This window comes from Mus musculus, chromosome 2, assembly GCF_000001635.26.
Source record: "Mus musculus strain C57BL/6J chromosome 2, GRCm38.p6 C57BL/6J".
Classification (NCBI taxonomy): domain Eukaryota; kingdom Metazoa; phylum Chordata; class Mammalia; order Rodentia; family Muridae; genus Mus; species Mus musculus.
Window position 1 is genome coordinate 28,094,723 of NC_000068.7, and position 71,923 is coordinate 28,166,645.

A 71,923-nucleotide genomic window follows, 5' to 3' on the forward strand; every position below is an offset into this window, starting at 1 on the left:
GGACTCTCCACTCACCACACCACATGCTCCCTGGGGCCCAGAGAAAGAGGTTTCTCCTGCTCTGAGGCCCAGAGATCAACTGTCCTCTCTGTTTTCCCTCAAGCATGGAGTAAGGGGATAATCCTGAAGCTGGCAACCTGGATGCTTGCCTAAGGACGGTATTATTCACCCTTCAATTGTCACTCTTCAACCTGGGCAACAAAGCAAAGGCTGTCACCTCCAGAAACAATGCAAGGAGACCTTTGGGTGCCAGTCTGCTCCTCTGGGCTTCAGGCTCCCATTGTTAGTGGGATTATGATACTAAATCTAAGGGCATCATGTACAGGCCTGGAAAGCTGGTTCTCCCTGCTTCTAGAAGTTTCCAGATGCCTTGAACACCTTAGAGTTGATCTGGAGAAGGCAGTAGAACCTCCGCTGCCTGTTCTGAGCTTCAGCTGCCTCAGCCACAGGGGATGAAGAACACAGCATCTCTTCTCAGGCCCCATCCAGTCTTCGTTCAGTGCTGTAGATATGAATGCTTTTCCTCCTCCTGCCTCAGGGTCCCACCCCCAATCCTCACCTCCCATGCCTCTCAGTTGGAGCTCCACCATGCTATAGAGCTGCAGCCTGGAAGGTCCCTGTGTGACCCTCACCCCCAACACAGAACCAGGCACAGAGAGAAAAGTGTGCTGTTGTTCCTCTGTGCAGACTCCTCCCACAGCATCCTGTTAGGGCTGCCTGATAGACTCAGCTGACCCCACTGCCATAGCCTCTGGACCTGTGTCTGCCCAGACTTACCTCAGTGATGGAGTGTGACCTGAGAGTTCTAAGCTGAGGTAAACCCTTTCTTCACCAAATTGCTTTTGGTAATGGTGTTTTATCATAGATATAGGAACCCTAACTGGGATGGATATGGAGGTGAGTAGATAAATGGATCATGAGTGGATGTGCAAATGGATGTACAGATGGATGGATGCATGGACAAATAGACTCACTGATAGGTGGGTGGGTAGATGAATACGTGGATGGATAAGTGGATGGGTGGTTGAGTGGGTGGATAGTTGTGTAGATAAGTGGATGGACTGGTGGACAGATGGATGGGTGAGCAAGTAGACTAGTGAGTGGGTGCATGGGTGGATAGGTAGATGGATGGATGGAAGGCTGATGAAGGTTGATCTTGAGAGGTTCTCTCGGCCCTGAAAATGACTCAGGGAACCTAACGTATGGATAGGTTTTGCTTTGGTGCTAACCAAGGCTTGCCTGCATCAGTCTCCTGGTTCCAGATGAGGTTCTGTTTTGGCCACTGCCTTCACGACACCTTCCCTACGCTGGCTTGTTGGGGAGAAGCACAGACTGCATTTAGAGCCACTGTAACGAATCCTAAAGGGACCCCATGAAACTGAGGGTGGAAGGCATGGTGGGATGTGACCTGGCTGAGGTTGTGACATCTGGACTGGCTGGATCTGGAAGCCAGACTCTGAAAACATAACCCAGAACTAAGGTCCAGGGTCGGGCGACTTGGGGTTTCCTGCTTAGTTCAGTGTTGCAACTGGGTGCAGGATGCTGGCCAGGGTCATGCTCACAAGTCACGCAGAACACTGAGCACAGCACAGTTAACTCACAGCTTTCAAGGTGGTTCAGAAGAAGATTCCAAGACTAATTTCACCATCCAGAGGCCTCTCCGTCCCAGGTGAGGACCAGGAGCAGGGTAGGATATGATTCTCCATGACAGCTGGGTTCCAAACAACCGCAAGCCCTTCTTTGCCTCAGGCCAGTGGCTTCTCTCCCAGTGAACAGCCCTCCAACAGTTTGCTGCTGAGTCTATCACAGACCCAAGCAGGGTTATCTAAGCAGAGAGACTCTGTGCCCAATGGCCTTGACCTTTCTATGGTGAGAGAAAGGCCATAGAAAGGTCCCTGCTGACACTGTGCATGTGCCTCTGGGGAGGGGCAGCTAAGCAGTCAGCCACAGAGCAGACAGCTTCCTCCAGCCATACTACCAAGACTCTCTGCCATCTCCTGTGCATGGGCTTCTTTCTCTACTCAGACCCAAGTACCCCTCCCAAGCAGCCCTTCCAGGCTCCTATCCTCTGCTGGACAGTTACTGAGCAGGACGCTGGGCCTGTACATGGTCAGCAGGTCACCTTCGGAAACTTCCTGACTTCCTCCTGCATTGGGGGTGTGCATAAAGGCAAACGTAAGCACGCACTGTGTTGGGTGGAGATCAGTGATTGCTGAAAGATAAGATGGGGTAAAAACCAGAAGGAACAGAACACTCCACTGAGGTGGGGAGCAGCCAAGACAACCACTGACAGGGCAACAGCTGAGCCACAAGCCAAGCACTAGCGTATGTTCCTATCCCAGAAGCCTACTTGTTTTCATAGCAGTCTCAGCCCTGTCCTACAGAATTACAAAGCCCAGAGGGGGTGTGTGGGTGGCCAGAAAGCACACAGCAAATGGACAGGCATTGAGCCCATTTCTCCTCTCAGAGGCTTCCTGTTTCCATGCTAAGAGAAGGTCAACCAGGTGGATCTTGGCCACGTAAGGTAAACAGATGCCTACAAAAAAGATAAGAAAGAAATGTTTTGGGGTGTCCACAAGCCAGGGTGACTCTCCTTTCTTATCTGTGTCAAGACAAGAAAGAGTTTGCTTTCCAACCCCCCTGCAGTGGAATCTGTTCTTTCAATGGCCAAATATAATAAAAATACTTGACCTAGTCTTTGAAAGGCATCCAAATGCCACCTAATCTGGTGGCCAGGATGCTGAGTGCCAATTTGAATTAATGGATGGTGCCATGAATTGAAGGTGAAATGTACCCATGGGCTCATGGTTTGAACTCTGAGTCCTCAGTTGGTAGCCCTGTTTTGGGAGGAGGCGGGACCATTAGGAGGGGAGCTGGGTAGGTGGAAATGGGTTGTCAGAGGCAGATTCTTGGGAGAGTCTGGCCATCTGTGATGTGGACAGTTCTTCCACAAGCTCCCGCTGCTACGGATTGAGTCATTGCTGCCACAACGGGTGGAAACTCACTGAAACACTGAGTCAAGGACAATCCGTTGGGCTGGAGGGATGGTTCGGTGGTCAAGAGCACTGACTGCTTGCTCTTCCGGAGGTCCTGAGTTCAATTCCCAGCAACCACACAGTGGCTCACAATCATCTGTAATGGGATTCGATGCCCTCTTCTGGTGTGTCTGAAGACAGCTACAGTGTACTTAGCATATATAAATTTTTTAAAAATTGTCATCCTTCAAATGGTTTCTGTCAGGAATGAAGGTCACAGTGAGGTCAAGATAAGCATTACAAATGGCCACAAAGTGAACTCTCAACCTGTCTCCAACCCACTGAGCTCCCTCATCCAAGCACGCCAGCCCAAGGGTGCCATTCACAGATGAGAAAGCCCTTGGTTCTACCTTGATGTTTGTTGCTGTGATAAACACCGTGACCAGAACCAATGTAAGGAGCAAGGGCTTGATTTCAGCTTAAAGGCGACAGCCCATCACTGAGGACTGATGGATCGGGGCAGGAACTCCAGGCAGGAGCAGGAAGTAGAATCCATGGAGAAACAATCAAAAAAAATGTGTTTCACACAGGCACATGGGCCAATCTGACAGTCAATTTCTTGCTTGAGGTTCCCTCTTCCTGGGAGACTTGGTTTGTGTCAAGTTGACAATACAAACTAAACGGTATAGGCTTTGGCCCACACAGCTCAATGGCAAGCCCCCAGATAAGCAAGAATGGACACCCAGTGGTCATCATCTCAGAAAGGGTCAATAGAGACAGTCCCTTGTCTTACTGGCCACGGCTGGGAACAGAGGCTGACCAGCTGAAGGGGAGGGGGGTTTTAACCCGTACTCCCTGCCCACCAGTGCATCTCTGTGAGGGACCAAGGACACTTTCACTGACTTGAAGGGAATAGGCAAGTTCTTCAAGTGACAAAGAGCCACTTCTGTCCCCTTCCCTTCCCTGCCCTGCCCCCCAGCCCCCTATTGCGATCTATCTGAGGCATCTCTACTTGAATGCCTTTGTTTCTCAATCCCTGGAAGCCTTCAGCTTCTCTGTGGCTGCGGGAAACTGGGAAGCTTTGATTCGCTGAGAATCTGGGCTGTGGCTTTGGGGCTCAAAACAGGGGGGACCATTTCTCCTGGGAGGCGCGGGAGGAAAATAATTTCGGTGACTGTAGGTAATTAAGTCGCCACAGTGCTATGGAACATGCATTATATTATACGATGATTAATCCCTGGGACAGCGGGGAGATTTTTCATCTTCAAAGCTCTCCTCGGCTCCTCATTAATCATCTCAGCCCCAAGGAAAGAGAAGCTGCTTCAGTTCCTAAGAGAGGGGAAACTGAGTCAGCTGGGTTCCTCTGACTCCTCCCACACCTGGGTGGAGACAATACGCTACCAGGACCACCAAGGGCTTTCTCCCAAGTTGTTTCTCCTGGAGGCATCAGTCAGTTTCCCACCCTCACAGGGACCTGCATAAGAATCAATAAAAATGTTATTTTAAATGAAAAGAAAGCAGTCCAGCTCCGCCGGTGGGGGCTGCCAACGCCCGCCTGCCCGCCGCCCTTTCTCATCGCTTTTGTTCCCTCTGCCTGGGTACCTGCACATTTTCAGTGCGCAGCCTCTCTGGGAAAGCAAAGCCTCTCCCCGGTTTCTCAGCGAGCAGTTTAAAGGAAAGTGCTGTTTTGCTCGCAGACGCCTTCTTTTGCAATTGGGACATCGTGCTATAAATACAGCCCATCCTGCTTTGCATTCAAATTGTTGTGAAAGTTTGGGGCTGTAAATAATATGTTCTAGGTGCTTGAGACAGAATTTTTATTATTTTTTTCTCCCTGTTCCTGGAGCTAGTGATAAATTAAACATTTATTTTGCACTCCCACCATGCAATACAAAATACAGGGCTGATTGCTTCACACCTGACACCAAGCGTAAAGGTGACCCGTAGGTGAGCAGGGGGTGGGAAGCTGCCCAGAGTGGGAGAGGTTGGGGAGCAGGGGTGGAAGGAGCTGTTCTGAGTTCGGCCTTCCCCGTGATGGCGTTCTTCTCTGAATGACCTTCTGATAACAAGAAGGCTCACACCCAAATATCTGTTTCACACAGGGGAAACTGAGGCTGAGAGATGTCTGCTGCAAACACGTCTCCACCCACTATGACCTGAGTGTGCCCCCGGGGCTCACTCTCCCCTGGCCTGCAGTGATTTTTCTCTGGGTGTGCTGGAGAGTGGAGATGGGAAAAGCTACAGTCTCTGAACCCAACTGAAACAGGCTGCCCTGCACTCTGGACAGACCGATCCCTGGCAGTGGCAGGTAGGCCCTTACTGCAAAACTTGGTGCGCAATCTCCAGTCTCAGTTCCCTTGCCTTGAAATGAAGTAAAAAATAGAATTCCTTAGGCGCTGGGGAGGAGCAGGTAAAGTCTCTGGTATGCTTATGGGGGAGCAGCTGTGACCAAGGACCCCAATGCCCAGGAATAGTACCACTCCCTAAGATATGGAAGACACATGCAGGGTGCTAGGAGGTCCAGCCAGACATGAAGCCCGTGGGTGTCATTTCTTATTCTCTGAGCCCCTTGGCTAGGACCATCAGGAAACTACATCTAGCAGACAGGTCTAGATAGGACCTGTGTTGTAGATGAGAGGGCTCATCCTGGCATAACTGGGCTGCATTCAAACCTCAGGCTGAAGAGGAGGGGTGTGTGTGATCCAACTTCTGCTCTCTTCTGATGGAGACCACTGGCACTTTCACGAAAGGATGCACCTACAGACACGTGACTCAGCACACACCTCCAGAGACTCACAACCCATATGCTCACTGGCTCACAACACACACACACACACTCGCTCACAGCTCATAAATGCTCATGAATTCATCGCATGCACTCTCTCAGGCTCACATGTGTGCACATTCATGATCTTGAGTACACTCTCCAACACACTTCGTCTACCACCCGCACTCCATCCCACCAGAAGCTTCCCTCAGGCCAGAACAAGCTGGATGCACTCCCTGAAGCAATGCCGCACATGCTCAGTAGCAGCCACAGAAGGCAGTCAGCTCACCTCTAGACACCAGGACATACGGGCCCCTACCCAGCTCTGGGGGCACACTTGCCATCTTAGTCTTAGAGGACTGTATGGACAGACAGGAACAGGCTGAGCTGCTCTAGGTTGCTTCCCTAGTACAGACCACAATGACAACCTGCTGTGTTTCGGTACACTTTGCCGTGCTAATCAGCCCGAGGGCCAGCGGGTTGTGTACAGCTGAGGGAGAAGAGAGCTAGGCCTCAACGCATAGCCCTGGCTGCTGCACCAGACACAGTAGTGTTCTTATCTTCAAATGACACACCCACTGAAAACTCACTAACCTATGATCTTTCAGGCAGTACCAACAGGGTGGAAGCTTCTTTGGAAAATTCTAGAAAGTTCTCAGCATCATGAAAAGCCATTTTGGCTATTCCAAACTGGCCTGCCAAGGCTGACTACACCACCATCTGTAAGAGATCCTGATTCTTCAAGTGACACCATAGCCTTGACTGGATGCTATGACACTAGGGTCAAGTGGCTGTTGACCTTGAAGACGCAGCACAGAACTGTTAGTCTACCCCACCCTGTTCCCAGCCTCAGCACACTGAAGCCCTGCTTATCCAGCTCCCATCCCTTTGGTTTTGTTTGCTTTCCTTGAAGCAAAACCCTTCTTCTATGAGGCTGGCAGCCAGGATCACCTGGCCGACTTTATTTCCACAAGAGGCTGGACAGGTGTCAGCTCGTTGACTGTTGCCTATGTAGCGTCCCCTGTGGGACTTCCTAGAAAAAAAAAAACAGCAGGCAGTCCATCTCATCTTGTGATGACACTCAGACGGATCCTCGTGCCCACCTGCTCCAGGTATCCCCAGACTTCATCTTGGCAGGCAATACCATGGGGCAGTGTGTTCCAGGCAGCTCAACCCTTGGGCTTGTCACATGTGCGCGCGCACACACACACACACACACACACACACCTTGAGCTTGTAACACACGCACACACTGTGTGACCTCAACCCTTTGACAGAACCACTGGGCAACATTAGCCACCATCACACGGAGACACTGTGCATCCAAGAAGAACAGTTTTAGTTATGAGATACCTGATTGGAGCTAATTTCTTACCCATCCCTCACCTATAAGTGGGGGTGATGATAAATCTGGAACACATGCAAAGAGCCAGGGACAGGAACTTCAGGGAGAGTGGGCTCTGATGAGCTTAGTGGCTTTGAGTGCTATGATGAGCTTAAGGCTGTGATTACAAATACCATGTAGCGTGTGTGGTAAGACTAGAGAAACACAACACAGAGAAAAGAAATCAGGAGCTACCAATGCACAGCAACCACAGACACTTCAGAGCCCCTCCCCATCTGTCTACAAACATCTGGAAGCTGCTGACTCAGCCTCTAGATGGGACTGCACACCAACAGTAGATGCTTCCTTGTGACTCATATCTCTTCCTTCATGGATGCTAGGCAGGTCACACCCACTTTCCCATCACAGCTAGTAGGCCTTTTATAAATGCCTGTGTAGTTGTGTCTGCTGAACCTCTTCCTCGGAAGAACACAGGTCTTTCTGATCCAGGGCCAGTCATCCTGCTGATTACATGGGTGAGAGCTGAGGTTCCATGAGGAACTTTGTTGTGTCATGTCCCATGAAGAGCGGGACCAAACCCACCTGTTTCTGAAGGCTGGGCCCTAGCACTAGGGCTTCCAGGCATCTAGATCCAAGCCAGAGACAACATACATAGACCTTTGAGTAACACAAGGAAATCTTGGGTGATCTAAAACCTACTGCTCAGAGATGGAAGAGCCATCTCCAGCTGAAGTAAGGATTCTTGAGGCCCTGTGGCTCCCCAGGGGCATCCTGTTCAGCTCCTGTGACTGAGTCACACCAAGCTATTATGGGCCTTGCTTCTGATTGAGAATAGTACATCTGGAATATCCTATACCGTTGAGCAGCAGGGGTAAATGGTCGGAGGCCATCCCTGTCTGTCCCTTCCCTGCCACAGGGGTTACAATGAGAGGCTTCCCCAGAAACTTGCCTGTTCAGAGGACTGTGGCTGGACTTCTCCCCAAATGGCTTCAGCCTGGGATGTCACATGGCAGGATCATCAGCTCACTAGGGGGTCCCAACTATGGAGAGGCAGAGGCTGTCTACTGTATTAGTCAGGGTTCTCTAGAGGAACAGAACTCTCTCTGTGTGTGTGTGTGTGTGTGTGTGGTGTGTGTGGTGTGTGTGTGTGGTGTGTGTATGGGTGTGTGTGGTGTGATGTGTGTGTGTGGTGTGTGTGTGTGGTGTGTGTATGGGTGTGTGTGGTGTGATGTGTGTGTGTGTGTGTGTGTGTGTGTGTGTGTGTGTGGTGTGTGTGGTGTGATGTGTGATGTGTGTGTTAAAATTTCTTACAGGCTGTGCTCCAGCTAGTCCAACAATGGCTGTCTACCAATGGAAGGACCAACAGCCCAGTAGTTGCTCAGTCCATGAGGCTGGATGTCTGAGCTTTTCTTCAGAATGTGCTGGAATCCCAAAGAATACCAGTGGAGGAATTGACTTGCCAGGGAGAGCAAGCGTGCAAAGAGCAAAAGATTCCTTCTTTCATGTCCTTTATATAATGATGCCTACAGAAGATGTGGCCCAGATTAAAGGTGGATTTTCTGCCTCAAAATATCTAAATTAAAGATATATCTTCCTACTTCAAAAAATTCGGATTAAAAGAGGGTTTTCTCACTTCAAACAATTTGATGATGATAATGATAATAATAATAATAATAATAAATAATAATAATAATAATAATAATAATAATAATAAAGTCTTTCACAGGTATGCCCAGCCACTTGGATTATTCCAGATGTAGTTAAGTTGACAACCGAGAATATCCATCACACCCATGAGTCTGGGTGGCTCCAAGCCATCTCTGGTCCCTGTTCACAGATGTCATAACCAACTACCCAGGCTGGCACACACCAAAAAGTTGCAGGTTCCCTCCATTCTGCCTTCTTGCAGATATCAAGGCTGAGAAGCAGTTGACATGTTCCCCAAGAATGAGAGTCAGGAGGCAGGAGAACTCCTGAGTCAGTCTTGTCATGGGCTCAGTCCCTTCTTCCTGCCTGCTCCCTGCTACTATGGTGGGCTTTGGGGGAACTCCCTGAAGGGGGCGCTACTGTGACTCATCCTCTCCTGCCTCTGCCCTCAGCTGTCCCAGAGGGAAATAGATTCTGGAGGATCTGTGTGTATGTATGTATGTGTGTGTGTGTGTGTGTATGTATGTATGTATGTATGTATGTATGTGCCTAACACCACAAAAACTCTGAGAAGCCATTTCCGTGAATTCCAAGACTAGAGGCTCAGTCATGGGATGGATATCAGAGAATACGTGTTCTGCTTGGGAGGGGCCCTTGGAAACAGCTTCAAGGCTCTTGCTAGAGTGACAGGAATCCTCTACAATCAGAGGGTCATCTGAGTGCCTCCAGAAGCTGTGTTTATGCAGATCTGACATTAAATTAACATAAAAAGAAGGTAGGGGCAGAGCGAGCCTAACTTCACGCCTGCAGCTTCTGCGTGGCTTCTGCTTGCCTCCAGTGTCCCGCACTGGGACTGCTTTGCCCAGCACAGCAAGGCTCAGGCCCCCATCACCCCACCCCCAGCCTTTGGGGTGTGGGCCATGGGTAGGTGTAGAGTTTTTCTTGGATTTGATGCTGTTTTGGTAGCTTTACTAAGACAAAATTCACATCTTGTAGATTTTACTAATTTAAAATACACAAGTGGGCACATTTTGGTATATTCTGGATCTGGGCAGCCATCAGCACAGTCTAATTTGAGGGCATCCTTATTCCCTCCCGCTTCCCCAACTGAGAAACTGCATTCCCAGCGCTGCCCCACCCCAGAGTCCCGACTGCCTCCTCCGAGCATTTGCATAGATCAGTGACTGCACCTAGCAAAAACTCTTCAACGCACATCCATGGTGCAACATGTAATGATGTGTGTGTGTGTGTGTGTGTGTGTGTGTGTGTGTGTGTGTGTGGTCAGTGACAGTCCACTGGCTATGTAGCAAGCTTTCCTGATGACTCTGCTGATGGACTTTTCTGGCTATGATGAATACACTACTATGGAAACTCAGGCTGGGTTTTGATCAACTCTCCGGGACGTATATGAAGGAATATGCCTGCTGGGTTGAACAGTGGTTTGTCTCTTTACCTGACAGCAGCCAAGCTGCCTCCAAATTGCCTGTACCATTTCATATTGTCACTACACATCCTCAGGGGTCCCACCCTCCCTGCCTCCTCTCCAACATTGTGTCTTGGTTGTCTTTGTGCTTACAGCCACCCTGGTAGACATGAGATGGCTTCATACAGTAATTCAGATCCGCATCCCCCGATGGTTAATGCGATCGCACAGCTCGTGTGCTTATTGGCCATCTGCAGGTCTTCTCCGGAGAAGTGTCTCTTCAATTCTCTTTTCCTTAAAATGTGGGGTTATCTGTCTGTTAATTATTGAGTAGAAAGCATTCTCCATGTCTTCTGGATACAAACCCCTTGGCAGCTGTGGGTTTGCAGCTGCTGTCTTCCTTCTCTCTGGTGTCTTCTCACTTTCTTACTGCTTGAAACACAAAAGGTTTGCATTTTCATAGAGTCTAATTTATCTTGGGTTTTTCTTTGTTGTTCTTGTTGTTGTTTTGTTTGCTTCTTGCACTTTTGATGTCACATCAAAGAAACTGTTGCCTAACCCAAGGCCGGGGAGATGAAACCCTACCTCTTCCCTAGGACTTTGTAGTTCTAGCCCTTACATTTCTGGGGTCAGGGTGCTGCGGCTGCGGCTGCACAGCGACCAGAGGACACTGGATGTCCTGCCAGTCACTTCCCACCTCATTCCTTTGGGTTTTTAAGCTAAGCTGGGAAATAGCAAGTTCTCATGATCCTCCTGTCTCTAACTTATGCTGATCCCCAGGACTTGAGTTACAGACATGTGTGGCCATGTCTGGATTTTTATGTGAATGTAGAGGCTCCCAGTTCAAATCTTTACACTTACATAGCAAGCACTACTGACATCTCACTCCCGGCCCACACTTAAGGTTTTGATTCACTTTGAATATTTTTTAAAGTTTTATTACATTTTTTAAAATTGAGTGTGTGTGTCTGTGTTTGTGTGTGTGTGTGTGTGTGTGTGTGTGTGTGTGTGTGTGTGTGTGTGTGTACTTGTGCTGTGACTTGCACAGCTTTCAGGAGTTGTCCTCTCTATCCACTACATGTGGCCTGGGGACTGACCTTAGGTTGTCAGGCTTGGCAGTGAGCAACACTTTCTCTCTGGTGTTGGCCTCCTAATTGAAGACCATTTGGTCAAAAAGGTAAGCAACTGTGTATTTAGAATGCTGTGCTGTTGTGACCATGGCACCAAAGGGAACCGTAGAAAGGGGATGATTGATTTGTGCTCAGGGTTTCAGAGCTCAGTGCATCATGGCAGAGAGAATGTGGAGGAGCAAAGGAGCTCGCCTCCTGGTGGCCAGAGAGCAGACAGGTAGGAAGGGGCAGACACTGACCCACTTTCTTCAGCTGAGCCCCACCTCCTAAAGTTTCCAGAACCTTCCACAGTAGCATTATCAGCTAGAGATAGAGTGGTCAGCATACTGATGGTGACCCTGTTCTATACACACACACATACACATGTGCACATACAAATACATACACACATACACATGTGCACATACACACATACATACACAGAGACACAGACACATGTGTACATACACATATACACACACATACACAGACACATGTGCGCATACACACATACACACACACACACACACACACACACACACACACACGCACGCGCACGCGCACGCGCACGCGCACGCGCACATGCATGCCAGGACTGGCATGTGGAATCAGAAGACAACTGTCAGGAGCTGATTCTCTCCTTCCACCCCATGGGCCCCGATGGAACTCAAGCCCTCAGGCAAGAGCCTTACCTGCTGAGCCGTCTCACCAACCCGAGCTATTTAGTTCAGCAAAGATTAAAATGGACCCCAGCTAGGGTTCTGAAAGGTATTACAGTGAATCTGTGGCTGCACTGAGAGGACAATGCCAGGTTTTGTCTTTGTGTCACTAAGCATTCCTTTGTTTCTGTGAATGGTATTTTAGAAATTTTGGTCTACAAGTCTGGCACCTTAATTATTTTGTTCTTTGTAATGATAACATAATGAAATTTCTTTCTCCAATTATGCTTTTGGATTATTACAGGCACATAGAGGAAAAAAAATCTAAGATCTTTATTGTTTGGGTTCTGGCTTGGGTCTTTTTGAGACAGGCTTTCATGGCATAGCCTTGGCAGGCCTGAAACTTACTGTTGTAGACTGGAGAGTGCACTGGCCTTGAACTCACAGAGCTCCTCCTGCCCCAGCTTGCCTTGGGCTGGGATCAAAGTGTGTGCTGCCATGGCAGTGGGGAGCAACATGAAGGGTGTTTATAGACTTGTAGCCTGCTGTTCTGACTCCTGTTTGTTATTTATTACGTAATATTTTAGGGAGACCATGTCATCTGTAACCTGAGCTGGTTTTGGTGTTTGCTGTCTGGATCCCTGGTTTCTTCTCTATTGCTCTCTCTGAGCTCAGAGAGAGATAGATGGACTTTCCTTGTGTGGCTTCTACTCTCACCTGGAAAGCAGTCTACCTTTCTGCAGTGGGTGGGAGTAGTGAGCACTGTGCCCATTTTCACACAGCTCCACTCACTGAAAACCTCAGGATTGCCAAGAAAGAGTCCCCGGGATCCTCTACTCGTCTCTGCCTCTTTTGGGCCTATGTTATTTTTTTCTTGATGTTATGACAAAAGTCACTGAAGAGAGAAAGGTTCCCCAAGACAATCTTCCTGGTCAGGGAAGTCACAGCAGCAGGAGCGTGAGGCAGCTGTCACAGAATCCTCAGTCAGGAAGCAGATGGATAAATGCCCACTCAGCTGACTTCTTCCCTTTTTGATGCAGTCAGAGACCCAAGCCTAGGGAATGGTGTCACCCACTTCTAGGATGAGTCTTCCCACCTCTGTTAACCTAATTTGGATGTTTCCTCACAGGTATGGTCTGCAGCTTGATTCTGCAGGTATGGTCTCCTAGGTGGTTCTAGATCCTGCCTAGTCATCACAAGGGCTGGCCTGGTCCTCTGACTTCATCTTTCCACGATGTCAAACAGAGCCCACCAGCTGCCTCCCACCCAACTGTGAATCCACAAGCTAACATACCAAATCCAGGTCTCTCATGCCCCAGTCTCTAGGGCAAACTAATCCCCAGCCAGAAGTGTGTGAGACCAGAGGCTGCCAGAATCACAGTGTGCAGATGCTGGGAAGAAAATGCAGATGCAGGCCCTTGAGCTGCATCTGTAGCTGTCAGGAACCTTGGGAGCAGTGTCAGACAGGTGATGGAGGAATAAAGATAGAATGCTCTCTGGTTTAACAACCATCAAGTGTCAGGGGGAGAAAGAAAGTCTGGGGGCAACAGACTCTAGCAGTGTTTCTATTAAATGTCTTGCAAATTTCATTTCTTTGATGAATATTTATTTAGTTCTTGTTATGTGCCTGGGGGAGACTAGGGGGAGATGAGGGAAGGAGAACACAGACAGAAGCCTTGCCCCTCTTTCTTCAGAGGACAGAGCTGTGACCAGTGGCTCCATCCAGGAAGCAGCTTTCTAAATCCAGCTGTTGGGAGCAGGATTGTCTCTGGCTGAGAGGCTGGGCATAGAACCTTCTATATGAGGACTCTGTACCATGGCTTGGTGGTTCCAGAGTTGGAGCCTAGGAGTCCTGTTTAGGGAAGAGAGAAAGCAGCTGGCAAGGCAGAAGAATGGAGAATCTGTGCTCCCTATCCATCCTCAGAGCAGCCCTAATCTGAGGCTGACACAAGATCCTTATTGTACCAAGCCTGGCAGACGCCAGTGCCTGGATAACCACGGTCTCGATCCCCTGAGAGGGGCTGTGTGGAAGGGCATGCCTAGTTCACTTACTGTCTCTGCCAGCTTGGTCTGTAGATAGACCCCTAGATTCACAGCACGGGGCTTCATGGGACGTCAGAATGGAGACTCACAAGCTGACCCACAATGAGCAAAGCCCACTGGGGGCTCCAGGGCCTGACTGATGAGTCCCGTAGAGTGGCTTTCCTCTACTCACTCGGGGGGGGGGGGGGGGCTACAGGAGGCCCAGCTGTGAGCTCTACACAAGGCGGAGTTCAGCTCTGCTGTCCAGGGTCCAGCCTGTAGGTGGCCAGCCTTGTGGGCCTGTGCTTCCTGGGCTACGGCAGCTGTTCCTCTCTGTTGCTGCTGTTATCTGGGCAAGAAGCATGGAGGCTTTGAAGAATGGCTCAGTTGGTCAAGACAGATGCCATATACTCCTCTGCAGCAGTGAGGAAAGACCTGCATCTAAGGGAGAGATACAAGCCACGTATTCCAGGGTGCAGCAACACTGGGTCTCTCCTGTACCTATTTTCTTCTTACAGTTTCAAAGAACCAGAAAAAAAAAAGAGAAAAAGTCTTCTCTTAGGATTACTATTGCTGTGATGAAACGGCAGGAATTCAGACCCAGCAAGGACCAGGAGCTGATGCAGAGGTCATAGATGGGTGCTGTTTACTGACTTTCAGAGCCTGATCAAACTGCTTTTCTTATAGTACCCAAGACCACCAGCCCAGGAGTGGTACCCCACACAATGGGCTGGGCACTCTCCCATCAACCACTAATTAAGAAAACGCCCTACAGGCTTGCCTGCAGCCCAATTTTACAGAAGCATTTTTTCAATTGAGATCCCAGTAAAGTCTCAGATGACTTTAGCTTGTGTCAATCTGATATAAAACTAGCCAGCAGGAGTCTATAAGGTCTTTTATAGATGGTTTTGGTCCCTACATAGAATCACAGAACTACACATTTAGACCAAGTTTATAGTCAGCCTCTTTATAATTGAGTGTAATGTGTGTGTGTGTGTGTGTGTGTGTGTGTGTGTGCGTGCACACGTGAGCGCATGTGTGTGTGCATTTGTGTGTTGCCCTGGCTTGCTTTTTGTCAGCCTGACAGAAACTACAGTTATCTAGGAAGAGATGTCTCAATTGAGAAAATGCCTCTATCAGATTGAACTATGGGCAAGCCTGTGAGGCATTTTGATTAATGATTAATGATTGATTGGTTAATGTGGGAGAGCCCTGCCCACTAAAGGCAGTGCCATCCCTTTGGGCAGGTGGTCCTGGATGCTATAAGAAAGCAAGTTGAGAAAGCCATGAGGAGCAAGCCAGTAAGCAGCACCCCTTCCTGGTCTCTGCTTCAGTTCCTGTCCCTAGGTTGCTGACTCAATTTTCCCTGATGATGGACTATCCTTGTGAGCCAAATAAATGTTTTTTCTCTCTGGAGATGCTTTTGGTCATGGTGTTTATCGAAGTAATAGAAAGCAGACTAAGACATTGTGTACCTATCTACAGGTGTATGGATCTGCAAGTGTGTGCATGTACCTGAGCATCCCACGGAGTGTGTGTGGGCTTGAGAGAAGGTACCCACCTTCTGTCAGCTATCAGCTGACTTCACTTAAACAGCAGGGGAACAGAAGAGAGGATGGGAATGCTGGCTGGGACATTCACAGACACCTTCCGATCTGAGTGAGTAAAGCCCACTCCTGTGACACGTCCCAGGCTGTGGAGGGTGTTCTCTATGGAGCTGGCAAGTCTAGAAGCTAACCATGTGTGTTGATGTCTGTCTCCCATGCACGGCTATGTGACGATTATCTTGAGATCAGGGTGTCTATGATGACCCACGTGAGCCCCCAGGAAAGGACATGTGTCAGTAGATTGTCACCAGAGGAGACGCTAGCCACTCATCCATCCTTCCTTCAGTAGCCTCTAATTCTACCCAACTACATGTGGTTTTAGCAGGTACTAGAGTGTATGGGAGGCCAAAGGCTGACAGGGGTGGGCATGAACCTCGGGCTGCGGGGTGACCTTTGCCACTCCACCTGCTGGTGACCTGCATGATCCTGTGAGAACTCCTTACTTGCATTCATGTAACTTATGAGTGCAAGACTTGGGAAGAGTCTTGTGGCTTCTCTCTGCACCTGACGTAAATAGAAACAGACTCGAGGAAGTCATATAGTGACATATTGTGGCTCCTTCCTGGTGACCCAGTTCCTTGCCCTGGAAGCGTTTGAGCTGTTGAGCATCGCAACACAGGAAATAGCGTTCTCCACCTCAGCAAGAGTGTGGAGGACATGGCAGGTGCCATGGAGCCCACTCTACTGACGGATGGGACTTCTAGGAGGAGCACTGTGCTAGTCACTGGCTGCCCAGGTGCCTGGGCTGGATATGCAGGTGTCTGAGCTGCAGCACCTCCTTCTCTGCCCGATTGTCTCTGGGGGTTCCCCACTGCAGTGGCGCAGATGGAAGGCCCTACCCCATCCTACCCCATCCTGAGCCCCAGCAAACCGTTACTCCTCTCTCTTTGGCTTCTACAGTTGCAGCGTTCATCCATCACTATGTCCATTCAGCCTTTCACTGGGCAAATGTAGACCTGGTGCTGACTGTAAGAGTGCTGGCCATGGCTCAGGCCCTGCGGGGAGAAGCCGTGTTCCAAGGGGACAAGAATGACTGCCCTTAAACACGGGGGATGAGTCCATGTCCGCTGATGGCAAAGGTTCTGGGTGAAACTGTGGCGAAGCTCCAGAGAGCGGGATCCCAGGAGGGTCAGCCAGATGTTGCAGTGGGACCAGGAATGGCTCCTGGTGTATGAGAGTGAGCCCACCAGAACAGGGACTAGAGCAAGTAGGAGAATGCACTGGGCCAGCAGTGGAAGAATCTGCTCTGCCTGGACATGGGGCTGATGAAGCAATCCAGATGAGGAAGGGCTGCCTGAACCCAGGACTGGCTGTCGGGATAATTTTCCTTTCAGATAATCAAACCCCGGAGTGAGGCTCTCAAAATTGACCATTCATGCCCCCCTCCCCTTTTATTATATGAACCTTCTCGTTCTAGGCTTCCAGGATGCTTGGCCTCCAGTTCTAGGAAAGATGGAGTCTGGGCACCAGTCAAGCAACCATAGAGACACAAACCCAAGGCAGTCAGAGTCACAATGACTGGGAGGAACAGCTGGGAAATGGCTTCAGGGCCTGCCTGAGCCAGGAGCCACTGGCCCAAGAGGCTTCTTTAGGCCACAACTGAAACATAGGAAAAGATGGCCTCCTGAGAGCTAGCTGCATTACTGTGAGTTCAAGGGAAGAACAGGAGAGAAGAGATGAAGACATCTATCTACCAGAGTCTGGGGACAAGAGGGAGGATGTCACTCTGGCTGGGGCCACAGAGCCTGTGGAAAGCTGACACATCCCTCCCCGTTTCAGCCCTGCTCTTTAGAATGTCAGAGGGGAAGTGTAATTAAGGCCATGCAGCTGTGAAGGATTAGTATTCCAACCTGGAAAGCCTGAGTTTTAATTAGTAATTAGGCCTTTTCTGCAGAGCCTGCAAACAAGCAGAGGTTTGGTGACCTTTCTTCTCCTGAAGGCACGGTGACAGCCTGGCTGACACGCTGATACACCTAGGGGCTTTTTCAGAGAGGCCTGGACGAGGCACAAAAGCAGCCTTACTCTTCATGGTGGGGCCGCCAGTAAGGGGCTCCTGCAGATCCCTGCTCCCTACCTGGCTCCCAGAGCTTACAGCCAGCACCCCCAAACCCATCTGGGCCCTGGAAATGACAGGTCTGGTGGCTTCTTCAACATGAGCCCAAGGTCACCACATTTCCATCAGGAGTCCCTGCAGATGGGAATCAGGATGGGTCTGTGTCCAGAAGGCAAGTGAGCAGGACCTAGAGGAACATGAGCCCTTCAGCTGGGCTCCTAGAATCACATGGCCCTTCTGCTCCGTCTTGGCTATCTATCACCATGTACAAAAAAAATCACCAGGCTTTTTCTGGCAGGCCTGACTCCCAACCTGTTCCCAAGATGTTAGGAGAGGCCATGAACCACATGGGGTCTGTTGGCCAAGCCATGACCAGGACCCAGGGCTACAGCTCCCAACTACTCTGCCCCAAGACAGGCCTCTGAACCCTCCTGTAGCTGCCTAGCCCCTGTTTGACCACATTGCCCAGCCATCATCATAAGGGACACACTTGCACCTAGGGTGTACTGGCCCACATGGGCACAGATGCCTTCACACCATCCCAGGAAAGCACAAGCCCTGGGACACCACTCGGGTCTAACCTATGCCTCTCAGGGGACTCAGCCAAGGGTCTCATTAGCTCTTGTCCACTTTGTGGGGTCCTGTAGCTATGACCAGCATGTCACAGGACATGGACACTTATGATGCTTCCAAGTGTCTGTATGCACCTCTCAGAGAGAGGACAGACCTGTTTGAATTCAACATCATGGTCACATTAAGGTTTTTTTGAGGACCTCTGTGTTTGTATGTGTCCCACTCAAAAGGCCAGTGGGGCAGGTGACTCTGAAGCATTGCCCCTGGTGGGTTATTTGTCAGCACAGCCTGGGCTGGCTGGATGCAGGTTGTAATATCATAGACAACACAATACAGGTCTATTCCTGTAGCTCATCCTTGCTGCTCATTCCCAGCAAAGAGCCCTTCCCTGAGACCCATCAGGCTAGGCCCTGGGGGGACAGTAGGAGGGAGGAGCCCCCCCCCCCCTTCACCAGAATGATGCAGTCTGCAGACTTCATAGTAACTCAGAAGTGAGCTCTCCCTTCCAGCACCATATAAACTTTAATTGGGCTTTTTAAAGGTCACGAAAACAAATACTTTCTCATAAAGAAACCATTTGGGCACGCTCAAAAACGCACAGGTAACTGTTAGTGTGAGTTGATTGTTCATGCCAGGGAACAGACGTCTCTTGCACACAGGCATATCCGTACCTGGTGTACCCCACCTCTGGGCATGGGGCTACTGTAACCAGCCATGAGACTAAGGCTGGCACTGTGGGGTAGGCTGAGGTAGGAAGAGTACCTTGGGGCTGGAGCTTCACACAGCCCTTCACGTCTCCGCCCCTCACCTTCCTCTGTGTCACAGACTTGTTGGCCTTTCAACATCTGAGACGCATATATTCTCAGATGGGGAAACTGAGGCCCAGTGGGGTTAAGTCATTCAAAAAGTGACTATACCCAGTCCAGTCTCTGTAACTCCCAAGTGCGACAGTACTGTTGTGTCCAACATGACACTCCAGAGCCAGATGGCACTGGCAAGTGAAATCCTTGTCCGTGCTCCACTCCCATGTGCCCTTCCCTGCACTGTGGTTTCCTATGGTTTATCATGGGGCATGATTCCCCTTAAGTTGCCTAGGAAAAAATGAGTACTGCTCTTCCCACTGGGAAACGCATTCCCAATGGAGAATGATGGATTTCCAGGACTTGACAGATACAATAACATGAGGCACAGTGCTGTGTCAGCAAGAGGTATTTAGGTTTTTAGGTAAAATACCTAAACATGGGATCGGAGCAAGTTAGTGAGGGCAGCACAGTGGGGATTCAGGAAGGACCTAGGACTCTCCCAAGGGGGCTGGAGGGGCAGCAAAATATACAGGCTGGGGGCATCTGGGGGAGGCAGCTGCTCCCAAAGGGTACTGGTATTTAGCAGGAACCTTATAGGACTCTCAGAGGTTCCTGGCCCCACAGGGATATCCCAAAGGAACCTACTGAACTGTCTGAATGACTGCTCATCCACCACAAAGAAGCGATCAGGCTGGCAGGCACCCTGAATCACTGGTATTTAGTGTCTCAGCTTTTCTCCTAGGTGTAGAGAGGCTGCCTCTTCTCCATATCCTTACAGGGCCTTCCTACACCTGTCTGCTTTAATTGTCCCTTTCTAAAAGGACACTGGGATGTCATGCTAGCCGAAACCCCACCTGTCTCTAAAACTCACCTGGGGCAGTCTCTGGTATGTGAACTCAGAGACCTCAGTCCTAGTTAATGCTGCTTTCCCTGGGTTCAGCTTACGCGCTCATATGCCATGCCACACCTGCTGGGTCTGAACTGATTGGATGAAGACCCCCTTCCAGGAGGACTGGAGGCATATCAAGACTGGCTATGACATGGCATCTTCGGTATTCAGCAACATAGAGTTCAGGAGACCCAGACTCTGATGCTCAGGATTCCAATGGCAACATAGCAGAAGGCAAGTGCCAGCCCCAGAGGTACCCAAGGATACAAGGAGGCAGAAAACGACAGCAGAGTGCCCACAGGAGCATGGATACAAGAACGTACTGAGCTTCTATCTCCTGCCCCAAGCACATTCCTGATCAATGTCTGAGACAAATTAAAATGCTGTTCGTGAGCCCACTTTGCAGCTTGACCTTGAAGAAATGGTCTTGACCCCTGAGTGGATCTTGCCTTGAGTAAACACTGCTGCCTTTCAGGGGAACTGAGCCCTCTGTGTTACTGAGGGTGACGACACCTCCCGGGCCCCACCCCACTTTCCCCTGAAGGTTCCATATCCTGAGGGAAAGAATTAGGGAAAGTGGTAGTCGCTGGGGCTGCCCCATCAGCTCCAATCGAGGCCCCAGCGCCTGCAGCTCAGCCACACCTCACCCCTGTTCTCGCTCAGTGAAGCCCCAAAACGCAGCCTCAGCAAAACCTGCCACTTGGATTAGCCCATCATCTGATTAATCATGGGAGGAAGGGCGGCTGAGGAGGTGAACTCATCTTTTCCATAGCTGCCTTCTCGATATTTTAATTTTCCACAGTGCTAAATTCTGATCCCCTTCCCCCGACACACACAGAGAAGCAGACATAATTGGGACAATTCTCTATTATATACACGGCTTCTTAGTCAAACTTAAGGTATGCTTCCAAAAAGCAATTGTTGGCTATTTAATGGTTCAGAACACCATGATTAAAGGCAAAATGATGGCTTGAATTTCAATCACCCAACCTCTTCCCATGCCCAATGGTCAGGCTCATCCTTAATCCAGGGGCAGAGCACACTGTTACCACCCACCTTGACCCTGAGACCCTGGCATTGACCACTGTGTTTTTTCAGAGTTACCGTAAGCCAAATAGAATGCCACACACAGTGTCAGTAATGGGTATTGCTCCCACCTTCTAACCATCTTCTATGTCTTGATCACTCTGAGGAGGCAGGGTTTTCCCTGGGGGAAGTGTATAAAGGTCATTTCCAGAGCCCTTTGGGTGTAACTCAGCCCATTGCTGCCCCTAGTCTCTGTGAGGATAGGGAGGGATGGCCATGTACCACCTCCTTGGTGGCATCAGTCTGGACTAGACAGGTCCAGGTCCAACTGAGTTGGAAAGACTGCCAGTGCCAGGCTGCTCAGCTGGAAAAGCCAGACACATCCAGGAAGAGGTGTGAATGGGAAGGAACACTGGCCCAGGATGTGCAGAGGGAGGGCAGAGAGTCTGATATGAGACCTAACTTCACTGGAAATTCCCAGCAGAACACATCTTCAGTATGGGGAGAGGGAAGAGGCTCAGGCATGCTTCTGTCCTTGGAACAGGCCACTGTGTAGTCCGCACAAAGGCCACCTCCTCCACGAAACCTGTAGAGGAGCAAGCAACAGGAGTGCCAGTCATGGCTTGCTTCTTTCAAATGGCCCAGGTGGCCCAGACCCACAGTCACGGCTCCACTAGAAAGCACAGTGGTCAGTATCAGCCCTGGGTTCTGGAGGCTGCTTGTCAGATCCAGCTTCATGCCACCCATCTGCAGCCTTGCCCGGACACAAAGCACACTGGAGATTTGTAATTGCCAGGATTCCAGCCTGACTCTCTACCCTACTTTCTCAGGTCACTCCACACTCCAGCTCTTGCCCTCCAAGGAAGGAAAGGCCTGGCAGCCAATATGGGCTCTGTGCACCTGGAGGATGGTGCTGACTACTCTCCTTTCAGAAATGCTTGTCCTGCAATACTCTGTTGCACTTTCCCCTCCTTATGTTCACACGCAGGTACCTGAGGCGTCCCCTCGGCAGCCCTTGCTCAGTTGTCCAATCGTCCTCCTTTACCTCTTAAACAACAGTTTTAAAGAGGAGGTCTTATGTCACACACATTCACAAAATGAGACCCAGGGAGCTCTGAATGAGTGAATGAATCAAGGAATCAATGAGTGAGTGAACAAGGGCATGAATAAATTAGTGAATGAATGAATGAATGAATGAGTCCATGAATGAATGAGTGTATGAACTACTGAACTAGTGAGTGAATGAACAAGTGCATGAATGAATGAGTAGTCAATGAGTCGATGAATCAATGAATGAACGGGTAAGGAAATGGATGTGCTGACTTTGTGTCAACTCCATACAAGCTAGAGTCATTTAGAATTAAGAAACCTCAACTTAAAAAATAAAATAAAATAAAATACTCCCACTAGACTGGTTTGTGGGCAAGCCTGTGGATCATTTTCTTGAGAGATGATTGATATAGGATGGCCAAGCTCACTGTGGGCAACGTCACCCCTGGTTTGGTGGCCCTGGGTGCTACAAGACAGCAGGCTGAGCAAGCCGTGGAGAGAACGCCTCTGCAGCACCGTCCATGGTCTCTGCATCAGCTCCTGCCTCCAGATTCCTGCCCTGAGTTCCTTCCATGATGTACTGTGCTATGGAGGTGTAAGCTAAAACTAAACCCTTTCCTTTCTGAGTTGCCTTTGAGTATGGTGTTTATTCACAGCTCTAGAGACTCTAAACAGTGAACTGAACAAGTGAAGATGGGTGAGCTGATGAAGGAATGAGTGAATAGACAAATAAGAATGAATGAGTGAATGAGGAAGGGTGAATGAGTGAGTGGGTGAATCAATGAATGAGTGAGTGATGAATGGATGAATAGACAAATGAGAATGAGTGCATGAATGAGGGAATCAGTGAATGGGATGAGTCAATGAATGCATGAGCAGTGAATGAGTGAATGAATGAATGAATGAGTTAGTGAGCGAGTGAGTGACACAATCTCGCTCCCTGATGCCTCCCTCTATCCCAGCAGTTTGTGGTGCCCATCCACTCCAGAAGAACTGCACTGGTCCATGATGCCCAGTGTGCTATCTAACACCCTGAGCCTCCATCAGTCTGCTTCTGTAATGAAGTGGCATTAAACCACACACAGTATCTGTCTTATTAAATTAAATCAAGTTCCTTGTGGAGAAGTTGAACTCAGCTGAGCTCTCGGCAGCTGTGCACAGGTTCTTGAACACTTGGGCAGTATGAAATGCTCCTGCCTGGCCTCTGTGACCCCCAAACGCACCTTGTGTGCAACCAGAACGACCTGCCCCACCCCCGGCCTTCCCTAGCCCCACTGCCAGAGAACAGGCTGTGCTCTTCTGGAGTAGCGCTGATATTGACTTAGAGGGGCAGGGGTGGAATCGTTTATCATTCAATTAACAGTGTCAGCAGAGCCATTATTTAAATGACCAGCTGCATGTGTGATCAATCTTTAATGAAACAATAATGTGCTTCCCAGTTAGTGTGTGCCAGCTGCCCCGAAACCCTCCTTGGTATGAATAATAAATGTAATGGTCTCTGCCGGCGGCTGTTGGTGGGATGATCCCTGCAAGAGCATTCAGAAGAGATCAGTGGTGCTGGAGAGGAGGGGCTGCTAACATGCACAGCACAGAGTCTGCTCCAGCACCACACTCTGCAGCATCACCAGACAGGGACAGGATTCACTTTCAGGTAGGCATGGTGGCTAAGGGAGGGAAGAGGCACGTGAGAGCCTCTTACTCTGGAACTCCGCAGGCAGGGACTCTAACTTCAGCCTCATCTCCCCATGTGGTCTTGGTTGATATTCTCCCCATCGCCAGCCCCCACTTTCCCCACCTGAAGGGAAGAAGTCCAGCAGGTTGGGTTCCCAGGGGCTATTTTATGTTTGTAATTCAGCATGTGGGTTACTAGAAAATAAAAGTGAGCAGGGAGTGGGCAGCTGCCGGTAGATGCCTGGGGACCTCCACCTGAGTGCCTTCGCCATCTTCCTTGCTCCACCTGTGAGCACACATGTGCTGGATGGACATCTGGCAGGCTGCCAGGCAGAGCCAGTTACCACTTGGTAGGACAGCACCCGGTGGGGATCCACTCCCCACTCCCTTCATCCAAGGCTCCCTCGCTTCTCTCCTGGGACTCCAGGAGAATCTCTCTGCCTCATCCTGCAAATGAACTCATTATAGTCTATTTTCCAAAACAAACCTTTCATAAATAATCAGGTCAACTTTGCCACATTTGCTCAGATGCTGTCAGCTTTTATAAGCCTTACTTATCACCATGGTAATTAAATAGCTAATTGTGAGGCTCGCTTATGCCTGGCTCACCTCGGAGGACTGGGGTTCTGTCTGTCTTCACAGCCCCACCTCCTCATGCCCAAGCCAGTACTAGGCATGTTGACATTGTAGAAATAAATATTTGTTGAATAAATATTTCTAGTAAAACCTTTATTGGTTAAAGCAGAAAAAAATTAAAGCAGCTTTCAGCTGAGATAGAGCACCCATAGCCAGAGCCTCTCTCTCCAGAGACAACTTTAAATAACATGGAAAAAAGAGAGAGAAAGCTGGGCAAAACAGATCTAGCAGTAGCCTGCCAGTTGGATAAGAAGCAGAAGACCTGACCAAAGCTTTGCTTTCTGCCTGGAGAAGGGGAGCCCTGTATCCCCGCTCCAAAGCACAGGAAGCAGCTGAGGGTCCGGGAGGACTAAGAAGCTGGAGTCCCTGAAACAGATTACCCAGGAGGCAGTGGGGTCTGGGGTGATGGCTCAACAAGTAAGCACTCATGCACAGGCGTGAGAACCCTCAGTGGCTGCATGAAATGCCAGGGGTGGCCATGCAAGTCTGTAAGCTTAGCAGTGAAGGGCGGGAGGGGACACAAAGATGGAAGGATCGTTGGAGCTTGTTGGCCTCCAGCTTAGGGGACAAAAAGTCCCAAGCTCTTAGGATGAGTCTAGGTTGATCCTGTCTCAAGGGCAACAGAGGAAGACACTAGAAGTCCAGTTCTAGGCTCCCACGTACACCCATGAAATCAGAAGAGACCATTCTCCTGCTTGATTCAGAGTTTCCTATGAATCAGCAAGAATGTGTGCTCAGGCTGCCGAGGCCAAGGGGAAATCAGTCAAAAGGAAGAAACGTGGCTGGTCGCCTGAACCAGAGAGTGAGTCCATAGGCTACAGGGCACCCGGGGCAATCATGGGAGGACATCTCCAGGGTCAGAACCATTGACTCTATACTGCACATTGTCCTAGGTTCATCTGAGAAACAAGGAAACCATGAACAGTGGAGACCCAGCTCGTGAGGGTTTGGAGGGAGGAATAACTGTTGGGAACTTGACTAGAACCATTAGCGTGAAATTTTGGCCAAGAACCTGGCTTCATTCTGCCTGCGTCTCAAGAACTTATGTGAAGCTAAATTGAGACATGATAGACCATTTTGTTTAACAGGAAACTAGGGGACCAGGGAGTGTTCAGGCTGGTATGGAAAAGCAGCTGTGACTGTCTCCCCACTGCTGAAGAGCGCCTCATACACTGCACTGGAACAGTAGAGAAGGCAGACCTACACCCCCCCCCCCCGCCCCCAGGCTTCGTCTGTGAAGAATCATGAGAAAGCCTAACCTGAAGGGTTTCTCTACCCCTCACCCAGTTGTTTCCAGGGGTTGTCAGCTGCCTGCAGAACTTGGCAATGACATCCAGGTGGCATTGGTTTTGAAGACGTGAGAGATGCAAGACTGAGGGAGGCATGGAGACTAGCTGAAGACAAGCAATGTGTAGCGAGACCAGAGTTCCCGCACAGATGCCCTGAGTGCAAAGGAACACCTAAGTCGCGATGGAAATCGCAAAATATTGGTGATGCCAGGACTATAGTATGTATACCAGGAAGAGAGCAGAGTGCACGGACTGTGCTCCAAGGGAGATGATGCCCTCTTCTGGTCTCCATGGGTACACGCACTCAGTCACGTATGCGCTTGCACACACAGAAGGGAAAGGGAGAGAGAGAGAGAGAGAGAGAGAGAGAGAGAGAGAGAGAGAGAGAGAGAGAGAGAGAGAGATGGGGGAGGGGCAGGGAATAACCACCAACAAACTCCTGGAAGACAACACTTTAAACTCTAAGACCCAATGCCAGTTGGCAAACAGCCAATTAAGTGAATGGGCAAAAAGATTCGAACAGACAACTTCCCAAGCAAACTAGCCACATAAAAATGTGCAAGTGAAGATGTTTAATCTCACAGAAATACAGATTAATAGCCCAGCCAACATCATTGGACACTCATCAAACAGAGGTATTCTGGCTGGTGTGATAATTACAAGGACGTAAGTTTGAATCCCAGAACCGTATGCAGTGGATGAGATCATAACATCTATAATCCCCATGTTCCTACCGTGAGATGGGAGGTAGACACAGGAGAATCCCTGAAAGCTTGTGGGCCAGCTAATCTGGTGTGCACAGCAGCAAACAACCAAACAAACCTTGCCTGAGGCAAGGCGGAAGGCAAGGACTAACATCCAAGGATGCCGTCTGATAACCTTGCCCCCATCCCCAATCCATCCACACACGAAGATAATGATGATACTAATAATTAGTAATAAAAATGGCCCCATTAATAGGCTTTCCTAAGGGTCTGTTAGATGCCCCGAGCAGACCAAGCATCTGTGCACATGTGGAAAACCCCGAGGCGTCCGATTCGGCTCTCAAGAGGCACATAGTGCAGCAGACTGAAAACCATAGTGAGAATTTTGGTCTCTTTAAAAACCCAGTTATGTTAGTGAGTATGTTATTGTCTTAATCCCAGGTGTGGGATATGAGGCTGCTTCAGATTGTCCACAGCTGCTGACTGTGATTGCCTTGTGCTCTAGCAGGGACAGGATGTTTGGTTTAGTTCTGAAGACTGGAGAGGGTATAAACAGGAGAGCCGGAGGCAGCTGCCGCTCCCCCTGCTGCTGCTGCTTTTGCTGTTGCTGAATTTCTGGTTGGAGCTATCCTGATGACAGAGATTGGACTTGTCACCAAGGAACGGGACACCCCTAATGAGCAGGACGTAGTCTAAAGAGGTCTGTACTTCCTCTCCTCTCTAACCTTCTCTCTCTTCTACTTCCTGTTGCGGGGTGGAAAAGAATGTGGATGGAATATGGGTTGGAAGGGTGGAAGGTAAGAACCCAATAAGATAACCAAGAAGCCTGTTCTCTTCCTCTCAGACACGTTCACCCAGAACTATGGAGTCGGTGTCTGTGGAAAGCCTACAGTCCAGCTCACGCTAGCTTTCTCATGCTGCTCAAAACATGACAGCCCCAGTGGCTATCTATCTGTAACTAGCCCACCAACCCACAGGCCCCAGCTCAGCATGGAACTGGACCAACTCCTGACGGACTACCCAGCACTGAGTCACAGCGGCATCGTGCTGACCCAAGGGAGCCACAGAGTCCAACTACTGAAAATACAAGCCAGTCCCTAGAGGTCAGGAGTCAGCCCAGGAAGCCTGGAAGGACAGGCAGTAGGGAAGGAGAGATGGAGGCATGGTGGGACACAGAAGTCTCAGGAGAGGGAAGGGGACATTTATTATGGTGGCAGAGGTACCAATCCATGAGGAAGACTTTCAAGGCTGTGAGCAGTGGCCCTCGGTGTCAAGGTCATTTTAGGATACCTTACTATGGAGACTTGTTTTTGGTGACCAGGAACGCCCAAGCTTCAGACCACTCCTGACTTTTTCTCTATTCATGATGAATCTGTGCTGAGGACTTGTAACTCCCTTTGTTTTCCAGGACTTTGGGGAATGCTACAGTCTTTCGGGGCCTTGGGTCACTCCTGTACATTCCCCTGAGCCTCATGCATTCAGAAAGTCTTCCTGGCATCCGAAGTCTGTGGGAAGTCTTCTCCAGTTCTGCCAGTTTAATTTGTTTTATTAACATGAAATATTTGGGTTTGGGATTCAAGGATAACACTGAGACAGATAGTCCTTTGTGGGGTAGGAAGTTAATAGTTCCACGGTCACGAAAGACCCACAGTGTGAGGACTCCCCCACGTTCTGACTCAGAAGAGGCGACACCCCAAATCACTCACGAGAATCGGTCTTGATGCAAACTGCAAGAGGTTTATTCTGGAAAAACCAGTGCATTGGGGACAACTCTTATCCCACACAAGGGTAGAGGAGTCAACCATGAGCTCAAGGGGGCGGGAAAACGAAGGACGAGACACAGACAAACAAGTCCAGTGCACTAGGGTTGACTTGTATCCCACGCAGGGGTAGAGGAATTGACAACAAGCTCAAGGGGTAAGGGATTTATATAGACACACAAACCACAAACACCTGGCACTGGGCTATAGAAAGGCAAAAACCACAAACACCTGGCATCCTGGAACAATGGGGCTATTTTGGACACAGGTCTAGGGGCTTAAATAATTTTTTACTCTCTGTCAGGATCTTTTAGTCATATAGAAAAGCAGACAATGGCATGAAGCAGACCCTAATGAAAGTTCAGGAAGCAAGCGGGGTTGGGGGTGGGGGTGAGGAGTCCTTTTTGGGTCTCAGAGGAAAGGGGAAGGTTCCAAGATACAAGCCTGTAGCTAGCTGTCCCTGATTCCTGGGCAGCTGGGAGGAGGGGGCAAATCCCAGGGAAGGAGTGAAAAGGTGGAAGGGATATCTGGTTGAGAGGTAGCTGGTGTGAGTGGGGGATGTGCTGCCCTTTGATAACCAGAGCCTGGCTGCCTGGTCTGTGGGCTTCCTTAGGGGGAAATAGTGTCTGTCACTCCCTGACATCAGACTAGGAAGGCTCTCTCTCTCTCTCTCTCTCTCTCTCTCTCTCTCTCGCTCGCTCGCTCGCTCTGGCTCTGGCTCTGGCTCTTGATCTCTCTCACTCTTTCTCTTTCCCTCCTCCCCTCCCCCTGCTGCTCTCCTCTCCTCCTGCTCTCCCCCTCTCCCTTTTCCTCCCTCTCCCTGTAGCAATAAGAATCCCAGAATCAACTGAGGATGGAGACAGGGAGGGCTGAACTTGAGCAGTCTCTGGTCTGATGTTCTAACATAAGCCATGTGTACTAAGCCACTGTGATTAAATGTTGTCTTCAGTGGTGACATTGATGACCCTCTTACCTGCTCTGCAGCAGTGGGAGGCTGTAGTCTTGAAGGCGTGGCACCTGGTATAGAATACAGAGCAGGTTCCAGGAACTACATACAGGAAAACATCTGCCACATGTAAACAGACCAGGATGTTTGTGACATCCCTGTACTGTCGTGGGGTTGGGGTCATTGATATTCATCTGAAATTATGCTCATAAACAGACAAAAACAAAGGTGCTGGCTTTTCCACCTAAATACACAGCTTCCCAGCAAAAGTCCTCCTTGGGGGTATCAGGCTGCCAACTCCTGACAGCCTCATCCTGGGCATAACTGTCTGGAGAAGTGGGGCAGCCTCTTAGGATGACCTCAGATCTGAGGAGTGACATCTGCCCAGCATGTGTCCTTGCACCTGAGGTAGGAACAAGACAAAAACCTCAGTGCAAAAGTAAAAATAGCAGACCATAGCAATCCAGGGCATGGTGCGGGCTATAATTATAGACATGGAGGCGGTTCCTTCTGAAGCCTACTGGAGGGCCAGGGGGAGTAGGCTGGTGTGTGGGGGTGATGATGCAGAGGAGGGGAGGCCTGGCCTCAGAATCTCCTGACTTCAGAGTGCCCAAGAGACAGGCTAGCAGAAGGCCACAGGACGAATGGACAGCAAGAACACAGGCTACAGCAATTCTGCAAAGTGCTTAAAAACACTCGTCCTCTGACCTGCAAGACACTGTCCAAGATACAAAACCTTGGCTGTGTAAGGGAACAAAATTGCATTGGATTTTTGGTAAAAATAGCAAGAGTAATTTTGTTCAGGCTCTGGCAGCAGATCGGAGAGTGTGGTGTGGGACTGAGATCCACTCAAATGCAGGACAGTAACAAGTGCCCAGAGTGAGAGCAGACTGGGGGAGGGGAAGCTACCGAGGAATAAGCCTGCCCCTGCTAAAGGTGAGCTACTGTTTGGGATGACAGCCGATAGAAGTCAAAGAGTGGCTGGAACCAGAAACCAAGGGTGGAGGAGTCACAGCAGGGCATGATTGTGAATGGCCAAGGTACAGGTCTAGCTCAAGTAGCTCGGAGGAGCCTGACTGAGTTAAGCCTTTCCAGGGTCGTCTCCACCATGGCCTGGCCCAGGGATAAGGTATTCTGCAACTACAGACGAGGGAGCTGATGGAAGGGGCAAGCAGCTTTTGCCAGGATCCTGTCCCTATGCAGTGCTGGTCCCTGGCCTTGCACCTGAGTCCTGGGTGAGCTTGGGTACCTTACTTTCTGTCTTAGTTACTTTTCTCACTGCTTTGATGAGTCAGCCAACAAGAACAACTTAAGAAAGGAACGGTTTGTTTTGGCTCATGGGTTGAGGTTCATCCAAGATGATGGAGGTGTCCCCAAGTTTGGTCTGTTGCTATGAATTGCAATGCTAAATACTGGCCTCCAAGGTCTACTTGCCCCCCAGGATGAGGAAATCACATACACTAAGTGATGCTATGTAACCTTGCTCCTTAATTTAAAACTATCTGTTGAATAAAGATGCCTACAACCAATAGTTGGGCATAAGGGAGGTAAAAGGAGTTTCAATTCTTGAGCTTGTGGTCTAAGGTGGGACCACCACAAGGGGGAAGAGAAGAATGTGGAGAGAGGAGAGGATGCCATGGGGTAGGTGAATCATGAAAACATGGCCATGAGGGCTGGGCAATTAGGGTTAAGAGCATCCCAGATGGAACATGGCAACTCAGGGTTATTGACAGGAAAGTAAATACTTCCTTAGAGCGAAGTATTTGCCCAGCTCTAGTGCTAATTACATCTTATAAATATATTTGCATCTTTTACTGGGAACTGAATGATCAAAGGCCGGGTAGAAACCCCCATTGAGGTTATATACACTACACCATGGGGGAGTGTCAACAAGAGCATGAAGGAGTCAGTCCGAGACTCCAGCCCATGGGATGGTACCACCCACACTCAGACTCCCACCCACACTCAGACTCCAACCCATGGGATGGTACCACCCATGCTCAGGATCATTTTACCCGCTCAGCTAACACTTTCTGGAAACACACTGAGGGATGTGTTCTCTTTAAGTGACACCAACTCCAAATTGTCTGCTCATTTTTAATTATTTAAAGTTTTATTTTACGTGTATGTGTATTTTGCCTGTATGTATGTATGTATGTATGTATGTGTGTATGTATGTACACCCCAGGTATGTCTGGTGCTCAAGAAGATGAGAAGATGGGTTTGGGTCCCCTGGAACTAGGGTTACATATATTTATGTGTCACCACGTAGACCTGTATCCTCCAGGATTCCAAACTACTGAGCCATCGCTCCAGCTTCAGTTTCTTCCCATTTGAAAAATATTTTATTAAAATATTTTAGGTAAAAGACATAGCTTTAAGACTCGCTGGAAATTCAAGACTGAATGTTAGGGTTGGAGGTCCATGACTGGAGAAGTTGGAGACTGGAGGTTAAAGGTTAAGGTTAAAGATCAAAGAGGCTGATGGTTTGTTCCAAGATATAGGTTGGGAATAGAAGGTTGACGTCTGAAAGCCTACGGTTAGAGGCTGGAGATTGAAGCTTGGGGAGGCTGGGTGGTTAGGGTTAGAGGTGGAAGCTGAGGAGGCTGGACTAGGAGAGGTCAGAACAACTGCCTTCCCAGAGACTTTTCATTTTCTGGGGTAGCCATGAAAATAACTACAGATCGGAGGTGGGACACAACACAGTCAACATTTCATGTCACCGTGTGAGTAGCCAGAAGCCCCAAGTCAGAGTCGCTCTGGGGTCACCCAGGCCTGATCAAATTGTCTACACTGCCATGCTCACACACTGGCCTTGGCTCAGCTATATTCCCCAGCCTCAGCTCCATCTCACCTGGCTATCTTCCCTCATTTGTCCTTGTATCTCCCTATCTCTTTCCTTATCAGCCCTACCATAACCTGTGGCACCAGAGAGGTCACATTTGTCTCTCACAGCCACCAGGTTCGGACTTCAATGTATACTTTGTGGGTTCAGTTCAACTCCACCACGCTTGTACATGTATGACTGGCTTCTGTCCCTGGACCATTCCCCTTCTCCTTAAGTGAGGACTCTCTAGTATGGTAAGTGTCTCTCATCAACCATCAACAGGCAAGGGGCTAGGCTCCAGGTAACATCACGATTCTTCCATTCTAAGAGCCTTGTGCTGATGCAGAAGCCTGAATGGCCAAGAGCGGGAGGAGAGCATCCCTCTAGGGGACAGCACTGCCCTGGGCTGGGAACACTGCTGGAAACACGCTCGGCTTCTGTGGGCCTGGCCTGCTGGCCGTATGCAGAGCTGCATCATCTGCTGTCAGTGTCTAAGCCCTGTGAATGGGGTCCAGCAGTCTTCCGTCACCCCCTTCTTTCTCCCCAGTACAGTTGGCTAGTACTGGGAATAATGATTACCTTGGTGTGAAAGTGGAAATTTCTGCTTTCTCTAACAAGTCAGTTGTGTCATGTGATATTTTTCTGGAAACTGATGACAGGATTTAGTTCACTGAAGCAGACACATGAGCGGATGTTTTGCTGAGAACAGACACGTGGCGTTTTTCCGGAAGCTGTCTTGTGAGAGGGCATGTGACGTTTTGCTGGAACAGACACTGGAGAGGGAACATGGTGTTTAAAATGAATGTAAATATAACCTCACAGACAGTGGGGGGAGGGGGGAAATGCTCTTGCATTGGTTCACTTCGCAAAGCTTTACTGGTCTTGGCTGATCTCTGCTTGTTGTGATTTTTTTCAAGAAAGAAGTACCAAAGAGCTTTGTGTGGTAATCTGGTTGCTTTGCGCCACTTCTGGGGACTTACGGTGACATGGCAGAGCCTTACAGTTTCTTCTGGATCAAGCCACTGCTACTGAATCATGTTGGGTGTTTTCCGATTGGGTTGGACTGCCACTATTGATTCATGGTGGATGTTTTGGGCTGGACTGCTGATATCCTGACCACAAAATTGAAATCCCTCTTGTCCTACAAACCGTCTTCTTCCTCTACCTCTGGACAGTGGGATAGAAGGGAAGTAAAGGTGTTTAAGAACCCTAAATAAAGTAGGTTTTGAAAAATCTAAGCCTACACTGGTGGATTGAAAAGGAGCCCTTCCCTTAGTTCCTACGATCTGAGACTATAGTCACATGCCAAAAGGAGGCTGCAGGTCATCAAGTTATGGCTTCCAGAAAGTTGAAGGTCATCCTGATTACCTTGTGCTTTGGTCGGCTTTCGGTCGCTATAGTGGAGAGCTGTGTAGATGGAGTAAAGATTTATTTAGCAGTTTTGTGCATGGTTGAAGAGGGTGATCTCAGGGAGTATACAAGACAATGGCCAGGAGTGGGTGTCAGAGCAAAATGCATGCCCAGAGGAGGAGAGACAGGCGTTATCCCACAATCTCTGTGAAAGGGACACCCCAGTGCCCTAAGGACCCCCTGCCACCTGCCAGAAGAAGTTCTACTGCCCAATATTACAATCCTGGCTCTCTTGAACGCCCCTGCCACTCAAGGCCAAGAAGAAGAAATCTCTTTGATTCCCATACTGAGAAAGTTTCTTTACAGCTGGTGACTCCAGCTCTGTCCACTCCAGCCATGCTAGCAATCAAAAATCTCAGAACCACCAGGGACGTCCTGGTCTGATGGGTTCTGGAAGCCTCTGGCTGGGTAGTGGGTGTGTGACTGGAGTTGCAGAACCCCAGGAGTGAGCACCCTTGCTGACATCCAGTGTTGGTTTCTTCACTGAACATAAAAACTCTCTACAAGGGCTCCCTGAGTCTATTTAACTAAGCATTAAATCTTAAAATTAATTTGCCATGGAAGCTGCAAATCCTCTCCATACGAAGTTAAAGAAGGCAATGGCTGGGTTTCTTGGATCGTGAGAGGCATGTCTCTCACGTCCTCCCTGAACCTTCAAGTGCTCCGAGCCAGAGGCCTGTGTCCAAACAGAGTCAAAAGAAAGCCCTCCCTGGGACAGAATCCCAACAGTCTATTCTGCAGATGAACAGTGAGAAGCATCGGAATTAGCTCAGTGGACCTACCCAAGGACAAAGGCCCTCCATCTAAGGTGAAGAGCTGGGAAGGGTCTCTGAGGGGGACTTCATGTTCTGAACATGGTGGGCCTAAAACACTAGTGAGTGTCCTAAAAAGATTTCTACAAGACTGATCTGCATCCTATCCAAGCCTGCAAGAGCAGACCAGAGCAAAGCAACCAATGTGGCAGAGCACTCACTATGTGCCTGTACAAAACTGTGACTACAGCCAAGTCTCCCAGGATCCCATAAGCAGAGGATGTGCCCATAGGATGCTTTCATGGGATGAATGGAGAAACTCAGTCATGGAGGTCAATCACCAGCCTGCCGTGCTAGTATCAGCATGGAAGACACAGGACCCCAGGGCCACTGGAGCCTCTGGCTGCAAGACCCAGATCTCCCGACTGTAAGCCACAAGTGTAGTTTCCCTCAGTTATCTCATATATAGCTCCTCGCCAACCCAATACCAACACCACTGCCCAGAGTTGTCACTGGCTAAACACCCAGGGAATAGCAGCATTATCACTTTCCATAATGAACAGTGATGCCTTTCTATAGCTTTGCATTTAGTCCTTAAAGCATTTTCAATTTAAAAAAAAATTTCATTTTCTGAGATTATAGTATAATAACATCATTTCTCCCTTCTTTCTCCTTCCTTTCTCCTATACTCACTCCATGATAGTTTCCAAATTCATGGCCTCTTTCTTCTTAGTTGGTGTGTGTGTGTGTGTGTGTGTGTTCCTAAATACATATGAACTCAGTCTGTATAATGTTACTTAGATGTTTTCAGGGCTGTTTGGTGTTGAATAAACAATTGGTGTGCTCTTCCTTGGGGAAGCCGATTTCCCCTGCTCTGAGCATTTCTTAGTTCTTTGTGTAGTGTTGAGGCCCTGTGAGCTTTCCCTGTCTGCTTAGGCATGACGATTATAATTGTCCTTGTTCAGTTCCTACTTAGGCAGTCACACTGGTGTTGCTTCTGACATTACTAGGACACATCACCTCTCAGCAAATGCCCTGTTTTCTTGGCTCTTGTAATCTTTCCACCCTGTCTTCTACAATGTTCCCTGAGTCTCAGGTGAGGGAGTTGAGTTATAGATATATCTCTTGAGACTGGGCTTCACAACTGGGCTGCAGTTTTCTCGTAATGATCTCTGTTGTAAAGAGACATTTCCCTGATGAGGAGTAAGGCCTACACTTATCTGTGGGTATAGCGATAAATATTTAGAGTGCACTCATGGATTATGCCAGTTTAGTAAAGTTGTGGTTTCAGATTCATGACTTTACTAACCCTGGATAAATGGCTAGGTTACCAATACCAGGCACCGTTTTCCTCTTGTTGAGCAGATTTTAAGTCCAAGAAGAGAATTGTTGCTTACAAACAAGGTATGTGTGCCACTGTACCCTTAAGGTTCTTGTGCAATGTTGGTTATTGTGGTTCATAGGTGGTATCGCTGGGCAGGAATGTTAGTTTCATTCTTTGTTTGGAATCTTCTGGTTCCATGACAGCTACTCCTCAGGGAGGAAACATTCAGGCCAATTCCAGATCAGGGGCCTCTGAAGTATATGGTGTCCTCAGCAGTAGATAATTACCTTCTACCTCCGGGAGACAGCCAAGGGCAACGGTAATAGGCAGTATGTTGGGGCAGTCTCTTGAACAACCCTGACCAACAGTGCAAAAGAAGACTTCTCGTGCCTTCTTTGGCTCTTGGAGGGAGCACTGTCAACCTAGACATTTAGTTATATAAATAATAAAAGGCAGGATGGGAATGCAGTCTGGACACTGTATTTGCCCACCAACAACCTGCCCAAGTTCTGTCCGCAAAGTTCCCGTCTCTCAGGCCTTGCCTACACGTGTCCCAGTTGGCCTCAAGACCTCTCATTGTCTATCTGTGGAAGAGGCTCCCTATGTCAGCCCCAACATGGGACAACTTTCTGCCCCATCATGAGTTAAGCTCTCATCTCTGTTAACAGTCCTCCTAGTCTGACGTGGGGAAATCTTTTAAGTACATATACCAGAATGCTCTTCCTATGCCTCATCTCTCCCCTCCCAAAAGGTAGGCTGTCATCTTCTTGGCTCAAGCATACCCTTGTGAACCTTTCTAATTTCTTGGGCTCATGTTCCCAGAACACCCCTAGTTGAGGCAGCTCAGGGAGGCTGAAGGTCTATGATGGTGATCTATGCCTGGAAGGAGGCGTTACATAGCCAACTCGGTACGTGGGTTCTAGCCAGGGAAGTCTGTGCTTTGCTTATATCCCCTATGAAACTGAGCCCTTTTCTCCTAGCATGGTCCTATCTCCATTACCATGTGTTTCCTGGATGTCCCAGGACAAAATCCCAGAGGTGAGTTCGACCTCAAACACCCCATAATCATTCTGTGTAGCACCATATACTTGACATTCTAGAAAAGTGGTCCCAAGACACACGCACTTTACCAAGGCCACTTGCCTATTGGATGTCAGGAACACCATTAGAGGCTAGACTAGTCAACTTCAGAACTCAGGTCTTAACAGGGACTTGTCAAGAGGCTAGGAATTTGGCTTGGACACAGAGGTGTTTCCAGAATCTTAGCAAGCCCTTGGAACCAAAGGAGGCCTAAAGCTTTGAGGCACAGGTGCCTCAGCCTTAGATGAGAATGCCACCTGCTATGAGTGCCATAGGATCTGAAGTAAGTACCCACTCTCTTTCCATCTCTCCTGCCCTCTTCCTTTCCTCCATTTATAAATGCTCGCAGACCTCAAGAGAATGATGTACTTCGTTGTCAAAACACAGTTTCAGCCCTCCAGAGGCTGTGTGGACTTGTTGTTTACTGATGTTCCCATGGGGACAGGGTCCTAAGAAAGAGGTTGATGGGGAGGATAAATAAAAACAAACCCCAAGACTACAAATGCAAAGCAGGATCAGATGTTGGAGCCAGGACTAGAGAGAGCAGAATGTGAGTGTTGAACAAAATATGAGCCCTGGGTCAGACCTGAACGTGAGTAACCAGCACAAACAGCTTTGGTCCCTCAGGGGCAGTCCTGGTACATTTCAGTTCTGACTGTAGCAATAGACAGAAATCCCATCTTCCTTCTGCATCCTGGGTTTCTGAAGTGGCTCAGCCACTCAGCAACAGGTGAAACAGCCTGCTCTAGGTTGACCTTAGCCAAGTCATATACTGAGATCTAGGCCTGACATTGTCCACAGCCGAGATGTCACGATGGGCTGTATTGTCTTCAGAGCCTGGGAGACAAGGTGGACACTTGACCTAACCAAGACCTGCCCAAATTCACAGGTACAATAAGCAAATGTACTGGCCCATGGTTGCTAGGAAGCAACCTCTTCACAGACCCTGAGTAGGTCTCTGTTGGCAAGGCTACATGTCCCAGGCTGTTCTCAGCACAGTAATTATCTCAGAGCCTGGTCCTGAATTGAGGAGCAGATTTTACCGGAGCAAGGTCCACTCACACCTCAGTGTGGCACCCTTCCTCAGACCTCACTGATTGCACACTTGTTTTGCCAGTGTGGGCACAGTGCTATGGACTCTCTCTCACTCACCTTAGAAGTTCCCATGGGGCTTTGCCATGTAACCTCATAGCAGTAGCTTAGGGCACAGAATAATTGGAGCTGCTAACGCTTGCAGAATCCACTTGAACTTACTCAGAGTGCTAATTAAGATGATTCACTGCTGGCTCAGAGGCATTCCGTTGGGTTTAGCACATTCTGGCTATTCCTCACTTGTAGCGAATAAACTGCCCAGGGTGTCTCCCTATCAAGGCCCCTAGTTCAGTTGGGCTTAGTCACCTTCACAAGAAGATCTGGTTCTGAGGGTCCCATCTGTTGGTAGCGTTGTCGAAGAGAGAACCGTCTCCTAGGACACCCCCCCCCCCATCAGCATTCCATAGTTCATATTCTTGTGTCTCTGTTTTTGTTGACCCCAAGAGTTGAACCATATTAAGATTACTGAATTCCTGTTAAGGGTGAGGCCCCATGAATGAGACACATCTAGGGATGGGGAAAGAGTGGGGGGGGGGGAGTATTAGACAGTGACCAGTATATAGTTCCCAAGGCAGTAGAAGAGTCGGGCTGGAATGAAATGACCAGAGGAGACGAGGAGAGACCGGAGCAGAGAACTTTACACATCTCAGCAGGAAGTGAGGACTGGGCCAGGAAGGCAGTCTGGGACAACTTAAAGAGCCAGCAGATGGATAGATGGATAGCTGGTGCAAGCAGGAGTGGGCTACTCAGGTACATAGCCCTCCTGGGTGCAGTAGTAGCCATTGGAAGGCACTGGGATAAAATCTGCTTCAAAATGCCCCAACTGCCTACACAGGTCACTTACCAATATTCTCCTTTGAAACCTCTTGAGTCAGCCCCCCTAGTTCAAGTCATCCTCCGCACCACTGTCTTCCATGAGCCTGTGAGTACGGCCTATTAAGCCCCACTTAAAGTGTTCAACTGCTTTCCTAATTTAAACCCACATTCCCCAAACAAAAGGCCTTCAGGCAATCACACAATACCCCAGTCTCTGGTATCAACTTCTGTCTTGGTTAAGATTTCTATTGCTGTGAACAGAGAGCTACAGTGGGCCTGATTTGGGCTTCCAAAACCCCAAATCCCCTCCCCAGTGACACACTTTCTCCAACAAGGCCACACCTCCCAATAACCGACACCCTCTATGAGCCCACAGAGGCCATTTTAATTCAAACCACCACAGGTGGGCTTCCACCTCCAGGAAGACTATAATCCAGCAAACACTCAGTAGAATTTATTGTTATGCTCAGTTGGTGTGTCAAACATTTTGCCTTTTGTTTGGACAGGCACCAGTTCTGTAGAAAGGGAAATAAAACTGCCTGGATTTCTCTTAAGTCTTGGATTTATTACTGGGTGTTTTCGGAGGGCCTTGTTCTTCACACTGCTCAGAGTTGAAAGTGGCTATCACAAGTGTGAACCTGTTCTCCTCTACTTCTGCACAGATGAAACGGAGTCTTCCTGGTTGGGAGCTCTCCGCAGAGTGGAGGGTGTCTCCTGTTCTTCTGTCCTGTGTTTGGTCACCTTCGTGGTATGGTGTAAGAGGACAGGGTCGGCACGGAACACAGTGTCCCTCGTAGGACATGGCCAACCTTCCCTGAAGACATTCATCCACCACTGAGCAGGTACAGAAGGAGGCTGCAGACATACCCACGGGAGGGAATGAGCACAGAGCAAAGCTTTGGAGATCATCAACAACAACCTGTTCCACATTTTCAGACACGACTCCTCCGGGCATGTCGGTCGCCAGTGTCCAGGCAGGAGGGGCTGGCATCCAGCGTCACGCTGAACACAAGCAGGTTATGCTAGTTCTTCTCAGGATCAAAGGGGGGAATGGGCAGCTGAGCCTAAGGATTTGTGTGGGGAAGGACATAAGGAGCCAGGGGAGGGCTGGCAGCAATCCTCTGCAGCAGATGGAAGGCTCAGTGCAGAACTGGGTTCCCTGGGAAGGGTCCCTTGAAAGTGAGCATGGCCTTATTCGGGGAAAACAAATTCTTTTTGGTTAAAAGTCTCGAGATCAAATGGATTTCCTAAAACCAATGGCAGGTATCCTGATAGGAGACCCAGAGGTGAGAGACATGCATGGGGAAGAAGAATCTGAGGCTGGCCTCTGCACTGACATGTCAGGTGCACCTTAGTGCCTGAGGAGGGTGCCAGCCCTGTCCTTCACACTTCTGGCTTCTAAAACTGGCAAAGAACAAATCATCCTTGCAGGAGGGTGGGGAAGAGGGGTCACCCAGTGGGTTCAAGGGTTCTCCAGTGGAGGGGAAGGGTGTACAGCAACTGTTCCAAACCCTCGAGAGCTCAGAGCACAGGCCTGGAGACAGGTGGTACTCGCCTGCTCTGATTTCTCTCTGAGAGGCAATCCATTTCTTTAGGTCTCTACCACATCCTCCCACCCCTGGGTTGGTCCCTCTATCACAAAGCTCTTGGCACCAACTCTGTGTGGGCAAGATTTGGATGCACCAGTCCAGAGGAGAAGGTCTCACAGATTATGGGCACACAGCTGGGCCACCACAGTGGAAGGTACCGTGAGTCAGAACTTGTCCCTTGCCTTTGGCCCAGGATTGAGACTGGGTGTGGACAGGAGTGCCTGGGTTGGTCCATGATCAGTACCTTGCACCTGCTACCAAACATCAGCCATGTCAAACCAAAGAAATTAACTTCCCATGGGAAGGCTCCTAACCAGCAGTGTGGCAAATAATTTGCTACCTGGAAACTTCTGGAAGACATATATGATGGGATAATCACTGGCTCTAGTTCCTAATCCACACATTTGTAGAAAATGTCTGAATCTTCCAAATGACAAAGAAATGAAGCTCTCGGCTTACCCAGCCACCCCCATCATCCCCATATCCAATTAACCACACGTCCCTAGCAAGTCCCAGTGTGAACCATGAGACAGACCTGAGATTAATTTTTCATAGAGCATCAGACTGTAAATGATTTTTCTATTTACTTATGTAACTCCTACATAAAAGATGATGGTATTTAATCAAATATGGACCAACTGCAAATTACGCTGGATAAACAGTGTGAAAAAAATTCAATATGCTATTGACTGTACACACATACGTGTATATATATATTATTGATATATATTTAAGAGTAGTAATCTATTCACATTGTTAACGCTTTGTGGAATAGTTATATGTATTTGAAAACACTGGCTTGTGGCTTGGTGAGATTTCAGTGTTGCAACCTTGTTAACATAGGGAGTATGTTGGAACATAGATTTTAAATTGTCCCCACTCTAGCATCTCCAAGTTCCTAAAAGCCTCTCAGAACCTCTCAGAAGAAAGAGCTGTTATTTATTATAATCGGTAGCCTTGAAATCTCCAACATGAGGGCTCTCAGCTGATGAAGACCTCCCCAAACCAGATACCAGGGGCAACATCTAGAGATTTCCGTTATCATGGCTTCTGCTGGTATCTACTAGGCAGAAGCCAGATGTACTTGGAACAAAAAAATCACCCAGCCCCGCAATGTCGACAGGAGAGTCTGGTCCTGCCTCCGGCATGAATCAGCCTTGATGTGCATGGAGGATGGAACTTGATGTCATAGCAGCACTTTTCATGCATCTGCCTCTCTCATTACTAGGACATTTCCCCGTCTCCCCTCTCACCTCAGCACCTCTCTGTGCTTAGTACACAGCCTTGGTACAAGTGATAGATCGCTTTATGCTGACTTGAAACAAGCTAAAGTCATCTGAGAGGAGGGAACCTCTTTAAAACTGCCTCCAGAAAATCAGGTGTACACGTAAGCCTGTAGGGCATTTTCTTAATGAAAGATTGATGGGGGAGGGCCCAACTCATTGTGGGTGGTGCCATGCATGGTCTGGTGGTCCTGGGTTCTAAAAGAAATCAGGCTCAGCAAGCCATGGAGAGCAAGTCAGTAAGCAGCACTCTTCCATGGCCTCCATCAGCTCCTGCCTCCAGGTTCCTGTCCTGCTTGAGTTCTTGTCCTGACTTCCTTCAATGATAAACGGTGATGTGGAAATGTAAGCCAAATAAACCTTTTACTCCCCATCTTGATTTATCACAGCAATAGAAACCCTGACTAAGACACTTGGTATCATTTTTGGAGATGGTCCCACTCTACTAGCTTGAACCCTCTACACAAGGCTACATGCTCACTGAGGGTACAGCACTTGCTCAGGATATGTGTTGTTGGCCCACTGTTGGAATGGGGTTTGCTGACCTGAAGGCTTCCACCACCACCACCTTATCTTGCTTATTCCTGTCTTGCCACAAGTTTATTCCTGTCTTGGCACACATTATGCAAGGCCCATAGCCTACCTGGTTGTGGATAATGTTTGCTGTCTGGCTAGAAATGTGCGAGAATGGGTGATTTGGTTGGTGGATGAGTGGCTGGCTGGGTGTATGAAGAAGAATGTGGCAAGCAGATTGGTAGATGGCTAGATGGATGAGTGGGTAGGTGGATGGATGGGGAGATGGATAGATGGATAGATAGGTAAGTAGATGGATGAGTGACTAGTTGGATGGGTGGATAGATGAATGCATGGGTGATGAATGGATGGATAGATAGATAGATAGATAGATAGATAGATAGATAGATAGGTAAGTAAATGGATGAGTGAGTAGATGGATGGATAGATGCCTGTATGGAGGGATGGAAGGATGGGTGAATGGATGGATGGATGTGGGGTACCTGAGAAAAAATGGTACTGAGTAAAATCCAGCATTCCTAATTTTAGCTCAGAGAATAATGTTATTTTTGGAGTAAATGTACATTAAATGATATGCAAGATTTGTTCATGCTAAAAAATTATTGTTGTTTATCTGAAGTTCAGGTTTAATTAGGTTTCCTGCAATTTTGCTTGCTGATTCTGGGGACCTCCCCCTGGAACATCAGGAAGAAGAGGAAAAGGCCTCCTCTATCTCCTCAGACACCTTGAGAAGCTCTGAGGTAATCTGAAGACCGTACAGGAAGGTTTTCACTGGGTGGTCTGTGTGCTGCCTCTGGGTCTTGAAAGCTGTGGTCTAGACAGCAGAGCTCAATGCAAGTATTTGCAGGACTCTGGGGCCACCACCCAACCAGCCATATTTCTTCCTTCCTTCCTTCCTTCCTTCCTTCCTTCCTTCCTTCCTTCCTTCCTCCCTCCCTCCCTCCCTCCCTCCCTCCCTCCCTCCCTCTCTCTCTCTCTCTCTCTCTCTCTCTCTCTTTCTTTCTTTTTCAGAAAAGTAACTCAATCTCTGGGCACAACAACTAAAACCTAACCTTGTAAGCCTTATTAAAATCCGATTCCTCCGGTGGTGAATCCTTGTGGATCCGCCATAATACCAGGAAACTCTAGCAGCTATATCTTATCCTCTGCTCTCCCCATTCCAAAGGCACCAGCCATATTTTCAAGGCACCTTTTCTTGTTTTAGTAATCCCCACAAACCCTTTGAAATTCCCAGGCCTCCACCTTAGAAGGGGATATTTGTCAAGAGCTTCTAATGACAGCCTCCTGGATACTTTGGTGATAGTCCTGACTCTGCTCTTAAAGGGGCAAGAAAGTGCAAAGCCTAGTAAGACAGGGTCTGTCTGAACATTTATGCACCTGCATGTGTTCATGGGGTTTTTGCCTATTCTGCAAAGTACCCAATGTTTTGGATAAATCACTGGCCCCGACATTTGGTTTGGGAGACAGCCCGTTTGTAGCAGGCTCCAAGTGGCTGAGTCAATGAAGTGGGGGAGACTGGTCAGGAATACAGTAATGGTTTGAGGGCCCTCCAAAATCCACTGCAAGAACAAAGATAAGAATCCCCCTCACACACATTGCTTTCCCAGCTGGGTACACCAGTCAGAGCTAGTGCTGAAGCTGCAATGGTGCCCACAGTCCCTGGACTTACAAACCTCTCGCCTGACATTCCCCATTTGGTAATGTCCCTAACTGCTGCACCAGCTGTGCTAAAAAAACTCGCTCCACTCTGGAGCCTGGGGCGATTTAAGAAAGCTTCACACAGCTCTAGGGAGTTGGGGGCCCTCCCAATAAGAGGCAACAAAATAGACCCTGAAAAATCGAGAAGTCAGGAGCACTGTGGGGAGCACCAGTGGATGCTAGACCATGGAGTGAGCAAGTGTGTGTCAGTGGCCTGGGTGGGACGTGAGAAGTGGGAGTAGAGGGGATATACTTCCAGGAGCCATGCAATCCTGGAGGCACAGACCTCTACCCACAAATAGCGAATCTTGCCCTTGCCCCACCTGTCTGAGGATCTTCTGGGGGGCTTCAGAAAGCTGGGCTCCAGCCACACTTTGAGCTGGGGTGTGTCTCGTGCTTGGGTCAGTTTATCCCAGGGATTCCATAGCAAAGCCAGACTATGGACCTCAGAGACCCAGGAGGAACTGACAGACCCTCATGTGGCACTTTTCCCAGCCCGAACTTCTCTGAACGAAGTACAGATGGCACATGCTCCACCTTCCTTCCCAGGGAAGCCCCACCTCCCCTTGGCTATGAACCACATATGCCAGAAGCAGGGGTGACCCTCATTTCAAGCCGGAATGGTTTGGGTCCCCTCCCCTCTGGCTGCCAGTGTTGTCTGCTCAGCTGTCCCAAGCACTTAAGTAGAAGGCAGCTGTCACTCCCAGCAAGTGTCCAGCTCCACTCTCCGCATCGTTTCCGGGACTTAATGGTCTTTCTCTGCTGAGTTGTAGGAAATGGAAAGTGAACTTGACATTGGAGATCAGCTTGCCCTGAATAAAGGAAACAGATCTGGAGCCTCGCCAGGGCCTCAGCTCTGCAGGCACAGACCCACATCACTTCCCATCACCCACACTCAAGGTAGGGCTAACAACTAGAGAACCTTTCCAGAAATAGTTTCCGTAGCAGATGCCGTGGGCAATTATTAGTTGTCTTTGGGATGCTAAAATTTCCTTCCCACCCAGATATTTTTTGCTTTGCTGAAAATATTCTCCTTCAAACACAAAGACTCCTGGAGTTACAGAAGAGACAGCCTGCAGGGGTGGCTGGCCACTCATAGATGGTGTGTGAGACCAGGGTGGGTGGAGGAGGGGTGGATGTATGCTGGAGGCTAAAGCCACAAGATGCATGACTCAGGGGCAGGGCACACTTTGGCCTCTCTCCTGTCTGCAGCCTAAACACGAACAACAACAACAACAACAACAACATTTAAAAAAGCAAAAGGTGGCAGAGAGAGGCCAACCCTGGAGCAGCTAACAGGAGAGGCAATGAAAAGCTGTGAATTGGGTTGGACAATGGGCTGGGAATCTCAGCAAGCTCAGGGTTCAAGAGGGACTCCTGCTTGGAGGGTTAGGTACTGACCCACCCCGTCCCCAGAGAGTGTGGAAGTCCTAACCTCAGCACCTGTGAGTGAGACCTTATTTAGAAATGAGATTTTTCGGGGGGTGGGGGATTCGAGACAGGGTTTCTCTGTATAGCCCTGGTTGTCCTGGAACTCACTCTGTAGACCAGGCTGGCCTCAAACTCAGAAATCCACCTGCCTCTGCCTCTGCCTCTGCCTCTGCCTCTGCCTCTGCCTCTGCCTCTGCCTCTGCCTCTGCCTCTGCCTCTGCCTCTGCCTCTGCCTCTGCCTCTGCCTCTGCCTCTGCCTCTGCCTCTGCCTCTGCCTCTGCCTCTGCCTCTGCCTCTGCCTCTGCCTCTGCCTCTGCCTCTGCCTCTGCCTCTGCCTCTGCCTCTGCCTCTGCCTCTGCCTCTGCCTCTGCCTTCCGAGTGCTGGGATTAAAGGTGTGTGCCACCACAGGGGTCAACAGTTAGGATGGCATTGTACTGGGGCACAGTGGCCCCCAGCCCAGTTGACTGGTATGCTGATGGGAAGAGAGAAAGGCACAGAAACAGCGGAAAAGGTTCTTGTGGCAGTGGAAGCTGAGAGTGGAGTAATGTCCCTGCAAGATGTTTGTTTACAAGAGAGGAGTGCACCTTGGGTCACAGCTGAAGGACCCAAGCCTGATAAAATTACATGGCAGACCACTGCCTCCAAAATCATGGAGCTATGTCTCTGCTGTGAAGGCTGCCCAGAGTGGGTACTCTGCAGGTCAACCCCAGGCACATACACCGACCCTCTTCCCGAAGGGATTATTCTTGGTCTTTGGCTGCTCTCCTGGAAGTAATTAGGCTCCTGTACTGGCTAGTTTTGTGTCAACTTGACACAGGCTGGAGTTATCACAGAGAAAGGAGCTTCAGTTGGGGAAATGCCTCCACAAGATCCAGCTGCAAGACATTTTCTCAATTAGTAATCAAGGGGGGAGGTCCTCTTGAGGGTGGTGCCATCTCTGGGCTGGGGTAGTCTTGGTTCTATAAGAGAGCAGGCTAAGCAAGCCAGGGGAAGCAAGCCAGTAAAGAACATCCCTCCATGGCCTCTGCATCAGCTCCTGCTCCCTGACCTGCCTGTGTTCCAGTCCTGACTTCCTTGGTGATAAACAGCAGTATGGAAGTGTAAGCGGAATAAACCATTTCCTACCCAACTGCTTCTTGGTCATGGTGTTTGTGCAGGAATAGAAACCCTGACTAAGACAGCTCCCCTCAATGTATTCTTTTGTATTTTAATTTGTGGAGGTCTAGTATGTGTTCTGTGATGCATGTGTTTGCTAAAGTGGGCTTGAAGGCTGGCAGGGATGTAAGGTGACAGCCAGCTCTTCAGTTCGCCAAGACTGTCTTAGAGCTTCACGCAGCAGGCTGAGCACTGGACCAGCGGCTGGAAGAGCAGATCCCAAAAGTCTGAACAGTTGGCAGGCAGGAATGAACAACATTTTAAAAGCTCATCAAATGCCTTCCTGGGCCTGACCAGAGTGGCACAGCTGAGTAGCCAGTGGTCTGTGAACTCCTACCTAACTAGCCAAAGACTCACAATAAAGGCAGCCCAGGCAGCTCCAGGGCCCAGGCCTAGATAAACCATGTTCTCCTGTCTCGAATCCAGCCCCTTCCCCAGCCTGTCACTATGGCAGGGGAAGGAAGTGGGTTTAGGAGATTTGGTGGTGGTGAAGTTCCTGTCTGGGAGCCAGCTGGACTTGGGTTCAAGTTTTGCCACTATTGCTTCTAATTGTGGCACTGAGAAAGAAATCAGCCCGTTCCTCAGCTGAGAGGGAGGATTCGGTACCTATCCTTCTGGTCATTATCAATATGCATTAGATATTTGCCTAGTGTGGCTCCTGAAGCATCTTGGACTTTATGTTAGGCCCCCAGAAGGTCTCCCACTTGGGGCAAGTCCAGGAGCCAAGACTGAAGCTCTCGACTGCTTTGACAAGGTCAGCAGTGGCCCACTGAGGCGCACAGGGTGACCACGACCCCCTAGAGCTTGTATGTTCAGTCCAAACTAATGGTTACAGTTAGGATCTCAGGACTGCTACCAAGGAGTCTAGGTTCTTCCCAGGGGCAAACAGAGGGTAGAGCGCCCAGAGATAAAGAGGATGAAGGCTCAGAAGAGGGGAGAACAGGCCTTTATTGAAGCCAAAACTAAAGAGCAGCACCCTGTTGGGGAAGGCCGCATCTCCAGGGCTGGTAGACAGCTAGTGGGCTCTGGGCTGCTCTTTTATAGGTTCCCTGGGCCCTCCCCTCCTCCTCCTCCATTATCTCCTCTCCTTGGTTGCAGAAGATAACAAGGCAAGTAAGGAGGCACCCCCACTGTGAGGCGGGGTGTTACCTCCCTTTACAATCCAGCTGCTGTGTGTGCCTGTTAGATTTCCCTCTAACCTCTTCCCTGATTGCCTATTCCCTGATAACTCCTCAGAAGCATTAGACTTTCATGACGCTGGCCCAGTGGCCCCATTATCCATCCTGATAATGACCCTAAGCACACAGCCGACAGAGCACAGGATCTCCTGAGGAATGTTTAATGTTTTAGTCTTTCTGAGGCCTTCCTCTCCAAAGCAGAAAAGGGCAGTTAAGAGCCCCCACTGGGATGGGGGAAGGGCCGAGATGGCTCCAAAAACAAGCAGGGAGTTTAGATTCCCAGCATCAGCAAAAGCTGGGCGTGTCCATGTGCACCCTGTGCACCTGTACGTATTTCCAGTACTGTATCATTGTTCCCTGGGGCCTCAGCCAGCCAGCCTAACCAAACAGTGAGTTCCAGGTTCAGTGAGAGACCCTGCCTCCAAAAACAAATAAATGAATAAATAATAAAAAAAAATCAAAATAAGGTGGAGTGAGTGGTATTGAGTAAGCATCTGACATTGACCCATGAGCATACATACATACACACATATGCACATGCATAAATGCACACATATCACGTGCACACACACATGCACACATACACACATGTATACACACATACAATAAAACCTTGGATGGGAGTGAACAAGAATGCCATGAGTACCCCTGTCTTTCAACCCCGGGCAGACTCTGTCCACCCCAGGCCTGGACCTGTGAGGGACAGTCTCTCACATCTCAGGCTCCTCAGGCTCCTGCTGGTTGGACCAGGGGTAGCATCTATCCCCAGTGGAAGAACTGAGACCTGGTTCCCTCTACTCTTAGAGACAATGATGATGGGTGAAGTCTAGAAGGAGCATTATAATGAGTCCCTGGAGGGCACACTGGGCGGCTGCCCAAGGAGCATGCTCAGTCAGGATGGGACCAAGAAGCCCAGGAAGTTATGACAATAGACACTCAGGCTGGACTCCTGACCCCACCCATGAGAGCAGAGGAGTTCCAGCCAGTACCCACTCTGTGGGTGAATCCTGACCATAGCCTTCCTCTCAGCACTCATGGAAGGTTAGTGAGAGTAACCACTGTCCTCTGTCACTGTTGAGGATACACCAAGGCCAGAAGTGACCACTGAGGCAGCGCAGAGCCCACTCTTGGTACAAACAGAATGTGAGCTGCCAATCTCATGGTGGGGTGATTTGACACGCGTGCTGTGAGAAGCACAAATAACCACAGAGCCTGAAGAAACTTTGACAGTAGCCATGAGTCCTAATGGCAGAACTGATGCCCAAGATTTTGGAAGCAGGTGATCTGCCCACCTCTCTAGCCCGTCCATAGCTTCCTCATCCTGAGGGAGGTAAGGGAAACCATTGTCCTCTGGCCTCTCTTATCCAAGAGGAGGGTGTGGATTTTTCAGGAATGCTTTTCAGTAAATACACTTTGTAACTTTGGCTACTCTGAAGAGTAATTTGAAAAGACAGCTAGCTCTTTCTCTTTGAAGGGCCTGTGGTTAGTGGACATCGCCAGGGTGGGACTGGGACCTGGGACAAGACTGCTCTCCATTGTCTCTATACCACCAGCCATCCAAAACACCACAGAGGGCTCCAGCATCCCGTCTCCTCGCGCTCCTAGAGACAGTTTTGAGTTCCTGGATGTTTCTTGGCCTTCCTCTCCCCCACAGTGTGCATAGCGGAGACGACTGGGTAGCAAGCGTAGGCATTATTAGTCCCTGTGTCCTTGATCCTTCCTTCACAGGGCCTCAGCCTGAGCTCCTCCCTACAGCCTGGTTCTGCCCCGGGACTGGTTCTGAGGTGAGGACAGGCTACAGTAGGGCAGGAAGAAATGCATCCCCCAGGGGCCGAGGTCAATCTCAAGGCCACGGCTGTCTCTAGAGAACATTCATTTCACAGCCTTACCATTCTTCACTTTCAAGGGGTCTCGGACTCAAAAATGAGGAATTGATTTAGTGCCAGTGATGGGAGCCATCTCAACCGTGGCTGGCCCTGACCTTAATTAAACTGACACTGAAGGGTGTATGGTGACTGAATTATGGGGGAAGGGCTGCTTCTTGTAGCCTTAATAAGAAAAGGCCAGATAGAACAGCTGCTGCCATTACCCGGATGTCCCTGCCTACAGCGTCCCCACTCTAGGTCCTGGGTCAGGTTCATGTTGGGGAGCAGGGCCCCTTACTTCCCCTCCAGGGAACCCACTCCTGAACCATTGCCAGCTTCAGGACACTGAGCCCCATCTGCCTTTTCCTCCCTCCCCAGTCTCTTCTGCCTTCTGTGTGCAGATGGGTTCTAGAATCTTCTTCCTTCTGGCAAAGAATTGTCCATTTCCAAATGAAAACTCCACCTTGACTCCCAGGTTTTATTCAGCTGGGTACTGAAGTGTTCCCATCAGACAGACAGGCAGGCAGGCAGGCAGGCAGGCAGGCAGGCAGACAGACAGACAGACAGACAGACAGACAGACAGATGGGAAAACTCTTTATTGCATGCTCAAAATATCCAGCACAAGGTGAGGAAATCCCACTGATGCAGCCAGCTGGACTTCCCAATAGAGTGTCCTAGGCAAGACCAAGTGTCCCCTCTGGTGAAGCTTCCAACATAAAATAACAACCACAGAGAAGAGATATTACCAAACCAGGCAGAACTGACTTGAGAAGTCGAAGCATTGGTAGGAGTTTCCAACTGGCCTCTTTCTCTCATGGCTGGGCTCCCATACTCACCCTTGTAGCTTCTCCTCTCATGGGATAAGTGTAGTGACCTCTATTGGAAGTGGCTCACTCTCCAGCTGTTTTCAGTAAAGCAAGGTTTTTACTCTTGGGCTATTTGTTGTTTCCCCTCTCTGTCACAGAGCTGGGGGTGGGGCAGCCCCACTTCTAGAGCCTGCTTCCCTGTGAACTCAGACAACAAGTGACACTTTGTCAGCACAGTGCACATCACACCAGCTTGCCAGCCTTATGTGTGAAGCCTGGGGACATTCTGAGTGCCACTTTCTCCTCCACCTGTGGGTGTGACTGGGGACTTGGTGGCTGCACAGTTGGCAAAGGATTTTGTGTGCTGGAAATCAAGGCCTGTGGCTACTCCTCAGGATTCCCTCCAGCCCTGAGGCTGTCAGCATGCATGAACTGCTGCAGGGGCTGAAGCCAAGGCTGTCAACCTCCACACAGGACACCAACTAAACAAACCTTAGGGGCTCCATCCCTAGTACTTGGTCCTAGAGAAACAAAACTGAGTAGAAATTCCTATGTGCGCACAGTAGCAGGGTTCCTATGAGCCAGAGGGAGGAAACCCCAGAGTGCCACTGCAAGTGACCCAAGCAGGACAGATTGTGTATGTGTGGGATGAATGGGTGCTAAGGATAAGTGTGTGCAAAGGACAAGACAGCCTCAGGTGTCATCCCACAGGGACTCTGTTGTGTGTTTGAGACAGTGTCTCTCAAAGCCCTGCAGCTTCTCCACATAGGCAAGGCTGAGTGGCCAATGAGCTTCTGCCTCTCTCTGCATCCCAGGTTACTGCCATCAAATCAGATTATATGTGTGCACTACTGTGCTGACTTTTATGAGTATCCTAGGGATCAAACTCAGGTTCTCATGCTTGCTGGGTGGGTGCTTCACCGACTGAGCATCTCCCTAGCTTAGCAAGACAGATTCCCTTGGAACCGCTGTGGTAGACAGGAGACTTGAGTACAGAGCTGACCTCGACCTCAATATAACACAGAGAAGCTGGGCTCTCACCAGCTGAGCAGTGAGGGGCACAGAGGTGAGAGACTGCTAAAAAGAACATGGTTTGGTATCCAGGATGCTATTGCGCTCCAAGATGGGGGTGGGTTTAGGAAGTGAGGACTTCTTCATAAAACAGGCTAGAAGGGGGTTTCCCCTTGTAGTACAAGGGCAGAGAACTAGGCAAGGTCAAGTCATAATGGGGAAGGGTGTTCAGAGGATGGAGTCTGATGTTCATGGGCCAAACACTTTTGAAGTGGAAATTTCTGACTTCTTTAACAACTCGGTTGTGTCATATGGTGCTTTTCTGGAAGCTGTCTTGTGAGAGGGCTGTTGTGGTGAAACTCCAACCCCCAAACCCCACTCAAGGAAACCACAACTCTGTTGTGTGTAATTTAATATCACGCTTGCTCTTTCTCAAGAGCTCGTTCTGAGCTCCCTCGACCTCTCAAAACTAGCTCCACTAAGCTGCCAACGACTGCCCCTTTCTCCTGCCCACTTTAGTCACTGCAGATGGAAAACACCAGACAGTCTTATATTTTCAAACTAGCCAGATAACTCAATGGCTGGGCAAAGAATCTCCTGCTCCATCCTCCTTGGCCTTCACCCACTGCGGAGGCTACAAACTATAGGTGCTCCTGAGACCTACATGACTGCCGCTTCCTCAGCTCCACCTCCTGCTTTGACTCCCCCTCTCACCCCCTTCTCCTCCTCCTGAGACCAGGAAGTTCCACTTTTCCCTCTTCACCCAGCGATTGGCTTCAGTTGTCTTTATTGACACACTCAAGAACCAATTAGGGAACTGACACCTCCCCTACATCAGGCATGTGGTGTTTTGCTGAGAACAGATACTTGAGAGAAGGACATAAATGGAACCCCACAAACAAGAGGATGTTCTTCACTGGTCTTTGCTGGTCTTTACTTCGTAGGGTAAAGAGAAATGTGCCAAAGATCTTCTTGTGGTATTCCAGCTGATTCTGGCCACTTCCCCTGGCTTGTGCCAATTCAGCGGGGCCTTGCTGTTTCTGCTGGATGGTGCAGCTGCTACTGATTCATGTTTGGTGTTTGCTATTTAACTGGACGGCTGGTATTCTGACAACAAAGAGTGAACATCCCCAAGAAACTATTTCTAAACAGGTCCACGACACCCTTTGCCTACTAACCTTCCTCTGGTTGATAAAAGAAGGGAAGATGAAGCATTTAAGAACCCTAAATAAAGTAGGCTTTGAAAAGAACCTAAGCTTACATACACTTGTAGCCCCAGCACTTGAGAGGTTGAGACAGGAGGATCATGAGGTCAAGATGAACTCTGGGAAACACGCCAGAACGTTTCTATAGATAGATAAGTAAGGAGAGAGAGAGAGAGAGAGAGAGAGAGAGAGAGAGAGAGAGAGAGAGAGAGGGAGGAGCTGGGTGAAAATGCAGTTGTGAGGCGCTTGCTGTGCTGGGTTGATTCCCAGATCCTCTGTAACAAGAGAACATGGTTGCAAGTGTTTGCAGTCCCAATACTGGAGAGGCAGAGTACAGATGGTTCTTTAGCACTTGCTGGCCAGCCAGCCTAGTGAGCTCCAGGGTCAATGAGAGACTGTCTCAAAGGAGGGGTACCCAAAGAGGAAGACACCCAAAGCTCACACACATACATACACACACACACACACACACACACACACACACACACACATGCCCACCCTCACGGATAGGTAACTAGACAAGCACATAGCAGACAGGGTAAGACATTATTCTGCTCTAGGGAGGAAAGGGCTGACATGAGCCACAGGCAGACACAGAGGTTGGTACTGTGAGTTGTTGTGTGTCGAGTGTGTGCAGTGGGGAGGTCTGCGGAGATCCCCAGCCTGAAGAGGCGGGGTGGGAGCAGTAGCCAGGGACTTACTTCCTGTGAGGCGATGAAGATGTTCTGAGATTGGCTATGGTGACAGCTGCACTTATCTATTAATGAACTAAAAGCTGTTGAAGTGCATGCTTTAATGGGCAATTGGACAGCATGTGAGTATATCCTGATAAATCTGCTTTTCCAGGCAGGTGAGATAGCCAGGCATACAACAAGGCCACGTGTGTGTGAATACACACAGAGATAAGAGACTCAGACCATCAGCACCTCAATATAAAAAAACCTTGCCTTTCAGATCAGTGTATGTGTGCATTTGTGATTCAGACAAGCATATTGTGTGTGTGTGTGTGTGTGTGTGTGTGTGTGTGAGAGAGAGAGAGAGAGAGAGAGAGAGAATGAGTGTCTATGTGTGTCTGTCTGTGTGTCTGTATGTATCTGAATATCTCTGTTTGTGAGAGTGTGAAAGTGTATATGTGTGTGTGTGCCTGTGTGTGTCTGTATGAGTTTGTGTGTGAGTGTGTGTCTGTATGAGTGTGAGTGTCCCTGTATGTGTGTGGCTGTTTGAGTGTGTGTGTGTGTGTGTGTGTGTGTGCAGAGTCCAGAGGAAGGTGTCAGGTATCCTGCTCCATCACTGTTTTATCCTCTTGAGTCAGGGTCTTTCACAGGCCCTAGAGATCTCCAGGTTTTGGCTAGACTAGCTGACCAGCAAGCCCCAGCAACAACGCCCTACCCCACCCCATCCCTGCCCTATTGCTGGGGTAATGATGCTCATAGCCACACATAGCTTTTACATGGGTTCTGGGGATTCAAACTCAGGACCTCACGCTTGTGTAGCAAATGCTGCTAACCACTGAGCCACCTCCCCAACCCTCTAGAAGTTTTGAAAAGACTATTCTACAGAATGCCACATATGGGCTCTACTCTTGCTGTGTATGTTCTTCCCGCTCTCCCTGCACCAGAGCTGGCACCTCTTCTCATATGATGAGCCACTGGCAATGACATGGCAGCTAGCAAGCAGGACAGCACAGTGCACATGCAATCACACAGCAAGCAGTGGTCATCATATCCACAAGTGTCGTTCTGCCCCAGTGAGTGGCAGGTACCATACTCTACTGAAGTCATCTTATCCTGTGGAGCAGTGAAAACATCGGGACTCAGAGGAAAGGCAAACCTCGCCCGTGTCTGCATCTCCTCAGCAATGGGTCACTCTATCTGGAGCCCTCGATCTGGAGCCATTCAGGCAGTCAGGAGAATGTAGCTCTACAGTTCAGGTCAGGATGGAGGTCCTGGTGAACACGGTGATGCTTACCTTGGCTCAGTTCAGCTCTTAGGCACTGCACATCTGCTAGGGGTGGAGCCTGAGAATAGGATGCTGGGATATTTTTTCCTGGAAGAGATTAAGGAGCAAAAGAAGCTAAGATACTAAGTTGGCCTTCAGGTCCTGGAGAGGATGCACCTGCCACCTCACCTGCACTAGACAGTGTTCTCAGCCTCAGCCTCCCAGCCAAGGTACTACTGTGGAATCTAGAGGCTGGCAGAGCGCCTATCCTGCTGCTCCTAACTCTCAGCAACCCAGGGAGCAGGCAAGGCCACCTTCAGACAGGACACTGGGAGGCTGCGCTGCCTGCAGCATCTGCTGTGTCTCCACTGGTCTAGGTCCTAGAGGACCAAGGGGATTCATGGCCCCCTCCCATGCCACCATACAGTGCTTTTATTGTCTAAGGGAGGTCGGGGCTTTAGGGAGCAACACACACTTTCAAAGAGGAAAGAAAAGATGAAAATGAGTTGCTAAAAGGCGTTTGTGAGGTTGGTGAGATAGCTCAATAGGTAAAGACACCAAACCTGATGTTCTGCATATATGTGTGTGTGTGTGTGTGTGTGTGTGTGTGTATTTTTTCACCAAGTTTAGGTGGGGGGGGGGATCTATCAAAAGAGATGTATGAACTCCACACAGTCTCTGGTTTAAGACTGAAGGGAAGATCCTCGCATGAGGGTCAGGCTACCTACCCTGTGTGTAATGTGTCAAGGAGTTCTCAGAGTCTCAGTTCTCGGATAAAGCCAGCGTAGTTGGCTGCATTCCAGAAAATAAATTCAGGACTGATGTGTGAAGTAGCACTAAAGTTTCTTAGGAAGAGATTTCAACGCAGGTTTAAGCATAGGGGTTAACAGAAAAAGAGGATCTTGGACAAGGGGGTGCTCTACACACAAGTGTGGGCGTGGGCTGCTTGAGAGAATATTCTGGTGAAGTGTCTTAGCCAGGAGTCACAGGTATGATTTTGTGATCCTTTGTTCAAAGGGTTGCTAAGATACTGACTCTCTTGCTCTGTTTTGGTAAATGAGATGGGAGGATTGATCCCTTGAGTGCCTTGGCTAAGATTACAGGGAAAGGGTGGTTAGATCGCAGCGCTTATTGCGAACGGGGGCTCGCAGTCTTGCTCGTAAGATTCCCAGACTTTCGGATTTGTACCAGAGAAAGGCGTGAGGCCTGGCTGGAAGGTCACGTGCACGTGGGACTTAATCTCATCTATATTCTCTTTCTAAAAAACAAGAACTATCTTCACAGGCAATGTCACACAGATGTCAACTGTGCTGGAGGGCTTGGCTCTCTGCTGGCAAAAGACTTCAGCCAGACTCCAGGGTGAGACTCTTCGTCCCTCCCTCCTATCTTACCTTAATTTCCTCCATCTTTCTAAACTGTGGGGGAAGAAAGGGGCATTGCAAATGACACTTTTAAATGACCCCCTTGCTGAGTTGTGCTTTCTAGCCCTTGGCTGGGGGTCACTTACAGCCTCTCAGTGGATGACCCCATCAGCCCTGGCCTGTCAAAAGTCCATTAGTGTCTCTCTGCTACACTAGACAAGAAAAGGACACATCTCCCCATAAATAGCCCAGGGAGGTTATGTGCTCCGGATAGCCTGCCTCCCCAGGAGTAAGCTGACTGGAGATCAACAGACGTGGACCTCTGTGGCATTGTCCTGGCCCAAGTTTATGGTGCCTGCTTGAGAAGACAAGAGAGAGAAGGTGGGCTTGAGGAGATGGGGGAGGTGGGAAGGAGGCAGCCACTTTCAGTCAAGAGGGATGACGCCACTAACCACTGCACTGCCCTTGCCTCTGATTCACCAAGGATGTTGGAAAGATGCCCCCAGGAGTGTTGCTGCACAGGTTTTGAGCCCCACACACACTGGGGAAGGGGATAGCAGGAAGACAGACTAAAGATAAAAGAGCTGGCCCCGTTAACTAGAGATCTAGTGCTACACTCTCTACAGGTGGTTGTGGGTAATGCATGCTTGGCCTCATTAAAGCTATGAGACACAGTTGATTAACTAAGAGGGTGTAGCATGGGTTGAGGGAAGCAGTGCCCAGGGAAGAAAGCAGCCTGCTAGACAGCTTACTGGGCTCTGGCAGAGAGCGCCATTGGCAGGTTAGAAAACATATTCTCGGTGTGGCCACCCACATGGCAGGGTCCTCATCCATCACGGGGACAATGGCTGCAGCCACCCCTCCGTGAAAAACTAATAAGATAACAGATGCATGCAGGCCTGGAAAACTCCCACCCATGGGAGGTGTTATTAAATCCATTTATTACCTGGGATGCTCCTTCCCGCCAAGTCCATTCCAAATCAATTAAACAGAAAAATGGCTGTAGAGAAGTATCCCCCTCGACACCTGTGATGTCGCCGTGCTGGGTCTTCCCAGGTCTGCTACCACTAGACTCTTCACCATATTTGTTCCTCAGACCATAGGCATGAGAACGGTGATGTTGGAGATATACGGGAAGCTATATATGAAGGAAGGGTCTCAACACATGTGAGCTCCTTATGTTTTTGGACTTGACCCTGGATCGCCTGGCAGAGCCAATGTCATCGCAAGACCTGGAAGAGGGAGACTGAGGAACGCCTGACATAATGAAAAGAGGGGTTCACCTGACTAGAGGCTTGGCACCTGTGGCCAGAGTGTACAGCATGAAGCATGTGAGCCCACAGAACTGAGAGAGGGCAGAACGAGACTCCCATGAGCCTTGGGAGGAGCGCAGATCTACCCTTCTTCCTCTAGGCCTCCAGTGATGTCCAAGATGACACCTGGGCTATATGACATCCCAGGCTGGGCAGTTTGATGGTCCCTCAGTAAGCTTCAGGCCAGGAGGACTGAGTGACTAATTATACAGGGACCCAGTGGCCCCTTATGTGCTGTGTGTGGCTATCAAGTCCTGTTAGTCCTGCCCCCTTCCATGCAGACTCCACCCCTTCTTGAAAACAGAGACCTCAACTAAACCTACCTTCTGGTGATATCTGGGACATAAAGAAGATGTTGTCACCAGTCCTGAGGTAGGAGGCTGGCTCTGGAAACAAGGCTAGAATAGCCTGGTAGCCATGGTCTGAGGAAGCTGTTCTCTGACTGGCTCTGGCTGGGCCTATATCAAGAGTGTCCCCACCCCATGCTATGTATCTGAATGTTCCATTTTCCAACAGACCCTGGGGCTGGACGACTTCGGTGGGGACTAAGGAACAGAGGGAATGTTTGGGTTCCTGATGGATCACAAAGGCTGGGCAGGTGTCTGTCTGTCTGTCTGTTTTTGCATCTTCAGGGTCAGTATGACTAGACCTTTCCTTTTACAATAGGTTCCATTGATGCTTCCCACATCCCTTGGAGGCTGGAGCAGACAGGCAGCTGCCTGTGAACAAAAACAGAGGGACAGGCAGAACAGGCCCACACCTTTCAGGATGAGGGCTGTGAGTGATTGAACACGCAGGAGTCACAGGCTCTCCACCCTTGGATCCTTGAAGAAGGGTGGCATTTATTTTATTTTATTTTTTATTTATTAGATATTTTCTTCATTTACATTTCCAATGCTATCCCAAAAGTCCCCCATACCCTCCCCCTCCCCACTCCTCTACCCACCCCCTCCCACTTCTTGGCCCTGGAGTTCTCCTGTACTGAGGCATATAAAGTTTGCAAGACCAATGGGCCTCTCTTTCCAATGATGGCCGACTAGGCCATCTTCTGATACATATGCAGCTAGAGACACGAGCTCCGAGGGGTACTGGTTAGTTCATATTGTTGTTCCACCTATAGGGTTGTAGACCCCTTTAGCTCTTTGGGTACTTTCTCTAGCTCTTCCTTTGGAGGCCCTGTGATCCATCCAATAGCTGATTGTGAACATCTACTTCTGTGTTTGCTAGGCCCCGGCATAGCCTCACAAGAGACAGCTATATCTGAGTCCTTTCAGCAAAATCTTGCTAGTGTATGCAATGGTGTTAGCATTTGGAAGCTGATTATGGGATGGATCCCCAGGTATGGCAGTCTCTAGATGGTCCATCCTTTTGTCTCAGCTCCAAACTTTGTCTCTGTAACTCCTTCCATGGGTATTTTGTTCCCAATTCTAAGAAGGGGCAAAGTGTCCACACTTTGGTCTTTGTTCTTCTTGAGTTTCATGTGTTTTGCAGATTGTATCTTGTATCTTGGGTATTCTAAGTTTTGGGGCTAATATCCACTTATCAGTGAGTACATATCATGTGAGTTCTTTTGTGATTGGGTTACCTCACTCAGGATGATACCCTCCAGGTCCATCCATTTGCCTAGGAATTTCATAAATTCATTCTTTTTAATAGCTGAGTAGTATTCCATTGTGTAAATGTACCACATTTTCTATATCCATTCCTCTGTTGAGGGACATCTGGGTTCTTTCCAGCTTCTGGCTATTATAAATAAGGTTGCTATGAACATAGTGGAGCATGTGTCCTTCTTACCAGTTGGAACATCTTCTGGATATATGCCCAGAAGAGGTATTTCAGGATCTTCCGATAGTACTATGTCTAATTTTCTGAGGAACCGCCAGACTGACTTTCAGAGTGGCTGTACAAGCTTGCAATCAAGGGTGGCATTTATTAATAGTTACTGTGGGACAAATGAATTTCACCTGGTCCCAGATGTAGTGAGGACTACACTGCCTGTTCCACACGTGACATTTTGTGTCCATTTCTTAGAGTGTGGTAACTGAGTGGTTATTACACACCAGACAGTGTGCTTGGGCTGTGTACACAGCCAGGAGGGCAGAGGCACAGCCTCCCTTTGGCTGCCTAAAATCCCAGATGAAGCCTTGTTCGGCCATGCACGGTGGCCAGGCTCTTGTTCCAGCCCCACAAGCCCTTTAGACCTTGTTTGAGGCACCATCAGCCCTAGCAACAGGGCAGTCTGACCTTCGAGCTGACCTAGGCTAAAACATCGGTGAGCAGTTCCGGGTGTGGGCCTTAGAAGGGCGTTCTTACTCACACTCCCCTCCTTAGCTGGGTCTGAGCAGGGAGTGGTGACTTACAGCTGCCTGCTGGGCCAGAACTGGCAGAAAGCCTCTTTTCTGTCAGCTTCTGCATGTCCATTTCTTAAGCCCTGAGTTCTGGAAGAAGGAGATAGAGGGATGCAGATGATACCTTCTGCAGGTCAGGCCTTGTCCCAGTTCACTAGCTCATGATGATAACACAGCGCCTCGGGCCATGAGCTCCTTCCCTCCTCGGATTTCAAAGCCTTTTCTCGCTGAAATATAGAGATTTTTCTCGGCAGGCTGGACTCTCACGCCCAGCCATCCATCATCTTTGTGCACTCAGAATAACAATAATTATAGCAAGGATAACATTAATGCGCTTTTGTGTGGTGCTTTATGGCTTCCAGCTGCCCTCTTATGTCTTGGCGTCTTTCTGTCTCATCCCAGACAGGCAGTATTTGAACTGCCAGGGAGACGTGTACAAACTCAGAGGGGTTGTGACCCTGTGTGTGCACATGGAGGCCAGAGGACGACCTCTACAGCATGTCGCTTTGAGGCAGGGTCTCTCATTGTCCTGGAACTCACCAACTAAGTTAGTCAGGTTATCCAGGAAGTCCCAGGCATCCTCCTGTCTCTGCCTTCCCTGTCCTGGGATTACAAGGGAGCATCCCTCCCCACTTCGGCTTTAGTGGTTTCCTGAGATTAAGCTAAGGTCCTTGTGCTTGCGAGACAAGTACTTTACCATGTAAGCTAACTAACCCACTCCCTGGCCCTGGTCTTTGAGCCGTCCTGATCTCTATCCAATCAGGGATGCAGATCCAATTTCTGCCGTTCATGGGACCCACATCCAGCCTTCTTTGGCCTCTCTGGGCCTTCTCCCTTTACCTGCCTGCTCCTCCTCTTCCGCTGTGAGCTGCACCCAGACTCTAGAGTATTGCAGGAAAAGTGTGCCATTCACAGGATGAGGTGAGAGAGTTGGCCATAGTGGTCCAGTGTCTGGAAACTACAATTCAAGCCTCCTGGTCAGAGGTGAATGCATTTCAGAAAATAGCTCTCTCCTCTTTCAGATTCAAGGAAACAGAAAGCAGAGGGACCCAGCGTCAGAACAGCACGTGCTCAGCCTCCCACCAGTTCCCACTGCCTTGCTGAGGCTCAGCTCAGTGCACCCGCCTGTGCTATGGGCCATATACATGTACTGTCAAGCAGTATCCAGACTACAAACAGGATGATAGGGTGTTACGTCAGAATCAACAGCTGCCCCAGGCGATGCAGTGGTCCCTCAGTTGGTAGAACCACCAGTCCTGCAGGGAAGAGTCCTTGCAGGCGGAGACCCAGGGGCAGTATTGAAAGGCATGTGGCCACAGGCCCAGGCTGTGAGCCTTCCTCCACCACCTGCCCGGCCATCCAGTGCAGTCAGGACAGGCCAGCTCACTTCGCTCTGTGTCTGAATCTCTGCTACAGACTGTGGCTCACAAGGCAAAGAAACCCATGTTCAGTTCCCGGGAGTGTCAGAGGAGACAGGCGTGTTTGTGCAACGGGATGCCTGCTCTGCACACTGTCTACCCATTATGCCTGGTAGATGCCATGGATCATTCTGGTAAGATCACTGGCTCATGTGTGTGTTTGGGGAGCAGGTCCTGTTTTATCACTCTCTGCCTTATTCTCATGAGGCAGTCAGTCTCACTGAAGTTGGATGTAGTTAGCAAATGCTGCTAACCACTGAGCCATCTCCTCCACATCTCTTATTCTGTGATGTCTGTCTCCTAACTTTTTCATCTTGAATATATATTACTTTCCTAATCAAGTGAGCTCTCTGACGTTGCTTATCATCCTCTGAGGACCAGGACTTGCCTGCTGGGGCCTATCCCACCTGAAGCCTGTCCCACCCAGGACCTGTTCCCACTGGGGTCTGTGGGATGGCCTCTTAAGCACAGAGAGCCCCGTCATCTTCCTCTCTCCAGTTCAGCTAACTTCCCACCTGTGGGGTTAAAAATGGGGTCCCACGTCCACTCGGGGCTAGGGCCACTGGGTGAGGCAGATGCAGGAAGTTTGACTGCGCAAACCCCAGGCTACCACGGGGCGGGCATTGAACTGTGAGAAGCCAAGGGATCCCAGGGTGGGGAAGGCGCAGTCTGAGGTCCCCTCAGAACAGGCTCTGACTCTCAGGCAGTGACTCTCAGGCACCACAGACCGCTGGGTACTGAAGAAGAGCCAGTTCTGGGGTCCCTGGGCCACACAGAGACGTCAGGTTCTCACCCTCAGACATCCCAGACACCACTGTATGTCAAGGAAGAGCTAAGAATGGGTGGGGACCCTCTGGCGGACTCTGGTGGGGGTGGAGTGGGGGCGAAGGGAAAAGAGTAGAGTAGGAGAGCTCGCAGGGAGGGGAGTCCTAGGCAGTTTTGGCGGGCGAGATGGTTTGGTGGAGACCGTGGCTGGAGAGTCCTAGGCTTGCTCAGTTGGTGGCTTGGGTTGGCAGAAGCCACCACAGCTGGAGCGCAGGGAGGCCTCTGGCAGGAGGTTAGATGCACTGCTTGTTAGGGGAAGACCTGCTCCATTGCTCCAGCATGGCAGGTCCAATGAGAAGAGGCAGTTCATGATTTTAAGGCGTTTATTGTAGAAAGGTAGAAAGGGGGAGAAGTATAGGCCGGCCATGGCCTTGTAGAGAGAGGGGGAAGGGCATGGGGAGAGAGAGGGGGCAAGAGGGCAAGAACAAGAGCAAGAGAATAAGAGGTAAGAGAGTGAAGAGGGGATAAGCAGTTCCTTTTATAGTGGGCTGGGCCATCCTGGCTGTTGCCAGGTATCTGTTGGGGTGGAGTCCAGACAAAATACCAGGAGCTTGGGGCATTGCCTATACACTGATGGCCACACACCTCTCTGTGGGGAGCTGTGGGAGTCTGTAGCTGTGAAAGGAGTCAGGGGCCCAGAAGGCCTGGCTGCCGTCCCTTAGGGTCTTCAGGGTTCCAGGCCTGTGCTCTACTGAGGACCAGGCTGTCTGTGCACAGCTCACTGCCCCACACCCACCCACTCTGCTAGTCATGGCCTGAGACTCACTACCATGTTTCAAGATGAGCTGTCCACTCAGGGCCGTCCTGACTAGACCTTCTGCTCTCCACACCCATCACTTAAGAGTGAACAGACGGGTGGCTACCTTCTTGAAATGGAAATGCATGCTTCTTGGCAAATGATGGACCTACTGGCCAGCCTTCCCTCCTGGTTACCAGCTTTGCCTTTTAGTTTAAATGATGGCAAGGAACATTCTTCTCCAGGATTCCTGATAAGACCCCTGGACTATCTCTCTTGGGTCCTAAAGGGCCTAGGAAAGTTTCAGGTGAGGAAGAGGGTATGTGGGCACCTGCAGATTTCCTTCAAACAAAACAGGTTTCTTTCTAGGCAACCCAGAGGAGACACAGACAAAAGCTACTTGCACTGGACAACCTAATGTGTCAATCAACAGAGGAGAGGGACGACAATGTCTTGGAGATGTTTCAGGGATGAAGCATCATGTGATTTAGTCTAAAGCTAAGTCCCTTTTGACTCACCACAGCCTTGGAGGAACAAAAAGGACTAAGAAGAGCTGGTCTCTCTTGAGCCAGCACCATCTTTGGCTTTCAGACACAGGCAACCCTGCATTACAGGGTTGTTAGGTGAGAACCCATGTCACTGGAGCCTGTACTGGTAGCCTGGATAGTGCTGGCTCTGCAGCTTGCTGACAGCATTTCTGGGGCTTTCCTTGATATCCAGGGTGTGCTGAATGCCAGTCAACAATACATTCATCGTCCTTACCCAGGATACTTGCTCAGCTGTGCATGCGCTAAGGAGTTGGGGATGCTTCCCTCATGGCTGTGGGGCTGAAGACAAGCTGTGGTATGCCATTGCCAGTGTCCTGGGAGGAGACAAGCTGTGGTATGCCATCATCAGTGTCCTGGGAGGATCACTCATATATCACTGGACTTGGAAAAGACTCAGAGTCAGAATTCAAAGTGCAGGCTGGGCTAATGTGATGGTTTCTGCATTATCAGTAAAATTGAACAAAGTAAGTTGAACCATTGTAAGTCAGGAACTTCCTGTATACACTGAACATATGTACATACACATGTGCACACACATGCACCTGCACACACACATACCCTCCTGTCTTCGTTTCTCTGGGAAGCATAGAAGGAAGGAGCCAGATTCCCCAGCACCCCCAACTGTAGGGGTGCCAGTAGGTTTCATACAGGTTCCCTGAGCTTGGAACCTGCACACAATCACAGGGTTGCAACACAACCTTGGAGACAGGCACGTGTGCAGAAAACACCTTACCATAGACCCAGAGGCCACATGAGGAAGTGTTCCTGGGTGTTCATAGACATAGGTTAGCATTCACATGTCGCTTCACTGTGGACAAGAGGCTGAGAGGCAGCCGTAGCTACAAGCTACAAATTCACTTGGGACTGGATCTTGGAGCTTAACAGCCTAAGCCATGGGATGCTCAACAGCCAAACCAACCATACTAAAGCTGTCAGTGCTGGGAGCAGGCCACAGGCCTCGGGCACTGGCTGAAGGCGCTTCCTGAGGCCAAAGCAGGAATGATTTGAGCAACTCAGCGATGGAGACTGGAGATGTGGGATAAACCACCTTGCGTGTACGACACAACAGTCAGGTCTGCAAGTGATTGGGTGAGGAAGAGGCTGTCTCTCCTACAGATGACTCTCACTGTGTTGAGCAGGGATCAGCAAGTTAAATAACAACCCTTGTGCAGAGGACAGAGGACCAGGGCCACCAGGCCTATCCTGGTAGGGACTGATGGGAACGAGATGCCCCTTCCTAGCAGCCTGGAGCAGCCCTGTGCCAGGCTTGGCTTTGTGGATAGTGTCCGAGCGGACCGGCCCACTGTTACACTGCTACACCTCATCCCTCCTACCCAGAAGTCTGTGAGCCACACTGCAGACAAGGGGATGCTGGATGAGCTAATGGGTAAGTGCAGCACATGCTGTCAGCTGGGAAGGCAGCTGAGCATCAGAACAGAAAAACCACTTGAGAACTGAGAGACTAGCATGTCAGCATCTTTGCCTGGTGATGTCATACAGGAATTTTCTCCTTCACATGGCTTTGAAGAACAATGGAAAGTGGCTTTCCCATGGCAAGTAACACGGGTCCCCCAGTTCTCTGGACTGTATAACCTCCTCTCGTGTTAACACAGGTTAATTCTCAGTGGTGTGCTGTTGGGAGGCATCGTCCGACACAGAGTGGACAGAGACCTAGAAGCAAATAACCCAACATCATCCAAGCAGACACTTCCTCCTGGCCCTGCTCTCTGAAGCTGCTCCCATGAGCACCTGGGCTTACCACATTCACAGGCACCTCAAAGATTCTCTCCTTCCTCTCTTCTGGAAATAGCCACTAAAGATCTCAAGGGACAACCTCTTCCCAGGCAGCTGCCTTTTAGGACTCTATGTTGGAAATATTTTTTAAAAGATTTATTTATTTTATGTATATGAGTATTCTATCTGCATGTACACCTGTGTGTCAGAAGAGGACATCAGAGCTGGGTGTGGTGGCGCACGCCTTTAATCCCAGCACTCGGGAGGCAGAGGCAGGTGGATTTCTGAGTTCGAGCCCAGCCTGGTCTACAGAGTGAGTTCCAGGACAGCCAAGGCTACACAGAGAAACCCTGTCTCGAAAACAAAACAAAACAAAACAAAACAAAACAAACAAAGAAGAGGACATCAGGTCCCATTACAGATGGTTGTGAGCCACCATGTGGTTGCTGGGAATTGAACTCAGGACCTCTGGAAGAGTAGCCAGTGCTCTTAATGACCAAGCCATCTCTCCAGCCCCTATGTTAGCAATTTTTAACATCCACTTTCCCACCCTAATATGTCTCACTGCACAATTCCACAGTGTTAAGTATATCCACAGCTGTACATCTGTCCTTGCTATACCTCTGGGCTTCATAGCTTCCCAAAGCTCTATCCCCTGAAACCCTGACACCCCGACTACCTGACACTCAGGGCTTTGCATCTTGTGATTCCAGGGGCCTCCTGTAAGTGCAGCCACATAACACTTATTCAGTGACAACTACTTCATTTGCATAATGTCTGCCAGTTTCCATCTGAGATCCAGCCAGTACCCTTCCCTCTTGAGGCTATCCCACCACGTGGACAACTGAGTTTTACTTTTCCCATCATTGGACAACAGAGGTAAGCGTTGTTTCCATGGTTTAGCTATTGTGAATAACGCCCTAGCCATGGTGCACAAATCTCTTCATGGCCTTGCTTTCAATTCTTTTGGGCACATACCCAAACAAGAGACTGCCAGATCATAGTTCCACCCTCCATTCAGATTGTGAGGCCCATCTACACTTCTTTCTGGAGTGGCTGTGCTATTTTACATCCCACCAGCCGTGCGTGGGACGCCAGCTTTAGGCTTTTGATTGGTGATAGCAAGCCTATTGCCGATGCCAGCAGTTCACAGACTATCTCTCCTTCGCCTTTTCTTCCTAAAATAGGAGAATAATAACTTCTCATTTTATGGCTGGTCCCATGCAAGGATGGAGGGATGGGTAGGCACCACACAGCTAGTGAGTGCCTGGTGTGCCCTGGACCGGTTCTTGAAAGCTTGCCAAGACTCAGCTTCTGACCAAAAGGAACATTTCAGGTCTCATCAGATAAGTGCATCTGGGAGTGAATGAATGAATGAATGAATGAATGCTGTGTGTGCACAGCTGTCTAGAAGCTATCCTGAAGTGATCTAGCAACTACCCTTGAGTTATGCTCAGGCGGAAGGGATAGGATAGACTGTGGCTGGGATCTGGAGCTGCAGACCCTGGAGCAGAGGGAAAGTCCTGTGGAACAGGTGCAAGGGAAAGAGGCTCCATCTGGCAGAAAAGTCTAGCATGCTCCCTCTGACCCTGAGCAACCAAGCAAGGTTGTAACAGGGAGGCCAAAGCCAGGGGCAGAGGCAGGTGGGCCTCACTGGTCCCCTGAGGTCTGGCTAGCTTCTCAGCATAAAGAACGGAGAAGAGACTGACAGGAGCCGGAGGCAGATGTGGCCGATCACGCATCAGCCCATCTTGATTTGCATGTGCCTTCGATGGCTTGGCATTAACCAGCCACACAGGCTGTCTGGAATTAATCAGCATCGCCCTCCCTCTGGGCTCTGCTCAGACAACTTTATTTTCAAGGCCTGGGGCAAGTGGAAGGTAGACTGCCTGTCACTAGAGTAGGCTGTATCTAAAGCTACACATACACACCTGTTTCCATCCCTGTATGGGGTAGGGGGGTGTTGAGTGACTGCCAGAAAGCACAAGCTCGGCCTTTGCACAGTCTGCATGCATCTCCGAGGAAGGGGTTCCAGAGGACTTCCTCTGCGCTCATTGCTTGTATTCCACGTTACTCCTGACCAACCTGACCTCAGGAAAGGATGGCCCAGGAAGGACCAGAAGAGTCCAAAGCTGATCCCCAACATGGAGGCAACACAGCACTGCCAGCTCTATCCGGAGGTCAGACTACAGGGTGGAAAGAACTTCCTGAATCCAGATGTGCAGGCTTGGGCTCATGCAAGCACAGATGCACACACATGGTGCTGAATGCTGGCATCTGCTCATGCACACACACAGACACACACACACTTGCACACACATGCACAATGATGTTTGCTCATGCATACACACACAGGTGGTGTAAGTATGTGCTCATAGGTACATGCCTATCTGTGTGTACAGGGTCTTCCTGAAGTCCTTGCTGCTTTCCTACACACAGTCTTCCTGCACTCCTCATAATCAGGCTACCATGCTCTTGCCCAGCAAGCCAGTTGGTCACCAGCATCCCTGCCTACTGGCTGCAGCCTCACAGCACACTCTACATCATGCCTTTGTATGGATCCCCAGCAATAACTCTGGGGCTAAGCAGGGCTGCTCTTTAGGTAGATCCAGATGCTGGAGCACAAAGTCTAGATGTCAGTGGAGGGAGAGCCCAGAGACTTCAGAGCAGGACCAGTTCTTAGAATGATAATATTCTCACCTCAAAGCTGACCATAAGCCTCGTAGAAACTGAGATGAGGGTGTGAAGCGCCACATGAGTGCATGTACACATAGACCTCCCACGTGGTCTCCACTAGACGTGTGGCTGATTCTTCGTGTGTCTGTCTCACTTCGGCAGCTTTAACCTAGTGCAGCCACTGGAGCTTCCCAGCAGCCATGCTGGAGCTGAGAAGGAAGCAATGCTGAGGATGATGTCATCAAGGTCACGGAGGTCAGCCTCTGGAACAAAGACGGTCCTTTAGGTGGTACTGATGCGAGATAGGCAACCTATCTCTAGGAAGGGCCTCTAGGAAGGGGCAGATCGTAGAGGCCCCGAGCAAGGCCAAGAGAGGGGTCCCATCCAGGCACATAGATGGAAGAGGCCAGGACCGTGCTAGGCAGGATGAAGGTGTAAAATCTGACCCATACCTTTGTCCAAGGTCAATGTTTATCACCTATAATCTCAGCAAGAAGAGCCTCCTGTGTGAAGTTTCTAAACATAGGACAGGTCACAGGTTTGATGAGGTCACTCTGCATCTGGGTCCCAGAGGGTGCCACTGCCCACCCTCACCACTGAGCTTGGCTTACAGAATCCTGCTCCCTCCTCCCACACTCAGGACCATAGGAGATTGAATCCTCCTTGGCTGCTGAGATGTTACTGTGGCAGAGCTGAGAATCCATCTCATAATAAATTCAGCATCAACAGAATAGACAGACATTCACTCTCCCAATGTCATCAATGGGGTGTTTACCCTCCCTGTGTTTATGGGTGTCTCTACAACAGGGATGTATGTGTGTTTGAATCGAGCTGCTGCATCTCTGTGGCAGGTTTTGAGGGGAGGTCTATCAGTGTGTAGTGGTGAGGATTGTTAGTGTATCTTCCTGTTAGGTCTGCTCTCGCTGTCACTGGCTACAGTGGCCCTGAGCAGCTAGGTCAAACTGCCTCAAGGCCGGTTTCACTCCTGGCTCTTCTGTGATTGGGGAATAGTCTATGGGCATAGAGGATCATGTGGCACAGACATGCTGGCAGACAGCATCTGTGTTGTCACGTAGCGTGACTGTCTCATGTGGGTCCTAGATATCTGTAGACTCGAAGGGTGGTGAAAAACATGAATGTTTTTTATCAAGAGCATTTCATGCACAGCCCAGTGCCTTTAGTCAGCCTGAATGGGGTTGAGATACTGTCAGACTGAGTTGTTCATTATGGACTCCGTCACCTTCCTCCCAAGGGATGAGCAACCACGGGAAGCCTGGCTTGCTTGGGTGGAGTGCTGGGGCCACACCTACTCATAGTGGCATACAGTCTCTGGGGCAGACAGAGCAACGATTGCTTCCTTCCTTGCCTTCACCCACCTCTGAAGGAAGCTTGGATGCCCCCACACTTTCCGCTGGCTATGAGCTTGTGTGTCTGAGTGCACTATGCAGATGCAACTATTGCCCTGGTAATGTTTGCACCCATGGTCTCTTTGTTTACTATCAGGGGAACCTTTAAGCTACATTTTTTATTAAGTGTTTCATTTAAAACATAATATTGCCAAGCAATGCTGCTGCTTGGCTTTAATCTCTGCACTTGGGAGGCAGAGACAGGCAGAGCTACACAGAGAAACTCTGTCTTAAAAAAGATAAACAAACAAACAATATTGACCCCACCCAAAACAGTAATGGCCTAGACAGAAAACTCTTGAAGTTGTGATAAGGATGCTAAAGTGTAGTTCTCCGAAATTGATGGCTTCTGCTGGGTGCAGGTGGGGAAGGACTCAGTTTTCAGCTTTCTTTAAGGGGCTGCCCACTGAGTGTTTGACCATGCTCCAGTGATGTGGTGTTTTGAATATGCTTGGCCTGGAGAGTGGCACTATTAGGAGGTGGGGTAGGTGTGGGCTCATTGGAGGAAGTGTGCCACCGTGGGGGTGGATTTGAGACCCTCCTCCTAGCTGCCTGGAGAGCCATTCTTCTCCTGGTTCCCTTCTGAACAAGATGTAGAACTCTCAGCTCCTCCAGTGCCATGCCTGCCTAGATGCTGCAAGGTTTCCGAGATCTTGATAATGAACTGAACCTCTGAACCTGTAAGCCAGCCTCAATAAATGTTGTCCTTTTTAAGAGTTGCCTTGGTCATGGTGTCTGTTCACAGCAATGGAAACACTAATGAAGAATGGGTGATATAAATTGTACTTGGTTCCTCCTCCTCCTCCTCCTCCTCCTCCTCCTCCTCCTCCTCCTCCTCCTCCTCCTCCTCCTCCTTTCTCTTAGCTTTTTGGAACAGGGCTTTTGTGTGTAGCCCTAGCTGTTCTGGAACTCATTTTGTAGATCAGGGAACTCGGAGATCCACCTGCCACTGTGTCTCCAGTGCCTGGATTAAAGGTGTGTGCCACTCCAGCAAACTAGCTTTTAAAAGGGGGCCACAAAAATAAATCTTTAAAAAAGAAAAATTATTGAGCCAGGCATTGGTGGTACATGCCTTTAATCCCAACACTTGAGAGGCAGAGGCAGGTGGATCTCTGTGACTTTAAAGCTAACCTGATCTACAAACTGAGTCCCAGGACAGCTAGGGCTACACAGAGAAATCCTGTCTCTAAAAGCATAATAATAATAACAACAACAACAATGAGCCAACCACAGGCACCAGTACCAGTGGACAGAGGCACCTGCCACCAAGCTTGACAGTGTGAATTCAATCTCCAGAACCCAGAGAGTAAAGGAGACAATCAAATCCCACGAGTTATTTTCTGACTTCCTTATATGCACTGTAGCATGGACACACACTAATAAATACACAAATACATACATAAATACATGTAAAAACGTTTAAAATCCTCATTAGTCCCTTAACATTCAGCTTTCAGTTTATCCAAAGTCAATCTTGTTGGTCCCTGGGTCACGAGCCCGTGTTTCCCTTCTTCTAACCCACATCTCTTTCAGAGCCTGTGGATACCATCCCCAAATGTTCCTGACCTTAGTCCTTTGTCACCTGGCCTTGGAGGAGACACTGCCTTTAGCACATTTCTGAGGGTAGAGCCTGAGGAGAAATCAGCCAGCCCTACAGTATCAGAAGCTCTACATACATCAAGTGTTGTGGGACCACAGGAGGAGCAGAAAGGAACTGCCAGGGACCTCATCCTGGGACAGAGCAGGCCTGTGGGTCAGAATCAGGCACTCCTTAAACTAGTGATCTCTGCCCTTTTTTAGAACTTTTGACCCAGAGGTCTGCCACCCTTCCCTAGTATCTGAGTTCTGAGCCCTAGACTGCCTGCCCCTCCTTGCAGGGAAAGGATGCCTGCAGCCATCTGCGGGGTCACCTTTCTCTTCCACTGAGAGTCCAATCAAAACAAGGTGGAGAGTGAGCATGGCTCTCAAAACTCCGGGATTTCTGCTGGGCATTTTCTTGGTTTCCATGCCTATCCTGATATTGTTCTACACTTTGCCTGGCTCCTGTCTGGTGTGGGGTACAAAGCAAGAAGGGCCCAGTGCCTTAGCATTCTTTCAAAGAGGAAAAGCCAGCCACAGCTGGAATCCAAGGTGGTAGACACCTAGGTGGTAGAGGTAGGAGGGTCATAGGTTCAAGGGCAATCTGCCTCAGAAATCTTGGCGCTAGGGGCTATATCTCAGGACCACAGCAATTGCCTAGCATGGGCAAGGCCCTGGGAGCCATCCTCGGTGCCACAGCAAAATAAAATAACAGGATGAGAAAGAAGCAGGGGAACGTAGAGATTATTTTCATTCACCTACAGGGGTGAGCTTCCCAGGAAACCTAATAAAACCACACCCAAGGGGAAACGGAAGCCAGTGAGCATTCAGAATCCTGTGGCCTGTACCAACAAAGTCGGGAAAAGAGGAAAACCCAAAACATTTCCCAATATAAAACAGAAGAGATAAACATTAATTATTTATATACATCCCTTCCCAAAAAGCACAGCTGCATCCTATAGCCACAGAGACAGCGTGTGGGTGCCTTCTTCCTAACCCAGTTGTAAGAGCCCATTCTTTGAGACCAGAAGGGGAGGGGTTATGGTTGAATCCTGTGACTCTCGCCTTTCGTCCACAGTCTCATGACCCCCTGGACCTCAGAGGCTGCCACGGCTCCGGATGTCAGCGGCTGTCTCCAGGGGACCCCATGAAGTCAAAGGCTTCTCAGATCAGATCCAGAAGGAGGGCCCATAGATTACTGGAAACCTGGGGTGGGGGCAGCCAGATTCAAGCCCAGAGCTGGGTTTCTTTGTGCTTTCCTTTTGTGTGACTTGGGTGAGACGGGCACTGTGTAAGGAGACAGGGCAGTACAGAGGCCCGGTGGGGTGCTGCAGGGTAGCTCCAAATTAGGCTGGCCATGTCTCTGAAGAACCCAGGGTCCTCTGCTGAGAAAGGAAATAGTAAAGACTGTGATGTTGCTTGCTAAGGACATCCACTGATCATGATCACATCCATGGCTAGGCTTTCTCATAGTGTAGAAGGACACAGACACAGACACAGACACACACACACACACACACACACACACACACACACACACACACGAGACAGACAGACAAAGAGATAGAAACCATAAGAAAATACATTATACCCTAGTGTTAACACTAGAGCAAATGGAAAGATACTGGGTTTTAATTTATTTAAATCTGTTCTTGAGTCTCCTTAAATGTCATCGTCTTTGTCCCACTGTTTGCAGCCCTCACACATTTTGTGACTAACAACACCAGCAGCTGCATAACACAGACTCAATACTCAACACAGACATAATACTCAAAGATTCTGTAAAATGGCCTTGTCTCTGCCAATTGTAAGTTGTATAAGGTCACTCAGTAGGACTACATGGTATGCTGATGCTACCTAGCAGAAGCCACAGTGAGGCCAGGGGGCAACTTCCAGCTCTACTGCCTACGGGTTCACAGGAGTCAGGGCAAGGCCAGCCTGCCATGACGGGTAATGGCTACAGCATGCTGACAGCATATCAGATAGCTCGTTGGATTTGTTTTTGGCTAGAAGAACACAGAATAGTGGAA

At 49.5% G+C, this 71,923-nt stretch overlaps 1 long non-coding RNA gene across 1 annotated transcript; it reads left to right on the forward strand.

Annotated features, from left to right (window-relative positions):
• Nucleotides 1-622: 622 nt before the first annotated feature.
• On the forward strand, nucleotides 623-39,658 carry F730016J06Rik. Its single transcript, XR_003953783.1, has 10 exons — nucleotides 623-815; nucleotides 5,078-5,283; nucleotides 15,433-15,606; nucleotides 26,754-26,948; nucleotides 27,226-27,351; nucleotides 31,910-32,035; nucleotides 32,441-32,585; nucleotides 32,699-38,189; nucleotides 38,918-39,097; nucleotides 39,192-39,658. It is a non-coding gene; the product is annotated as an RIKEN cDNA F730016J06 gene (long non-coding RNA).
• Nucleotides 39,659-71,923: the final 32,265 nt, after the last annotated feature.